The 71470-nt window shown below is 35.4% G+C and overlaps 7 protein-coding genes across 13 annotated transcripts in view; 2 read left to right on the forward strand and 5 right to left on the reverse strand.

The window, feature by feature from the left end:
- LOC148575433 (uncharacterized) overlaps positions 1–743 on the reverse strand; it is a 1833-nt gene extending 1090 nt beyond the window's left edge. The window contains exon 1 of the mRNA XM_088504417.1: positions 1–743. This exon is cut by the window's left edge and continues 20 nt beyond it. Coding sequence (XP_088360543.1) covers positions 1–743 — 743 coding nt within the window.
- Positions 744–9020: 8277 nt separating this feature from the next.
- On the forward strand, positions 9021–11778 carry LOC107626166 (E3 ubiquitin-protein ligase). The gene is made up of 3 exons (XM_088504124.1): positions 9021–9162; positions 9779–11190; positions 11715–11778. The coding sequence occupies exon 2, from the start codon at positions 9867–9869 to the stop codon at positions 11169–11171; it is 1305 nt and encodes a 434-aa protein (XP_088360250.1). The 5' UTR covers positions 9021–9162; positions 9779–9866; the 3' UTR covers positions 11172–11190; positions 11715–11778.
- Positions 11779–16001: 4223 nt separating this feature from the next.
- Positions 16002–19360, reverse strand: PHR2 (photolyase/blue-light receptor 2). Its single transcript, XM_016328973.3, has 4 exons — positions 18047–19360; positions 16998–17227; positions 16801–16902; positions 16002–16276 (listed from the first exon to the last, which is right to left on the reverse strand). Exons 1-4 carry the CDS (start codon positions 19079–19081, stop codon positions 16195–16197), a joined length of 1449 nt encoding a protein of 482 aa, XP_016184459.1. The 5' UTR covers positions 19082–19360; the 3' UTR covers positions 16002–16194.
- Positions 19361–20225: 865 nt separating this feature from the next.
- LOC107626169 (S-adenosyl-L-methionine-dependent methyltransferases superfamily protein) lies at positions 20226–23078 on the forward strand. Of its 3 annotated transcripts, none has more exons than XM_021116502.2 (7): positions 20226–20661; positions 20881–21032; positions 21124–21271; positions 21626–21750; positions 21874–22002; positions 22127–22279; positions 22820–23078. In XM_021116502.2, exons 1-7 carry the CDS (start codon positions 20364–20366, stop codon positions 22889–22891), a joined length of 1077 nt encoding a protein of 358 aa, XP_020972161.1. In that variant the 5' UTR covers positions 20226–20363; the 3' UTR covers positions 22892–23078. The 3 variants fall into 3 exon arrangements, with proteins under 3 accessions (XP_020972161.1, XP_016184462.1, XP_088360249.1); XM_016328976.3 differs by having other exon boundaries at positions 21124–21244; XM_088504123.1 differs by having other exon boundaries at positions 20226–20568.
- Positions 23079–23125: 47 nt separating this feature from the next.
- Positions 23126–29508, reverse strand: GCP4 (GAMMA-TUBULIN COMPLEX PROTEIN 4). Its single transcript, XM_016328974.3, has 16 exons — positions 29048–29508; positions 28612–28909; positions 28387–28523; positions 27943–28041; positions 27643–27763; positions 27150–27416; positions 26851–26931; positions 26677–26760; positions 26386–26472; positions 26212–26267; positions 25950–26132; positions 25252–25477; positions 24723–24811; positions 24260–24413; positions 23862–23984; positions 23126–23634 (listed from the first exon to the last, which is right to left on the reverse strand). Exons 1-16 carry the CDS (start codon positions 29203–29205, stop codon positions 23566–23568), a joined length of 2232 nt encoding a protein of 743 aa, XP_016184460.1. The 5' UTR covers positions 29206–29508; the 3' UTR covers positions 23126–23565.
- A 1981-nt stretch (positions 29509–31489) lies between these two features.
- LOC107626171 (putative disease resistance RPP13-like protein 1) lies at positions 31490–37483 on the reverse strand. Of its 3 annotated transcripts, none has more exons than XM_088504127.1 (5): positions 33663–37483; positions 33299–33363; positions 32952–33063; positions 32260–32353; positions 31490–32135 (listed from the first exon to the last, which is right to left on the reverse strand). In XM_088504127.1, the coding sequence occupies exon 1, from the start codon at positions 37289–37291 to the stop codon at positions 33668–33670; it is 3624 nt and encodes a 1207-aa protein (XP_088360253.1). In that variant the 5' UTR covers positions 37292–37483; the 3' UTR covers positions 31490–32135; positions 32260–32353; positions 32952–33063; positions 33299–33363; positions 33663–33667. The 3 variants fall into 3 exon arrangements, with proteins under 3 accessions (XP_088360253.1, XP_088360251.1, XP_088360252.1); XM_088504125.1 differs by having other exon boundaries at positions 31490–32139; XM_088504126.1 differs by having other exon boundaries at positions 31490–32139; positions 32562–33063.
- Positions 37484–64525: 27042 nt separating this feature from the next.
- The window catches only part of LOC148575434 (putative disease resistance RPP13-like protein 1), a 14661-nt gene continuing 7716 nt past the window's right edge, over positions 64526–71470 (reverse strand). The window contains exons 2-3 of one of the 3 annotated variants that reach the window (XR_015904982.1): positions 66006–66132; positions 64526–65182 (exon numbers count right to left, since the gene is read on the reverse strand). The gene's annotated coding sequence lies outside the window, so the exon portion shown is untranslated. Of the gene's footprint in view, positions 65689–65917; positions 66133–71470 lie in introns of all 3 variants that reach the window. The other 2 variants (XR_015904981.1, XM_088504128.1) reach the window with 2 other exon arrangements.

Genomic DNA, 71470 nt, shown 5'->3' on the forward strand with positions numbered 1-71470 from the left:
GTCGGCGGCCCCTGGAGAAATTTTTTAGTATCCAAGTATGGGGCCCTCCCCCACACTTCTCGGAGGAACCCTACGATGGCCGCCTCCACTTCGTCCAGGTCGTCCAGACCATATTTTTCACAGGGGGAGGCCTCTAACCAGTATAGAGGAAAGCGAGGAGAAGAACTCTCATCTAAGAAAAAGGGGTGGTGACCCTCTACTGCTTGAACTTTGAAAAAATAGCTTTTAAAATCGTGAAAGGATTCGTCAAAAAGGGTAAAAAGCCTCCGGCCTTGTATGGCTCGGAAGGACACCCACTGTTGCTTATTATTTAGCCCACTGAAGGGCTTGGTCATATGGAAGAGATAGAAGAAAATCCTCAGAGAAGTCGGGAACTCTAAGGCCTGGCTGATAAATTGGTAAATTTTCAAAAAGCCCCAAGAATTGGGGTGAAGCTGGGTGGGAGCAACCCGGCAATGACGTAACACAGACATTTCAAACTCTGAAAATGGAAGAAAAACGCCCAAACGGGTGACCATACTCTCATACATAAAAAAGAAATGAGGGGCCGCCTCGTCGGCCCTCCCGAAGCAAACCCGGTCTTCTGGACCCGGGACTACCAACTCATACTTCGGCTCATCCTCTTCAGAAGTACAAATTCTGTGGTGAGTACGAAGGTGGGTGATAAACTCGGTATCGACTGAAGGCTCCTCCCCTAGGACCGTGACATCAACCCACTGAGAGAGAACATCTACGAAAGCCATTTTCTTTTCTTAAAAGGGGTGACAAGAAACCTACAAAAAGAAAAGGAAAATCAACACACGATCTCTAAAGGGAGGGGGTACGGAACTAAAGCCTACAAACCAATCTACCCACAAAATAAAGGCACGCAAATAGAAAGCATGTTACAGAATGGGAAAAAGCTAACCTTTAAGTCTGAAATCAAGACTGGAGGAAGTAAAAGCCTTCGAAACGCAAGAATGCAGCACGAACGAATGCAAGGGAAATTTGAAAGATCGCAGAAACGAAACAACGAAAGAGAGGGAAAGTATTTATAAGAACGTTAGGGGCATAATGGTAAAATTGGGGCAATCATTAATGAAGATGCACCGTTACCAAGGCCATTAAATCCCTACGCACACCCCTAACGGACACGACGCTTGATTTGACGTAACTGTCAGAACCGAAAGGTCAAGAAAAATCACGTCGGTTCTTAAACCATCACGTCGGTCCTCTTGCAAATCGGCTACGACCCCGAGTTGAATACTCGAACCCCAATCCTAAAAAGAAATTGGGCTCGAGTAGGGGCACTGTTCATACCCTGACCCAATAATAAAGGTCCAGGATCCAAGCAAATAGGCCCAACCCAAAGGGTTGGCCCTCACCCAGTACCAGCCTTCATCCCAAGAAGTCGGTACTGAACACGACCTGCTCCAAAGAAGTCGGATACGAGGGTTAGCTGGCGGATAACACTCATTCGAATGAGTAACTACCCCTAGAAACTCTCTAACCACTTCATGGAGCCATATCTTAACCTCCCTAAGATATGGGAATGGTTATCCACCTAAAAAGGTGGCACTACTTCAGCGGTGGTTATTGGTTCACCACTATAAATACGCTGACACCATTCAGGTATCCCTAAGTTCCAATACTCTCTAACCTGCTCACACTCTTGCTAACTTAGGCATCGGAGTGTCTTTGCAGGTACCACCCCCCATTCTTTCACACATACAAGTCGGACGGAGGAACGCCGAATAACATATCCACTCGAAAGCCACCTCCTTCATACGTTTGGCCAACCAACGCCATCCAGCCCATTAATCTCCGGTTACCCATCGTAACAATACCAAAGAAATACTTTTCGTCTTTCTTACAAGGTCATTAAATTCATCTTTAATCTTGTTTATGACATTCAAAAGTGTTTCTGAGCCGAGATCATTCAATGCATCCGCAAAATCTATTTGTGAATATATTGAATACCTCACTTAAGTTCTTTATTGTAGCAGAAAATCAATAAATTCTTGCAGTAGAAGAAATTCACAAAGATGAGAAAATAGAATGAGAGAAATGAAAGATTAAAATGTTTGGACTGAATTAAGAACAATCACATTACACCTCTTTTATGGAATTTTTACTATTAAAAAATAAAATAAAAAACTTTTTTTTTAAAAGATATTAATCTAACTTTATATTTCGAAATTCATTTTTTTTTGAAGCAAGTTAACTCTATAAAATTCATAAAGTTCGTTGGATTAAAAAAATTAATTATATTTTTTATTTAATTTATTTAATATTAATATATAATTGATAAAATAAATAATAAATAAGATATATAAAAAAAGTAAATAAAATAATAAAATCGTAAGAAGGCCAATATAACTTATTTAGAAAAAAAAAATTTCATGTAATTTCTCTAATTAGTGTTATGATCATCATTAATTTACGAGATGAGAAATATTATCCTATTTTCTATCAATGCATTTATATATACATAGGTAAAGCAACGTAAAACATTTTTTTCTAATAGAAATTGATTAATAATAAAATAAGAAATATTTGACACGTAAGAGGAGATAAAATTCTAAAAATGAGTCTAGGTTGATCTTACTTGTTTGTGGTTCTTACTGAATATAAGTATATATTGAATTAATATTTTGAATCAATATCATAATAAATACTATACGATTAAATATTATAATATTTTAATATATATATATATATATATATATATATATATATATATATATATATTTATTGAATATATTTATAGGAGATTTTTAATTTAAATTAAAAAAATAATTATTTTTTCTATCTTTTTTAATTTTAAATATTATTTATTAATATAATAAAAAAAATAAAAATAACAATAATCACTCACATCGTTAAAATAGATCATCCTAATATATATATATATATATCAAGAATTATTATATATGATAAATAATTTTTTATTTTTTGTAATAACGTTAATTTATGTGTAAATTAACTAATTTTTATAACATATGATTTATTGAATAATTTTTTCTCTTAACATGAGTAAATGATTTAAGATATAAGATGTTATATATACTATTTAACATACTAAGTAACTTAAATCATCATCTAAGATAATAAGCATAATAGTATAAATATCTACCTACTTATTAGTGTTAAAAAAATATAAATAGTATAAACTGATATTTTTTAGTAGAATAATAATAATAATAAAGATTATTAATTAAGTTAATTATATAATAAAATTTATGAATAATTTTTAAATAATAATAAAAAATAAGATCACTATTTTTATATACTACAAAGTTATAAAAAAATTACTCTCAATAGATTAATATTAATTCTGTCAAAAAAATAAATAAATTATACATAAGATATTATTTATATACTAATATAATATATATATTATTGATTATTAAGTTATAATTAATTTTTAATTTAATTTTTAATAATTAAAATTTAAATTATTAAAAACATTAAATGCTCAATATTTTATATTGAACCAATTTTATTTTGTTATTAAAATTAAAAAAGATGAGTTGTTAATTTGAATTTAATTTTTTTTTAAAATAAATATTATTTTATTAAAATAAAATAAAAGTGTTTCCATAAGGAAGTACAAAAGAATTGGGTATTCTCATTTATCACCAACTGTGACTGAAAGACTAAGAGCTTAAAGAAGAGTAAAGTAAGAGTAAAGAAAATTAGTAGCATCTATCAGGTATGGTTCACGAGTTCACACACTAATTTGCTGACTTCTTTCACTATCTCTGGTGCCGGGCTTATTACCTTTTCTCAAAAACACACCGATTCCTCGCTTTCCAAGTGCTCCAATACAGCGCCGCTATGAGGAGGGTCTTTTGTCTACCATCGAATTGAGCCGCTGCCCAGTATAAGACTCGTTGCCACCAATAATTGAAAAAAGTTTCTTCTTCTCTCATCCATAGGTCAGGGGTTATTAAGTTTAGACTCCATATTATTGAAGACAGGGGGCATTGGAACAAAGCATGAGAAATTGATTCAGCCTTCAACATGCATCTTGGACAAGTGACAGGAGTGGATGCGAACCGGCTGTGAACTTGTTGCAACACCAGAAGCTTTTCATGAAGACTTTTCCATAGAAAAATCTTAATTTTATGTGGTAATTTCAACTCCCAAATGCTATTTCAGACTCTGTTGTGTATGTTCTGGGGCCTCAATGAAGTAGGAGAATGAAAGAATCCATAAGCAATTTTGTATCCTGACCCAACTTCATATATACCAGATTTTGTCCAGCACCAATTAACTTCATCCTCCTCCTCTGTTGGTTTGATTGAAAAAATTTTATTGCATATATCAACCGAAAAAATCGACTCAATCAGATTTCTATTCCAGCTTCTATCAGGATTTAGTAACGCACTAACGTAATACACTTGCAGATTTGGCGGGATTGTGAGTGCATTTTGAGGGACATTAAAGGGCACTGGTAGTGGGAGCCAGGGGTCATAGAAGATGCGAACATTAGTGTCAGAGCCTATTTTCCATAACAAGCCTTTCTCGATCACCTTGCGCCCTTCAAGAACACTTCTCCAACCCCACGATGATACGCTTTCTATCTCTGCATGTAGGAAATCTGTATATCTGAAATATTTAGTTTTGAGCATTCTTGATATAGTAGAATTAGGGTATTTCATTAGACGCCAACATTACTTGCCCAATAAAGCCAAATTTTGCGCCCTTGGATCCTTGATCCCCAGCCCTCCATCTTTTTTCGGTCTCGTCATTATGTCCCATTTAATCCAAACCATTCTTCGTTTTGCGCCTTTTTGACCCCACCAAAATTGCGAGAGCATGCTATGAATCTCAGTCAACAGCGTGTCCGGAAGCTTGAAACAAGAGAGTGTATAAATAGGAATCGCCTCCCCCACCGCTCTCAATAGCGTGTGCCTGCCACCTGATGACAATAGACTTCTTTTCCAACCCATAATCCTCTTCTGAACTTTATCCTTGATAGCTCCAAAGGTTGCTTTCTTTGATTTTTGAACTATAGAGGGCAGTCCCAGGTATTTGTCTTGTGCTTCGATATGTTCAATATTTAGTGTTTGAGCAACTGCTAGTCTTGTGTTCTGAGGTGTGTTGTGACTGAAAAAGATAGCCGACTTATTCAAATTGACTTTTTGTCCACTGAAACCCTCATAGGACTCTAGCAATTCTAGAATGCTTTGGCTTGTATTAGGTGCGCTCTTGCAAAAAATGATTGAATCATCACCAAACAAAAAGTGATTAACTGTTTGGCATCTCCGATTAACTTGAACTCCTTGAATTAATCTGTTTTGCTCTGCCTTGTGTAGCAAGAAGGAAAGTCCTTCTGCACAAAAAAGAAAGAGATATGAAAATAGGAGAGTTAAAAGAAATATTATTTTAAATTTTATCTCACTAATTAATTTTAAAATAAAAAATTATTTTATACATTATATTATTAGATAATAATATGGTCATTTTTTTAAACGATAATTATTGGCGGGTCGTTTTTTTTAATGACAATTATTATTGCCGGATAAAATAGTATATAAAACTTAAAAAAAATATTTACCAGTTTATAAGGGATGATTTTCTAATAGAATAAATTATATTTTAAATAATAAAAGTTGTTATAATTTTTTTTTTCACAAATTAATACCCAATGATAGTATTTTAATGTTACTAAGAAATATCAATCTCTCTAATAGATTTTATAATGATATAAATCTAAAAATTTAAAAATTATATCATAAAATGTAAAATTTTAACAAAGATAAAATACACGATTAAACCAGACTCAACTTAATATTATACAATTCACTTAAATAAAAAAATCTTACATAAATTTTTCCAATCACGTTTATATGTAAATTAAACGAGCTAGACTAAATTTAACTCTTTATATAAATCGAAAGATACTAATTCAATTTGTGTATACATACTATGGTAAAATTTAATCAATCTGTTTCAATTTATACATAAATACATAAAAACTAATAAATCTAATCAACTTCTTTCGATTTATACAAACATGTGAGCCCATAGTAAATCTACACATACCGTTTTGATTTAGTATTAAGACACAATGTTGATGTTCGACCTGAATTATCAATCCCCTTCGATTTTATTTGGGATTCTAATTTCTCTTCAGCTTAGATAGAGCCCATTAATTAGCAAAATAACAGTTGTCCCTAGCCCTACATTACTTATTTAATTTAATGATAATAAATGATTGAAAATTTGACAAAAAGCATGAAGGTGGAGGGTTATGCAAAAATAATAACAACTGTATTTAATATAATAAATTCTAAAATTTAAAAAATCATGATAAACGTAAATATAAAATAAATTGATAAATTTATTAATATATAAAATTATATTATAATTTTTTAATTTTGATAAATACAAATTAATATAAAGCTCTTTAAATATTTTAGAAAAACATTTTTTATTTTTAAAAAATACAAACACAAGCATATGATCATTCTAATATAATAAACACAAAATAAAATATTTACAAATTTATGTATTTTATTTTAATATTTATAACAATATTTAAAAAATACACACAAAAATTTATTATTTTAATATTTGTGGTAATATTTGAATAAACATTATTTTAATATAAGGCTAGAAGCCGTGGCTACACAAACGAACGACGAAAAAGAAAAATCAGTTCACTCAATTGAAAAATGGTTAGCCTTGCTAGAAAATACTTATGGACAATATGTCAATATCAACGTTCGCAATAACATCAAATAAAAGCTTCATTCAAGCCGTGTAAAATTGCTCAATATTTTGGATATAGCTCAAGAAATGTATAATTCCATGAGATGTTATGATGAGAGGATTGTATGAATATGGGGTGGAGAAAAATCGCTAGTAGCAATAATTTTGAAACGTAGAAATAGCTTTTAGGAAATATATATCAAAAATGGCAAAGTAATGAATAATTGGGCATGTTACACATGCATGTAATTATGTTGGTTCAATACCAGAAAAACTCAATACTATTAAATAAAACGTGAAATATATGCGTCCAACACATAAAAAAATTACTCTTGCTCAACGCTTCTTCTCCTCCACGCTTCTTCTTCTTCTCCCGTACTTCTTCTTCTTCTTCTTCTCACGCTCGTTTACGTACGGAACGTCTTCTTCTTCTTCGCCTTCTTCTTCGCGTTCCTCCTTCTCCTCCTTTTTCACGTTCCTTATTCTTCACGTATTTTCTCCTTATCGTCATTCTTTTGTTGTTGTATGTTGCTGCTGTGTTTTTTTGACTTTTCCTCCTTCTCTCTATGGTGAAGAAGCAGTAGAATGTGAGGAAGAAGAGTTTTAAATAGTGCAGAATGAACCGAACACAGTATTCATGGTGAACCGAACACAATACAATTGTATAGTACTGAGTGAACGAAACATAATCCATTATATAAAATCAAATTCAAACAGCTTTCGCATTCCTTTTTCTTCACATGTTTTATCCTTATCGTCATTCTTTTGTTGTTGTTGCTGCTGTATTTTTTTGTCTTTTCTTCATTCTCTCTCTGGTGAAGAAGTAATAGAAGGTGAGGAAGAAGAGTTTTGAATAGTGCAGAATGAACCGAACACAGTACTCATGGTGAACCGAACATAGTACTCATGATGAACCGAACACAATACAATTGTATAGTACTGAGTGAACGAAATATAATCTATTATATAAAATCAAATTCAAATAACTCTGCCTACAATTTAGATATTATCAATTCAATTCGGTACACCTCCGTCCATTTAATTCAATTCAAATTAGCAATTGCATGTCATTCAATTCGATTCAAAATTGAATAATCCAAACTTTGTCAATTTGATTCGTTTCAGAAGAGTAATCCAAATCGCTCTCCTGATTTGAAGTTGAGTCATTTATTTTTTCGATTTAGAAGTGCAGATCGAAAAAGAAAACGAAGAAGAATAGGAAGAAAATAAAATGCAACGTAACCAGATCGAAATAAGAAAACGAGAAGATGAACACGATCAGAGGAGAACGACGAAGGCAATGCAGATCAATAAGGAAGAATGCGAGCAGAGAAGAAGAAGGAGGAGGAAGAAGAGGTTTATGTTGCAGCAGAAGGTTTACGTTGAGTAAAATTTTAGGTTACAGCACGTTATATGTAGCGCGTGTATGACAAACGAGTAAAGGGTGAGAAATGCGCGTGTAGAAAAAATTAGTAAAAAATATATGATGCAGAACTTTTCCGTAAATAATAATAATAACTTTAAGAGCTGAAATTGCTAGACTCATTTTAGAGTTCAGAGTGTTTTCTTTTTTCAAACCATATATATATATATATATAAAATAATTAGAAAAAATATGAGAAGTCAATGAAATATTTGTACAATGTATACAATGGAGGATTAGGAAGTATTAAAGATATAATCATTAGTGTTAGCTGAAATTTTTGGGATGAGTAGTATCATGACATGGTATTAGAGCTCTGGATCCGAAAGATCAAGAGTTTGATCTTTGGTGAATCCTAAAATCAGTTTAAACTTTTGGAATTTGGATCCTCTAAATTTTAAATTTGTACTTTAGAAAGTAAAGTGTAATCTTCTACCTTTGAATGGTTTCTCTTTCATATTTATTTTTTGTCCTACCTATAAAATAAATGGTGAGAGATCACACTTTATTCTCTAAAATGAAATTCAAACTTTAAAGAATTCAAATCCAAACTTTTGGAAAGATGTTTATTATCCCTAGTATTCAAATAGTTATTCTAGATAATATAAGAGATGTTTATTTTATAACTCAATAGCCCATTGTACAACGAGAATATTGCCAGTAGTTATTATCAAACAGATGGATTGCATAGTATAGATGGTAGGAAAATTAATTGAAATTTTATATAAAATAAAAAATAAAATAAAATACATAAAATATAAATCATAATATAATGTAAATAATCAAATCATAAGGTTTAACATAAAGCTTTAGAATTTATTTATTTATTTATTTTGTAGACTACTCACATTTATTTACTTAAGACAAAATATAATTAGAAAAAGGAAAAAAAAGGAATAAAGGATAATGTTGTTGCATGAGAGAAATCGTGGTGTGACTGCGTATTCGTCATCTTCTTGGGAATGAGAGTCGTTTATAACTTGTTCTCTTCCTTCTTCTTCTTTCTCTAATTCTCTTCTAAGGTTATAAGTGTAACAGTCATCACTAAGATTAACAATAGATAGGATAAAATAAGATTTAGACTCGATTTTAATTTTATTTATGGTTAAATTTTTTTTTAAAATTCTATCATATTTTATTTATAAGTTAAAAATTTCTTAATTTTAACTCTATCTGCATTCTAAAATTTTAAATTCTACCATATCTAATTTTATTCATAAAAATAAAAATTTTTTAAATAAATATAAAATTCAATAATTTTAAATTTTATATCTATTAATAAAATAAAAAATAAAAAATTAAATTCAAATTAAAATTAAAAACAATAAAATTTTAAAAAATTTAATATAAAATTACAAATAATATCAACTAATTCAATAATTATTTTAAATTTTTATAAAAAAAAGAATATGAGTACAAAATTCACTTTTTTCGTTACATTACATAACTTTATATATGTTATATAATATATTAGGGTGCGAATAAGATAGAATAAGATATACCTAAATTCGTATTCTATTCTATTTGTATACAAATTTACATCTTATCTTATCCTATTTTATCTGCTCATTGGAGATAAAGTAAACAACCCTAAACAGAACGAATTAGTCCGAATTAAATACCCTCGCATAGGATATATACTACGAGCCCTAGTCATCACCCACTACTCATTACTTCACTCGTGTTTCTTCTTAAACACACACTCTTCACTCTTCTCTCTTCTCTTTCTTCATCACCATCCATGGCTCCCCCATCACTCTCTCAATCTGAAAAAACTGAACAACAACTGCCACCTCATCACCACCACCTCCAAGACCTCCTCAATGTCGCCCGCCCTTTCCTTCGCCGGGAGCTACACTCTGTTGACAACAACCTCCCGTCGTTGTTTGACCTACTCTGCTCTGTCGGCGCCGGCGAGTGCTGGCACAAGCATGGCAGCTTCCTCGACCACCTCACCGACGTCTACCGCATCCTCAAGCTCTGGAAGGCACCGGACTCCGTCTGCCTCTGCGGCCTCTTCCACTCAGCATACTCCAACTCCTACGTCAACCTCGCCATCTTCGACCCTTCCACCGGCCGCGACGTCGTTCGCGGCCACGTCGGCGACGAAGCCGAGCGCCTCATCCATCTCTTCTGCATCGTTCCAAGGCAGCCGCTCATCCACGACGACCTCCTCTTTCGTTACTCCGACGAAGAACTCGTCGACCACCTCCGCGAATCAGAGATCTCACTCAACAACGCCAAGGAGAAAGGAATATTCAACGGAGAAGAACACTGGAGGAAGAAGGTGCAGGGAATCGTTCCGGCGGAGGGAGTTATCGTGAAGCATATCCGTACGGGGGAGGACGTTAGGGTTTCGAGGAGAGCGGTAGCGATTTTCCTGATGTTAACAATGGCGGACTTCTGCGACCAGTGGTTCGGTTTCCAGGACACGCTTTTCGAGAACGACGACGGCCGCCTCGAGTTTTCCGGGAACAATTGCGAGGCTCTATGGCCCGGAGACGGAAAGCCCGGGCTTTGGTTCAGCTCGATTTCGAGAATGGGCGCGGTTTATAACCTAATTTGGAGGGAGGAAGAAATTTTTGTGTTGGAAAATAAAAAAAGTAAAACTGATTATGATTTTCATTTTGATAGGGACGAGCACATTGAGCTGGTTGTGCCGCCGGTTTTCGATAACTGCACGAAGGTTGTGGCGGCGGAGGATGGGATAGCGGCGAGGGAGTTGTACTGGGATGCCGTGTGCGGCAAGAAAGAGGGTTTGGAGAGGAAGAAGGAGTTGTTGTTGGGGTCTATAGAGAAGAATCCGTTTGCAGGTGAGCCGTACGTGGTGCTGAGTCAGGTGTACCTGACCGAGGGGAGGTTCGAGGAGGCGGAGAAGGCGGCGGAGACAGGGCTGAAATTGTTGCTGGAGTGGGGGTGCCCTTGGGATAAGAGGACTTCATGGGAAGGTTGGGTTGCTTGGGTTAGGGTCTTGCTTTTGAAGGCTATGGAGAAATCTTGGCCTAACACGGGCTTCGGTATTCTCAACTTGGGCCTTGTAAAGTAAAATGTATCCATGGCCATTCGTATAAGGGATTTTTTATTTATATAAATTAAATAATTTTATTAATTACCGATTTACATTATTTCTAACGTTTTTACTAAAATATATTATATCTCATAGATTCATATTTCGTTTACAGTATAAACGAAAAAATTTTAAATGTATTTTATTTACACTATAAATGAAATAATTTTAAATATATTTTGTTTACACCGATTTAAAAAATTTTGATCAAAATTATATTTTTAATATTGTTTTATTATTTTAAAAATGATATTTTTATACCTATAAAAATTAAAATTTTTTAATTACTATTACCCGTATTTCATTTAGAAACAAAATACATAGAGTACATCAATTTTCAATTTTCACCTATTACGTGTGCAGCTGTATTACGTGTTTAAAATTTTCTATATTTCATTCACGGTGTAAACGAAATAGTTTACACTATAAATAAATTATGAGATGCAATGCATTTTAAAAAAAATGCTAAAAATGATGTAAATTGATAATTAATAAAATTATTTAATTTATATAAATAAAAAGTCCCTCGTATAAGGGTAGTTAACATAGTTTTGTGGTTAATAAAAATAGAATAAATAGTCATTTTTTAGTATCTAAATTTGATAAAATAAGATTTTAATATTTTGTTTTTAATAAAATAAACTTTTAAATATTAGTTTCATTTGATAAAATGAACTAATTATTAACGAACCACTCTGAACATTTAAATTATTTTGTCAAATAAAACTGATATTTGGTAGTTTATTTAGTTAAAAACAAAAATTAGAGTTTGTTTTATTAAGTTTAAAATTTTATTTAAGATCAAAATAATTATTTGTTCCTAAAACTATGAGCTGAAATATGGTTAAATAATTTAATAAGTTTGATACAACGTTAATTAGAGTATATGTTTATATTTCAATGATAGCTTTTCATACCTGTAATACTTATTATTATTCTCTACTCAATGGTAACAAGTTCTTTTATATAACTATGTATATAATAAGGTTTATCAAAGTACATATTAATATTTTAGGCTGGTTTGAGCTATTTGTTTGCTTCCATCTTAAGCTATTCTAATCTTATCGAACTCGTTTGTTGGATGGGTACCAAAGAAATGTGTAATGGATTAAAGCGAGGCTTCATTCAATGCATAGCAATAATTCATGGAAAATGACTCCACGTGAACAGATCTGAAACTGAAAGCTTTTGCCTCCATCAGCAGTGCTGCAATGAAGAATATGACAATGCATGGCAGGAATAACAATTCCTCATAATAAGATAATTTCGTGTAGTCAGAGAATTTGTCTCGACTCATTTCTTATCGACGAGTTATTTCATATTTACCATTTTCGCCTTGTGCATCCATTAAATGCTAAACAAGTGTTGATAGTTTGGATGATTGGTTTCTTTTTAATTTGTTTTAGATGTTACTTTCTTGTTAGTATGATATGAACTCTTTAATAACTATTTGACTCTACTTCTTGATTGGATACTTGCATACAGTATTATCTCTCTTGGTTATGGTTTAAAAAGAAATATTATCAGTACACTAAAAATAAGTGATAACAAATAATAAAAATTAATTTTTAAATAGTTAATATTAATATTAATATTTTTTTTATTGTAATTTTTTTTGAGAATTTAACGTTTAAAATTTAAGATATATAATTTAGAATTAAAAAAAAATTATTGATGTCAACTAAAAAAAATTGGCTCTGTTTAAATTTGTTGTCAAATTAGTTTTTATATATTTATATATATTTTATTTTTTATATTTTTAAAATGTATTTTATATTTTATACTAATTGAAATACATAGAAATACATAGAAATCTATGGAAGTGTCTAGATGCCTTTAAAATGTGAAAATGACATGTGACTATAGCCTATATGTACATGCAAATAATGACTAAATAATTGTATTTTGTGGGGACTACGGCTTTTATGACTTCTACGATATTTGATTTAAAGAGCTCAAGAGCTAATTGTATTATGTTTGTATAATTTGAACCACTCCAAATTTTTTTATATAATTGATCATAACAACCACAAAACTTTAATGTTTCACCTCATGGTTCATCTTATGACATCTTTTTTGCATTCAATCTGCACCTTTCTTTGATCAAGTTGGTTTATTTTCCTCCTAATAATTGTGGACCTGATTTCAAAATGTATGCTTTTTAAATCAGTATCAACAATATACAATTGATGAGACATTTAACCACACACTTATTAGGAGCTCATCTTATTCCAATGACCATGATGACATGTTGTCATGTTCTTCACATTATGCTGATAATGGAGACCATTACAGTCAAGCCCATCATAATTGAAAATTTGTGAACATTATGGACTATGATTCACAGAGATGGGAGTTTCTTGAGTTAGAGGACTCATTCCTATATGCTTTCAAAATAAATAAAAAATTAAAAAGACTTACTCTTTCTAATCAATTTATGTCATATATGCTAAACTGACTTTGTTGTAAATATCTATTAACTAATAGATGAGTACAAGAGTTAAAATTTGCACCGAAAGCACCTAAGGGTGTAGTGATTGTTGGACTAAAATTTTGTAAAGGGAGGTGGAAATGACCGTGAAGTGTGAACTTTGATTAGGAGAGAAAATGGAAGTATATATAAAAATCAGGAGTTATTTAGAAATTTGGATTCTGGATATTTGGATAATTTTAGGGGTGTACGCGGATCGGATCGGATATGGTCAAAAATTCTATCCAATTCGCACAATTTTCATCGGATCGGATATGATATCTGCGTTTTTTTAGCGTCAGATCCGATCCAATCTGATCTGATTCGCAGATCGGATCGGATCGAATATCGGGTATATCCGCATACTTGAACCTTCTTTTTTTAGTCATATTTCTGTGTTAAAGAAATTCAATAAAAATGTTTCTTTCACACTTTTAAACTTATTTATTTCTAAATAACAAAAATAAAATAAAACAATATATGAATAATAACTACTAACTAAAACATACAAGTAAATATAATACCAAATATATATATTTACATTTTTTAATTATTATTGTGCGGATCTGCAGATCTGCGTATCGGATACGCGGATGCAGAGCAGATATCCGCGATCCAATCCGTAAAGAGTGTAGATCGGATCCTATCCAATCCGATCAGACTGCGAATCGGATCGTATTCGCAATTTTCGGATCGGATGCGAATATTAACCGCGGATTTGCAGATACGATCCGGTCAATGAACACCCCTAGATAATTTGATGGTTGAGAATTGCACATATATGAATTTTGTGGAGAGTTGGAATTTGGCATGTAATAGACAGAATTAAAATTAAAATGATTTGGATGTATTGTCTCACAAAGTAGAAGAGAGAAATTTGCATCATATCTGATATCACTCTATTAATGAGTGAGAGAAGCAAAACTTCGATGTTCAAAGTGGGACTCGTCCCTTTACTATTCATGGAGGGAGAGAAGGAATGCTTTCCATCTGGACAAGGACAGTCCCATATGAGAGGAAAAGTTATTGGCAGTGCAAATCAGCCAGGATCTTCAGATGTTGAATTGGAACAAAACCATATCCTTGATCTTTAATGTTGTTGGACTTGATCACTTGGTGGCAATGACATCTGATTTTCTCTTAGGACTAAATGCTTTATAAGATTCCATAAGTCTTAACCAGTGAAAAATTAAATGGAAGGCTAAGATTTAAGCTTTTTCTTTTTATATACAATGTAATATTTTAACAATTCCTTATTTTCTTTAAACTTGGTGAATTGTACTGTGGCTGGATTGAGTCAAGGAGAATGTTGGGAACCAGGCAATTATATTTAAAAGTGTAATTTTATAAACTTTTTTTTTGGTCGTCGGTAGGGGTGGCAAACGGGCCTAAACCCGCCGGGCCGCCCCGCGTAACCCGCCAAAAAAGGCGGGCTGGGCTGAAAAATTGGGACCGCCAAATAGCAAAAACCCGCCTAACTCGCACCGCTTAAACCGCGGGTTTTGGCGGGCTTTGGCGGGGCGGGGCGGGCTTCTCCGCCGGGCTTGGTATTTTTTTAGTGAGGGGGTATTTTTACAATTTTTTGGCCAAAACCTAACTTCCCCCAACCTAACTTACAAGAGTATGAAGATAAAAATTGAGTGGTTTGAATTATGTTTATGTTACTTTGGAGACAATATTTATAATTATGTTTTAAATTATGTTTATTTTGCTTTGGAGAGAATATTTATACTTATGTTTTGGATGAAAACTTGGTTTATAATTATGTTTATTAGATATTTATAATTACAAAGATTTTATTGTTTATACATATAAAAAATAAAATTTTTTATGCCTTTAGAAATTATAATAGTTAAAAGTAAAAAATAGAAGAGATTTTTTTATATTTTTATATATATTATTTAATAGTTAAAAGTAAAAAAAAAAAGAGGATATTTGGCGGGCTTAGCCCGCCGGCCCGCCAGCCCGCCGTTAGGCGGGGCGGGCTGGGATTTTGGGACCGCCTCACTAGGCGGGGCGGGGCGGGCTTCTGGCGTGGCAGGGCGGGGCGGGGCGGGCTTCCCCGCTTGCCACCCCTAGTCGTGGGTAACTTTAAAATTTTAAGATTCCAAATACTATCAAGGTCTAGAATTCCTATTGGCCCACAGAAGTCATAACAATGATTATATTGCCTTTAACAGTGATTTTCAATGAATAAGACTCTACACATTAATACATGGATTTATCTAAGAAGTGTCATGGAAAACACTATGAAGACTCAAATTTGAAACAAAACATCTTTATTGGATAGGAGAGACTTGAATTTAGGTGGAATACCCTACTCAGAAAACATGCACATATAGACCAAATGCTAATTTATAAGAAGGCTTCCACAATGAAAAGGAGTATTATTTGCCAATTACAACAGAAGATAATAAGAAAGAGGGGGGAACCAAATCTTGTTTTCATTCCCACTACAAAAATGAAACATCAGCTTAGGGAAGCAATCCACATCATGAAACAAAGTTTATTATGTCCATTTGAACTTGTAGCTTAAGCAAGTGCACCAGTACAAGCAGTGACTGGAGTAGCTTCCTGCTGTTTCTTTGGAGTACTATATTTCTTGGTAATAAACCTGGAAAAAATTAACCAAAGTTGGGAGTTCGCAAACCATTCTGAGTTAACAGCCATGTTAATTGTCAAAAACAAGTATTCTTTGATACTTTTCTTTGTTGCTTGCTAACAAATATCACACCAACTTGTGTGTAGCAGATAAAGAGTTTATTCTGTGAGTCATCTTTTTGGGGTAATGGAAGAGAGAGAGAGAGAGAGAGAGAGAGAGACTACAACTTCCAAAGAAATAATTAGCTTTAAAACAGAAATGGTTAGTTTCATAGTTTATTGTGATAGATGGCAAAAATTAGCACTTATGCCACAATTTTGTTCCTTTCTGTTTAGTTGAACACTTCATGATAGATAGTTAAAAAAAATTATAACCCTTTGTGTGTGTGTGGAAAAAATAGCACTAATGCCACAAATTTATAACTTTCTACTTAGAAGATACCAAATTATGAAATTTTAAATTGTCACACCAAAAGTTCAGGGTTCATGTTTAAGATATCAGCAAAGGAAAAAATAGAGAGGAGCAAACAAGGTTACCTAAAGAAGTCCCTCCACAGCAACTCAAACATCAACCAATTTGTTCCATTGCTGGATGAGCCATTTCCACCATCATTAAGCTTTGATGAAGCAGCAACAGTTCTATTAGTGGCAAAATGCATCAGTAAATGTATATCCCAAGCATATGTGACAAAATGATATCATTAAATAAAATGAAAGAATACTTAAAATAGAACCTGCTGGCAGTTTTCTTTAGCTCCTCAAACATTGTACGAGGAGAGAGACATCCCATTGCCAACCATGGAGAAATTTTGCAGGAGAAGTTGGCACCATAAATACTATCTTGTGCACCATCTTTAATCCCTTTGTTTGGTTGAGCTTCACACTCAGCTGCAAATTTTTTGAGCCTTTGTAGGGCTTCAGTTTCCCCTCCAACCATAGAATTATTAGCAGCTGCTTTCCCCTCCTACATGATGAGCAATGGCAATCAATATCATCACAATTCACCAAAAATCTATTTGCCTTCTCCAGGGAACATAAGAATGCCAAGGTAGATACACTTTGGCAATAGAAAAGAAGAGATATTTTTGTCAAGTAAAAACTTATAGAATTCAAGTTAGGTCTCAATAAACAGGAAACATATTATGCTGGTAGTTGTTTTCATCCATTTCATGACAGTTTCCTAGACGTGATTAGTGCCTAGTATAAAACCATAAGCCATTTTGAATTCAAAGTTTTTTACAGCAACTAAAGGCTAAAGCACTTTGAGAAGATCTAGAACTACTTTATGCTGATGCCTGAATTAAACTGAACGCAGTACTACAGATTCATTTATGGTCCAACATCTATTGGTAGGAGGGAAAGATGCAGGACCCGGCGAAGATACCCGCAACATTAATCCATCCTACTTTGCCACTGGACATCCAGTCCAAACACCTGAATCAGGACACTAAAATCTGAACATTCCTAAATGGTTTCACCTATAACTTTTATTTGTTTTTCTCTACCTCTAGCTATTGTATTGGACTACCCTCCATCTGATCATTTTTATAAGTTCGCGTCTTCTCATATAACTAACCGATTAGGCAACATCTACCTTTTTCCTCCCACAATAAGTATTACCTAAGCATTTTCCTCTAATGCATTAATTCCATATCTTATCAGAACCAAAAAATTCAACCGAAAAACTAACTACATTACTCAATACAATGCTAGACAAATATGAATATAAGTATGCATCATAGCTCAAAATCATCATAAACCAGACCAAACCAAAGACACAAACCTGAGCCATTGTAGCAGCCGGATTAAGGCCAAGGTCAGTCAAAGTAGGAATATCGCCGGGCTCAACATCGCCGCGCTTCGGCAGACCTTTGAGCTGATCCAAAGCCTCAATAGTCTTCCTAATATCCAAGCCTTTCACCTTATCCCTAAACCCTCCATAATTGGAAGGCATATCTTCCAACCCAAACGGCAAATCATCAACATGGTACAATGTGCTTCCCCAAAAGCACTTCACTTCAACATTCTCCTCTTTCATAACCTTCTCCACCTTCTCCTCAGTTTTAACTTCATCATGTGAAACCTCTTTATGCATATACACAGCATCAGCACCAACGGCTTTAACAAGCTCAACTAAAACCGTTTCTGGTTTCCCAACCCTGACAACGAGATCCGACCCACGTTCTTGAAGATTCTTCCTGAGATTCGAAACCGATTGGATCAAGAAATTGGCGCGAAAAGGACCGGTCTTGTCGAACCCTGAAGAGGATTTGCCGTAATCCGAAGGGTCGAAGCAGTAAACAGGTAAGATTGAGAGTGATTCGTTGTGCGCGGTGTTTAGGGTTTCGTTGTCGTGGACGCGTAGGTCGTTGCGGAACCACACGACGGCGGCGCGGCGGAGTGCGGCGGCGCCTGAGGGGTCAGAGGGGCGGTGGGGGAGAAGAGGGAAAGGGGATTGGAGTGGATTGTGGGAGATTGTTGACTTGAACGAAAGCTTGTTGTTAATGGAGTTTGAGGAGAGAGAAAGTGGGGTTGATGTAGAGAGAGAAAGGTGGGTGAGGGAAGAAGCTTGGGTTGGGACTTTGAGCTTATTGGGTTGTTGGGGAGAGAACAAAGTTTGGGTCTTTGGTTGGAGGAAGAAATGGGTTGGGAGGATGGTGGAGAGAGAGAGGGATAGTGAAGCCACTGCAAATGGTGGTGGTGGAGGAGGTTGTTGTTGAGTGGTGTGTTCTTCGGAAAGAACTATGCTTTGGTTTTGGTTTTCATTAGTTTGGTCAGTGTTGTGTGGTGGTTGTGGCATTTGGTGGTTGGAATCCATTGGTGGTGTTTGGAGATTGAAGATAAGCTATCTCTATTTTGGGGTGCTATTTGGTTTATGTATGTTTGTACCTACCTATCTCTGCTTCTGGGTTGGGTTGGGTTTCGAGGATGATGGTGTGATTAGGAGTAGGTGAATGTGAGTGTATGTGTCAAACTGTTACTCTCTCTTTTTGAGTTGTTTTGTTTTTGGCCTTACTTAGGCTTAGAGTTCTGTTTGCAAATATCAAATGTGAAGAATTTTGTAAATGTAATAATCATTTGTGGGGATTTTTATATTGTGTGTTCCTTGATGACTTTCTTTTTGTAAAAGTAGGACTTGGAGATCACAAAGTTACGGTTGCCACCTAACCTTTCTTTTTTTTTTTTTTATTTCTATTTTTTTCCTACTAACTTTTCAATAGCGTTTGGTCTAATGCAATACATTGAACATGCTTAAGTTCATGTTTATTCTACATTTTTGAAATAGCATTAAACTCATGTTTTAAATGACATCCATGTAGAGGGATGGCCTTCCATGCTCACAAACCATAAATCATCATAATTTATTGTTATTGCTACTATTATGCAAGAGTACAATATCACCTAGTTGAATTATCTTGTGAGATTGATAGAAAATAATATATTAAAATTTTGTATATTAATACTAAGATTTCTAGTTTTAGCATGATGCTAAAAGAAAAGAGATAGATAGAGTTTTAATCCCTTACTAGTAATACTAATTTCTAAAAGTTTTATTAGGTTTTTGCTAAGATATATTTAACCAAAATAAAGGTTACAATTTATAAATCATTTCATAAAGGATACCAAACATTTTGGTGAATTTAAATAATTTTTATAAGAAAAACACTATATTAAACCAAATTTGGTGCTTCTTCTTCAATTTATTAAAAATTTTGTTATGATAATTGTTATAAAATAAAACAAAATTTGTATTTATTTGGTTTATTCATAATTTACTTTTACCATTGGAAAACATCATAAATTTGGTATTTTTTCCTATGTGGTCAAATATTTCTATAAAATTAACAGCCAGATTAACACATTCTCTGGTAAAAAACAGGAAAATCTAGTAAGTGGGCCAGAACTAGAAACATAATCTTTGGTTTGCATCAAATAGTGTACTGTTACACACAAAGACAAGGTTTTCTCCTTAGTCTTTTCCTTCATCCATTACAACAAACAAGAAACTACCACATACAAATACATATTTAACACAAGGTCAAGGTCATGGTCAGTGGTAACTAGTTAAGGTGAAAAAGTCAACAAATTTTCATAGCTTAATGGCTTTTTTACATGTACCTGCCATTGTTGATTGTGTTAACATGAACATGAACTTTCACCTTATGCCACTGAGATGCAACTCCAAGAGAACATTCTGTGTTTCTGCAGTGAATCTCAACAATGACAGCATTAGCAATAATGACCCTTTACTCCTTTCAGCAACTACCTCTGCTTTTCTTCGTTCTCAGGAAACTCTAAGGCCAGGCAAACACTACATCATAGTTCTTTTTTCTCTCTGTGACACATTTTATCAAGCATTTGGAGTTCACTACCTTGTATATTCATTGTGTGCTCAAGGTTCCTTAGTTTCAAGTTATTATCTTAAGATATGAATTGCGTAAATAATACTCTCTTTATTTCATTGTTACTTCTTGGTACAAATTGTATCCAAAAATATTGATACAAGACAGTAACAAATTGTATAAAAAAATATTGTGCTAATTAATATTATGTACTTTTGTGTGCCTTGTTGTAAATAAGAGCAACACTCATAGTAACTCTTCTTCACAAGTGCAGACCCTTTATTTGTGGACCAGTATGCTTCATATCTTGTCCCTCAAAATTTTCACAAGGAAAAGGTGCAGGATTTGAACCCCTATTGCCTTGCAACTAAGTTCATTGATGATAAATTGCTTCATACAGTGAATCTTATTGATGGAGTTAAGCAGGTACTAGTTGATTGCATTTACATATGACATAAATTTGTGCTTCTTTTCATGTATTCTGATAGTTTGATAAGGTTACTTCCTCTAATTGCAGGTTGTTTTGTTAACTGATGGCATGGATACGCGGCCGTACAGACTTCGGTGGCCTGCTTCAACCATAATATTCGACATATCACCGGAAAGGATATTTCAAATAGCAGCTGAGAAGCTTGAAGGTGACAATGGTTCATCAAGTTATTGTGGTATTTTAAGCATGTATTATTTGTCAAAATTTAATATCTTTTAATCATAGTGACTATGATCCGAGTGGGAAAACCTGTGTGATTATGTAATCACTGGCATCTAGGCCAGTCAATTCTTAGGGATCAAATTCAAGACCTCTCTGGTTAAGGAATCAAGAGATGTACCACCTTAGAGTGAAGTGAGTTACATTTTTATGTTTATACCAGAAAACAAGTGTATGTTACATGGTTTTTTCAACCAAATCAAAGACTTATATGATACCAACCACCAACCGAAAAACTCTGAACATGTTTCAGGGGAAGAAAAATTATGAAGTTATAGACACCTAATTGTGTTTCTTTCTTTTGATTCAGGTGCTGGGGCTAAGGTTCCCAAAGGTAGCTTACTCTATCATATTCCTTTGGAATCATCTGACATAAAGCAAAATTTGCAACTTAGAGGATATAATGGTAGTAGGCCAAGTATATGGGCAATGCAGGTGATTAAGTTTATAATTCTTTCACATTGATAAACAATTGAACTCAAACAAAGTTGGCAAATCATGAAAGAAAGAAAAAAGAGGAATTCAAATAATGTTACTCATAAGAGTTTATTCCTGCAGGGGTTTCCTATGATGACATTGGCAAATTTTGAAGAAGTTTTGTCAATGTTAAGCAGTTTGGCCATGGAGGGAAGCTTTTTTCTGGGAGAGTTGCCTACATTTTTATCTGATGCAGAAACAGAAATTAAGGTTAGTTTGCTATTAATTTTCAAGTAAATTGAGTTATGTTAAGATGCATTGAGTTATGAATGTACCAAATTTTCTAAGTAAACAAGCTTTTTTCTGCTGATGCCTTGGACTGTCCAACACAAAGCAATGGCTGGATAAACTCTTCATGAGCAACGGCTTTCGTGTCGAAATGATTAATCATAAAGGAGTTTCTGAAAGTTCAAAAGAAGAATTTGCTTCAGCACATTACAGTAACAAGCTGTTTGTTGCTGAACAACTACGACTTTCAGATGATCAGGTGAGACATCTTCTTTTCACTACAAATTTGTCTTTCCTTGGCCTAACTCCTTCTTGGTAAAAATACACTAACTTCTCTTAAGATTTCTGTTAAATAACATCTATTTATCTATTTATTTTTATTATATAAAAGTTGATACCAACATCTTTTACATTGAGTTTAAGCCATGTTTTCTCCTCTAATGATGTCATGTCAGCAACTTTGATTACTTGGCAAAACTTAAAAATCAAGTAAAAGATTTTTAAGAAATTAAAAAAAAAATCTTATCTATTATTATTATTATTACCCAATTTTTGTATGTTTTTGATATTTTGCCAAGAGATGTGTCGTGTATAATATCATGTAACTCCGAAGAGTGAAATCTAATTTACCCTATTTTCACATCTATATGGTTTTTGGTTATGTGAAGACATCAATGATGGATGGTGTCTACAGAGATCAAGCTTTTTTATGTGATACCAATTTTCATTTCATATTGTATTGAAGTTACAATTGGCATTGTAAAACTCAAGTGACTATCAGGCATTGATATTTTGGCAGATGGAAGCATGGAGAAGACAATTCCAAAGGGTAGAGGATGAAGGAGATGAAGAAGGCTTTGAAGAGTTATAGAAGTAATTAGATATATTTCTCTAGTGTTGGAAGTTTGCATGCATAATTGTAAGTTTATAATTTGATTGAGCATATTCAAATTATCAACTATCAAGTGCCAGTTTGCTCAGTGAATAACCTTCATTATGCAAACTTGTAAAAAGAGTCAATTTGATTTAATGTGATCCTTTGCTAGGCAAATGAAAAATGGCAATTTCCATGAAAAATTACTAGATGGTACAGAACATTAAGAGTGAGAATAAACTTGTTAATAAAGTCTCTCTTGTGAAAAAGAACAGAAACTTCAATAAACCTTAAAATAAGTTAAAAAAAGAAAAGTGACACTATATACACCAATCACTGCTCATAGCTCTCACACTACTAAGACAACAAAATATCCACCTACCAGCTACCATCTAAGAAGCACACGCATGAAACCACCAAACTGAATTGTATTTACAATAAAATAAATCAATGAGCTAGTAATGAAGTGGAATTTCAAAAGGGCAGTTGCAAGATGGTCAAATGGAAATGGCCAGCAGATAGCAACTTGATTGTCAACACTCAACAGTCCAAAACTCATCCTCGAAACAAGGTGCGGCGGATGAATAATGTGAATGTACTCAACTGAAGGTCACATGTCAATACCCCCTATAAAAACAACAGAAGAACTTTGAAGTTGCAGTGGAAGGATACTACTGTTGATTCAAAACAGGAAGTGACGGCCGTGGTCTGACAACATTCAGAACTCCCCTTGCAGTTGCCTGTTAAGGGACAAAACAAGAGCTCGATTAAGAAAACTGATCTAAACAATTCAGTCAGAAAGACAGGATTTTCTTGCTTTTGTTATTTCTTTCACATAATCTTAGAAACAAAAAAACAGATTAAAACAAGGAAGCACTTCTGTATTAAAGACTGAAAACAAGAAATAAAAAACAGAGAATAGAAAAGGAAACTAGATATACACCATGTATCTATCTGACTGATTTACCTCGAAGAAGGAATTCAGATTTAACCGCAAGAGAAAACGTCTTAAGAATGGAGCCCGCTGACTCCCAGCAAGCCTACTGCTGCGCAGTATAGTGTACAAGGAATTTGATTTCTTGTTGAATTCCTATAGAAATTAAAGCAAACATAAGAATATAAATTGAAGACAATGGTTTAATAATAAAAGGTCGAGTTAAATGAGACTGGTTTAGGACACAAAGTGTATGATCCATATAACCAATCTTAACTAGAGCGGTAAACGGCTTAGTTGTTATTATGTATTAATTTCTTCCTTACCTAAAAATTTTCAGGCATACCTCTAATCAATATATAACCTGTATGAGAGAATAATGGCTATACTCATTGTGGAGTTATTTGACAAGATCAGTGATGCACAATTACCTCGGCTATGTGTTCCAGTTCCACAGTATTTGAACAATGATCTTGGTTCTCAAGATTCCAGCAGAATTGTAGGCAGAGCTTCATGATACTATCCAGTATCCTTGACACAGAACCAATGTCCAAGAACGTTTGCGAAATTAAGGCTAATAGATACCTGTTGGAGACATAACATAATGTATTAAGGATGCTGTAATAAGCAATATTTAGAAGAGAAAAAAAAAGAAGGGGGGGGGGGGGGGGGATATCCCATAAGGAATAAAAATATCAACCTTAACAAGATAACAAAGCTATAAATTTGGTAAATACATAGTTATTTGATGGTCAACAACAAGCCAAATTTAATTTGAATGAATACATTTATGACCATAATAATTTTGCACGTTAAATAGTTTGGTAATAATACATATTTACGTCAACCTATAAGATGTGAAAAATTTAAAGCATGCAATTGAGAAATTATTACTCTTGATGAAACCCGACAAGTTCAGTAAAGTCATGAGAGTCTTGGATATGTGTTTGTAAGATATTCCATTGAGACTCTATTACATCCACCTGCAAAGGAAAGCAGAGGTTATAAAATATGAAATAGATTTTTTTTTTTTCCAGCGCTCCGCCTTCTTTATCAATACAACAGAAGTATCTGCCTACAACTAGTAATTTACATTTACATTTAAAAATCACTCATGCTAACCCAAGCAGTAGAAAAACCATACAAATTTGAAATGACATCAAAATTTGTAAATGTATTGATCAAATATTCGCAAAAATGAAATATGCAGAAATGAAAAGAACATAAATTGTACAAGATCTGTTGATCACCATTTGTTCCATTTCTGCTCATATGAAGCATTTTAAGTAAGTTATTAAGTGCATGAGTATGTAATTAGCACAACAGCACTGAACTAGTGTAATAGATCATACAACAACTTCTAACAATGATTATTGCAGTCATCTAAAATTTTTAGCATAAATATCAAGTCATGTAGAACAACCTGAATATAAAATTGGAGATTTCTGATCAAGAATGCCATATGTTCTCTAACACGCCACATTGGTCGAGATCGCTGAGATTTCTGCTGTGCCGTTGGGCTCTTAGCTCGATCCTTTTTGCGTTTGGCAAAATCACGGTGATATTGATGCATTACAGATGCCCACAGTTTCTCTAACTCCATTTGTGTTCGTTTGAGCCGCAGTAAGTATTGGAAAACTCTAAGATATCTGTTAATTGTGCCAAAATTTAGTGGCCTATTGAAAAATATCATGTTTTATTAAGCCATGTAATGTCACATTATTGTCCTAATACGTGAGCAGGATTATTGAGTCTCACATAGATGGTCAAAATTAACAGACAAAGTCATTTGACTTTTTTAATTTTATTCTAAGAACTCATTAATCTTGACCATTTAAACTAAAAATAAGACCATAGTCAAGATTTATTCATAATTAATAACCAATGATCTCTCACAAGATATATCCTCTACAAAAGATGTCTCTCCTAAACCAAATGGTCCCTTTAAGGTATTCAACATCTCCTATATGCCTTGATGACACGGTTTGCATCTATGAGGCCATAACAATTTCTAAATTTATCATTTCAGAAGGGAATTCAATCACATCGAGTATATCTAAGCAGGACAGGAAGAGGAAAGAATCCACCATTAACATCAATATTATAGGAGTAAAACCTTACTTAGAGAGGACTTCTTGAGTAAAGAACAAATGCAAAGGCCAATCAACAGAATACTCAAGGGCAAGACCATCCCAACCATCAAGTGACATTTCTGAAGAAGCACCAGAGCTTCCATCTGCTGAAGTGTTTGCCCTTGATACATCTAATGGGGAAGGTCTAACTGTGATTCCATAAGATGGCATCCTAGAAGAGGGAAAGTACATTTCATAACAGCTCCAAGCTAACTAAAACAGAAGAACTAAAAATGAAGGCAGAACCTTACCGCAAGGATACTTTAGAGAAATATTTATCTTCTTCACCAATAGTTTTTAACGCAGCCTGCATTTCAAGGAATTGGAATCAGCTTTCATTGATGTAGTTAAAACATGAACAAGCTTAAATAGTTAAACGATGAACCGCGATAAGAAGTAAAGATCATATGCAAAATTTAACTGACCAGCTGAAATGGCACCATAAGATCAGCTTCAGCAGTTGATTGCCGAGGTGGCAAACGCATTAGCTGGCGACTTTCCTCGAGGAAACACTAGCACAGAAAATGATGCATGTATAAAAGATTTCAGTATTTTTTTCATAAAAGACAAAATATTAGTAATTAGAAAAGGTTACTACAAAAGGCAAGGAGGACAAAAGATCCTCATACAAAAAATAAAAAAGATCAATAAAAAATAAGAATCAACACAAGTCAGCAGAAAAATGTTAGTAGTATAGATAACTTTTCATACTTTACCTGGAAGAAATCTCCTTTTGCCAAAAGAAAATAGTCTTTCAGGGCCTTCAAGTGACCATTCAAGTCAGCTCGTACAACCACAAGCTGTGGACAGAGAGAATCAACATGAATGGTGTAGAATGCAAATGCACCAAATACTAATGAACATATGAACTGAAATATGATGTTAAGCACCTGCCAGAGACGACTGGCTGCAATAGCCTGAATAGAGTCCACAGCACATTCAAATGATCTTTTATGAAATTCAGATGATTCCTGTGGAAAACTAACTATGAGTTTGCAACTTAAGCCTAGTTGGAAAACGGGAAAGAGAATCCATATCAGAAGGCATAATCCATCAATCAGTTAGCATTGTCAAAGTAAACCGAACTATACAAGTTCACCAACAACCCAACGTACGTGTAATAGAAGGCAATAAAATAACAAAATTAGTATAAAGAATACAGTTAAGTGATAGGTTAGGAGACGAAAACCTTTAGGTCGAGGAGCATTGCTTCAATCTTATCCGACTCATTTTGTGGAAGTAAATCTTCTCCCATTCCTGAATTAATTAGGGGCTCCCTCTGAAAATGAAAACGTCCTGCTAATCCATGTATTTTCTGAAAGCTTTTTGGTATTTGAGGATTCACAGTATCCCCAGACTGGAAGGAAGGACTAGGATTCCGCAGAACCCTAACAGCTTTACCAGCAAAAAGAATTGATTCTGCAACATGCATAGGTATATACTCTGGCAGCATATCCTGCAAAACAAAAAGTATAAATAAATTGGCAAAGTTCATTAACTCATGAGTTTCAAAAATAAAGTCCATGTATTGGAAAATTTATGAAATTTATTTGTATGAACCTTCGTATCCTGCCACTTTAAAGTAAAAGCAAAATTAACTCCACAATATATTAACTAGAACAATTTTCATCTGAAACAAACACACTGCATCATATGTCAGGAATTAGAATTAGAATAATTACCCAATAAGGATGAAAGCCCAAGTGCCAATCAGATAGAGATGCATCATTAGTTGACATGCGTGCCAACTTGTCAGAGATGTCTGAATTAGATGAGCTATTCTCTACCTCTCTATCTTCTTGCCTAAAGTGTAGAATGAATAAGGTCAAGTATATAATTTGCAAAGTAATTGAAAATATCAGATCTCAGAGACTAAGAAATCAGAAATCTTCAACGTTATCCAAACAACTGCAAAGTTTTAAAAGAATTGAAGAGACATATACATGGATATCAACAGTATACTAGCTAAAATATTGCTTTACCTCCTAATGAAAAACTCTCCATGCTGGTCTTGAAGAATTCCATAAACCATCCATGAAGCAAGTTGATTATACATCACCTGATGTGCGTGCCAAAGAAGCCTAAGCTTTGAAAAACAATAACCGCAAAAAGGTCAACTAATTAGCAGGGAGCGAGATCAAAGTCAATACAAAGAGCTTAGCATTTCAAAAACCACAATAAAATAAAACATCACTAAAATGCAACCCAACCCAACACAATAGCCTTCAATAATTTTTCCCTTCACTCCAATGATTTGTCTACATTATATACTATACCAATTACTAAACCTAACATATTTACAAGTTAAATATGTAAATATTTTATTGACTTGTACAAACCCAAATTTTATACAGAACATATAGCTGGAAATGACATAGCATGCATCTTACCAATAACCAGAATATTGTGAGAAAAGAACCATATACCTTTGCATGCATGTCTGCAGTTCAGGAACTCCACAGTGGCATCTTTTATATAGAAGATTAAGAAGCTGACCCCCTCGAATATCATCACGCTCAATCTTTAGGATGAGCTCATACAGAGGTGGCAAGATGGTAAAAAACTGAAAAGCACACCCAAAAAACAAAGTCAACATAAAAAAGAAAACCCTGCATCAACAAGAGAAAAAAAGAAAAACAAACGAAATCCACCTTGTTAAGGCCTTGAGTGACTGTAGCCAAGATTGGCTTGGTTTCAGATAACAACAACTGTTCAATATGCAGAACAGCTGACCTATAAATCGAGAGAACCTCAACAATTCCATTGGCTAGTGCCCTACGATAAACACTAGGCTTTTCTACTTTCGACACATCAGAAACATTCCCCAAAGGTTTTGCATTCAAATATGCAGTTGAAGACCTAATCCAGCTTAAATTTCTAGACTTGCATGTGAATCGATCAAGCTCCCTATAATAAAATCCCAATGCAATGATCTTCTCAATAAGCTGCCTGCAACAACACACAATCAATTCCAATCCCTAAGTGCAGTGTCACAGCTCAACAAGTCTCAATTGTTAGAAGGTTTAATGGGGTTTGGGAAAAGATTTGAACTTTGGGGGTAGAGAGAGAAGAGAGAGAAAGCAGAACCTGTCGCTAGGGTCGATGAAGGAGATATCGGGAGCGAGAGTGAAGGTGCATTCGTCGGAAATTGGGGTTTGGTCGGAGAGGAGGTGGTTCTCCTCACGGCGGTCGACGATCAAGTCGCCGGTGTAGCCCAGCAACGCCATCAGAAGCTCGTGCAGCATTTTTTTTTTCTTTTTTGAAAATGCGAGGTTTTGGCGCAAAATGTAGCTATGGATTGTGGTAACTGTTCATGTGAATTTTGTGAGGGATTATAAATCGTTAATGGTGTTAGTGATTAACAATGAGAATTGAGAGTGATTAGAATTTGTGGTTGGTGCAGCTGAGAAGAAAGTTGGAAGAGAGAGTCCAAACTCCAAAGTGAAAGTTGCAGGCTTTGCTTCCTTTGCTACGCTCATTTTTCTTCCCAACCGCTCGGAGAAAATAAAATTAAAAATAAAGAAACAAAGAATAAAAGTGATTATTTTGGTTTAAAAAATTAACTTTTTACTGAAAAGATTGCCTTTTATATTTTGCTGTAAATTTTTTAAAATAAAAATCTGTATTAAAAAATTATTTTTTAACATTTTTTATAAGTGGATAATAAGATTTGTTTAGATATTATTAAATGGTTAGAATGAAACTTTTTTTCTATTTTTTATTGTATTTGACAAATTTTTAATGATAAAATAAAAGTATTAGAAAAAACAAAAGATATTTTTTTTTAGAAACTACAAGCTTATAATTTATATTTAAAAAAATATATTTAAAAAATATTTTTATATTACTATCTTTAAACATAATTAATAAATAAAAAAATTAATATAAAATATTTAAACATAAAATTACTTTAAAAAATCGTTAAAAAAATCGAAAACTCATCCAAATAAATCATAAAACTAACTTCAACAAAGATTGTTTTTAATTATATAAGAAATTAAAACATACATTCGCTATAAGAAATAATTATAAACAAATATTTGCTATAAATTTTTATGATATATACTATTTTAAGGTATAAATTTATGATAACACCATGTTTACCATTAACTTTTTTTTTTTACTTTTTGGCCAATAATCCAACATAACTGAGTGTTATTATAATTAAATTTTTTTTGTAAGATTACTGTCTTCCGGTTTTCATTGCTGCAATAAGTTCTGAATCATCTCTAACAATTATTTAGAAAATTAAAGGAAATTTAATTTTGATGTATTATAGTGTAAATAGTTTTACACGTGTATCTAATTATATAATGTTATATCATTAAAAATAAATATTATTTTTATTTGACTGCATAAATAATCATCTAAAAAGTCGAATATAATTGTAAGACTGTGTAAAATTTTACACTTTAAATATATCAAAATTAAACTCAATTAAAGTATGGGCAATATTTCTCCACTCCAAAAAACTAGTACTTAATAGTTAATACAAGTTGCTTTAACTCATTTAGTAATTTTACAACTTTTATATTAGTTCAAACATCTGCAAACAATATATATATATATATATATATATATCACTACTGAGTACAATGAAGAGATTAAAAAAGTTTTAACATTGATGATAATATTACTTTGGGTTGAGATGTCTCCAAACACTTTAAATATTTGTAAAATTATTTATATATTATCCATTAAAATGGTTCTCAAAATAGTAATGAGATTGAGAACTAAATTTATAAAAAAATATATGTTTATTATCAATTGCTTTAATTCGATTTTTTTACTATAAGTGTATTACAGTGAATGGTTGGTTCAAGTACATGTATATATGACATTGATTGAAAAAGTGTAAAATAGTTACATAGTTAATAAGTTAAACTAGCAACAAGTCTGTGTGAAAATTTATTGTTCCATCTAATATAAATTTCATAGTTGCTTACCCTAATTTAATTTGTCATAATGTTTCCCTATATACTATATAGTATATACTATAGTCTAGAACCTCCCATGGGAGAAAATAAGGTGAAAACATTTAATGTACATTTCATTTTTTTCAATTACATTATTACAATCTAATATCTATACATACTTACATAGGCCTTGTTCATTTGCAGCATTAACTTGTATTACACTCCAAAAAAATATTACTAAATCAATATATAACTATCAATGGCTGATTTACATGCACTAAGCTGACATTTGGTCTATAGATTTCAAACCACGAATACCATACATTAACAACCATGCTTAGAATGTATGAAATTAAATTATATATTATTCGTGGGGTAGTCATCAATAAGCTGATATAATGATATACAAATTTATTTCATCTCTTAGCGTGTTAGGATTTTAATTTTCTCTCCTTAAAACCATGGTTTGAAGTGGATAAAAGCTCAAGTTTAACTCATTTGAATGATTTGAATGATTAAAAGGTGATTTTATAAAATGATGGCATAATTTGTAGAAAACATATACAAATGACAGTTATAAAAATATTGTGAATGAAAATTGTAATAGAGAAGATAAACAATACGATGTATCCTGGTTTAATCCCAAAGTGGGATCTACATCTAGTTTCTACCACAACAAATAGTAGAATTTTTCACTATAAACAAATTCATGTTACAAATACCAATTCAAGGCAATACAAAAAAACAGAAATTGAAACATCCTAGCTCTCTTGCCTTTTTCATAACAGAAATTGATTCTCACTTTCTAAGCTCTCTCTTTCGTATAAATAGAATAACTCATATCAGCTCTCCTAAAATAGAATGAAACGATGAAGGCATGAAAACTCTTAAGGAAAAAAAGATAATTGTTCAGTGTAAATAAAAATATAAAACTAAGTTTGTCCTTCCTTTTTTTCTTTGAAAATTTTGTAAGCTTTCTGCTTATTTTTGACAGGTTGCTCCAACTGTATCCATATCATTGAAGGTAATCATGTTGTATTTTGATTGGTCTGTTTGTCCTTGCAAAATTATGTTTTTCATCATCCATTTCTTCTCTTGATTTTGTACGAGGATGATGTCTTCCATGAATTCTGCTTTTGAATTGATGCAGAGACTGCACCTCATCTGATTTGTTTGGGATTCATTGTTCCTCCATCATTCTTGCCCAGATTCCTTTGGTCTCCTAATTAGGCTTAATCCAAGTTTGCTCCGATTCGTCTCTTGCTACGCCAAAACAAACACATTAGAACAACTCATACAATTTTTGCTTAGTGCATAGTCATCACAAGGTTAATTAATTTCTTAATTCAACAGAAGTTAATAAAAAGATAGTAAACAGCATACCAAACCAACGAGGGCCACGAGCAAGCAAGAGCAACACCAAGAAATGTAATAAAGGCCTTAGATTTGGGTGAGTCAGGGGGTGGTGCAAAAGTAGCTGACAGAAAACAATAAAAAGAAGAAAAACCATTAATGACGAAGGCAAAAGTTGAAAGTAGAAGATTTCATCATTCTCAAGGGTTTATCCTTGAATTAACAAAATTATAACCTCCTAATAAACATTCTATGTTGTATGTAGTTTATATATAGCATTATGGCCAAAATCCCCTAACAGTAATAGCCACATAATACTATTCAAAACTTACTCAAAAGACATGCCTCAGAATTCATTTGTTCCTTTAGAGGAATACTGTTTTGAGATCACCATACCAGCCACTCAACCTTGCTTTCAACATTATTTGCTCCAAATAACCAAGTTTTAACATGCTCTCAAGTAGGGTAAAAAAAAGGTAAAAAAGCAACAATCTAAGAATTTTGTGGAAAATTGGAAAAAAGACACGAGATAAATTTAATGCTTGTGCTTTTTTTATTATGATCACAGTAAAATAGGCTGTACCATGGGCATGATGATTGTCTTGTACATACTTCAATGTAGCAAAAGCAAAACCCTTATTCACAATGGTTATAAAAAGGTGCATGAGAAAGTATATTGTACAAGAAAATAGTCACAAGAGTAATGCAGTGCAGGATTATACCACTCTAGCTTGAAGTTGCTGCCTGAGACAACAAAGTTCAAGTATATACATAGCTCCTTGTCCATGTACTCAACCAGCAAAGAATTAGTACATAGAAAACTTTTAAGATCATCTGCATTAAGAAAATTCAAACGAATAACTCAATTATTCTACAAGATCTTTATTTAAGCATGCCCAAAGATTTCCTATGTTTGTTTAATGCAGATTTCAAACATGAGACTTTGAAGAGTATCGAATGATAAGAGCATTTTTAATGTTAAGATTGTACTTTAATGGCAATTAATTCTCCAGGAATCCTTTAAGAGAATAAAGCAAATGTTAATTTAAATCCAAATAGATATCCTTACAAGATTGGAGGCGCAGCACCCAAATGCAATAAATTGACAAGTCCCAGAAGAATCAATAGATGTCCCTATACATGAAGAAAGAAAGAAGAAATAATAAAATAAAGGGAGAGGAGGGAATTCCAAAATTGACATTGTATCCTAAAAAAAGTTAACAGTTTTGTGATACTATATGTTGGGGGAAGTAGGCATTGACTGGAGGGGTGATTAAGAGTGTTAAAAGAGAGGAATGGGTTTTGTATTTGCCTCAAAAAAGAGTAGGATAAATTTTTGAAATAAAAGGAAGATATGTAGGAGAGAATGAATATGATGTTGGGAAAATGAAGTGAAGTGGGTTTGGGATATAGAGAGATAGCAAAAGAGTTACCTGTTTTAAGATGTTGAGTCATTGAGGATCTTTGTGCCGTCAACATAAATTTGAGGGATGTGGGAAATGGATGGCCAAATGTGGGGGTCCTTCCTCTCTATGCCTTCACCCAACAACCCACATTCTCTGATTCTGAGTTCCCTTAAAGAGCCAGGCACCCTTATTATCTTCTCCAGCTTAGGGCACTCTGAAATTATTAATTCTCGGAGGGACTGTGACTGTGACAGCTCCAGAGATGTCAAATTTTCACTTCTTGCGATTGTGAGAAACTTCAGATTTGGAAACGCTGGCAATGCGAAGGATGTAAGCGAATCACAGCTGTTGTCTATTGTAAGACTCGTTAGTGAGTAATGTTGTTGGTGTTGCATTGGGAATTCTACATTCTTGCAATCGTATAGGCGCAACTCTTTCAACGAAGGGGGCAAAGAATCCCCTGGAAATGATATAGCTGATGAGCACTCTGAGATCCTTAGGTCTATGAGAGAGGTTGGTTGGGTGTGGGTCATGGCCTCAAACACATACTCCACCTGCTGCTCTCCATTAACCCATAGTCTCTCCAACATGGAAAGTGGTAGCTCCCGCATTCTTGCTTCCTGTTTGCCATCTATTATTAATTGGCGTATGATGGGAGCTCTTGGCAGATAACAACCAAGCTCCTCGCATCCTCTAATGTGGAGTTCTTCCAAAGATGGAAGGAAAGTGGGCAAATCTCCTCTTAACTTAGGGCAGTCCTCTATTATAAGCTCCTCAAGTTTCGGAAATGGTGCATCATCATCATCATCATTACATTCATATGACTCCCATTCCTCCCAGCAAGGCATATCACGGAATGCCAGATATTTAAGGGATCGGAAGGGTGTCTCCTGATGCTGATGAGTTCCATCACCCTTATAGAATGACCCACCAATCTTCTTCACCTTCTCGAGCTCTTTAATGACTAGCCTCTCCAGAGAGGGTAACTGTCCAAGTGATGGAACCACCCAACAATTCCTGCATCCCCTCAGCACCAACACAGTTATGTTGTGGTACGAAGACTGCCCTACCCAATCCGGAAACATGGTACCTCTGTAATCCCAGATGAATAGCTTCTTCAAGTCTTTGTGAGGACGTAATTTGTCAAGTACATCTTTTTCGATTTCGGAATCAACAATATCACCATCTTCAGCTGATGTCCACTCCAACCATAGATTATTGATGTGTTTCTTATCAACCATTCTTGCTTTCCAAGCTTCACTGCTATTAACGGCATTCTCTAGTTGCTTAATATGAAATGACCCTTGAAGATTTACAAGTTCTCCCAATTCCCCTATCCCATTCTCTTCATGCTCGCCAACAATATAGTAATGCAGAATCTGCAAATCTTTTAATTTGCTCATCCCTTTTGGCATCTCTTCTAAATTAGTATCTTCAATATCCAGATAGCGCATATTTACAAGATCTTGCATCTTGCTTGGGAGCTTTTTGAGTCCTCCACATCTGCGCAACTTCAATATTTGTAAATTATACAATTTGCTCAATGACTCGGGAAATTCCACAATAGGCGTACGAGAGAGATCCAAATGACGTAAATTTACAAGATCCTGCATGTTGGTTCGAAGCTTTTCTAGTCTTTCACACCCTGTCAACTTCAGTGTTTGTAAATTATGCAATTTGCTCAATGACTCGGGCAATACCCCAATTGCCGAATAAGAGAGATCCAAATGAAGCAAATTTACAAGATCCTGCATGTTGATTGGAAGCTTTTCTAGTCTTGCACAATGACTCAACTTCAGTGTTTGTAAATTATAAAATTTGCACATTGACTCTGGCAATGTCTCAATAGGTGAATGAGAGAGATCCAAATAACGCAAATGGATCAAATCACCTATTGAATCGAGCAATGAAAGAGGAAAGAATTTAAATGACAAAACCCTTAAGCGCTTCAACTGTGCAAATAAGCCACAAAGATCAACTTCCTCTGTGGAATCCTCCCATGTTTCAAAACTGATATTCAGCAATGTCCTTGCATTTTTTAAATAATCACATACTTCCGAGATCTCTGAGAATAACGAATCATCGATGACAAGACCATATGAAAGATGACGAGGACAAGCATCATGCTTGTCTGCAGTTTTGAGTTCAAAGTTTCTAGAAAAGAACTTTCCACCGTAGAATATTGCTAAATCATGCATGAGATCGTGCATCACAAATAAATTTTCATTGGTTTTAGAATGTTGGAAAAACGATCTTGAAACCAAATCATTAAAATATTTAGAACCAACTTCTTCTAAAGTGCTGCCACTCTTCGGTTGCTGCAAAAGACCTTCTGCCATCCACAATAACACCAGTTCATCTCTTTTGAATTCATAGTCTTTTGGGAATAAAGAACAATAAACAAAGCAACGTTTTAAGTGGGAAGGGAGGTAGTGATAACTAATTCTTAATGCTGGAAGAATCCCACTATCTTTTTTGGGAAGTTCCCAAATTTCATTCCTCAATATAAACTCCCAATCTGCTATTTCTTTTCTTGCTCTTAATAAACCTCCAAGTGTTTGAGCAGCCAAAGCTAACCCATTACACTTTTTGACAATTTTTCGACCAACTACTTCTAAAGCAGAACGGATATGAGGTTCAGCAGAATTAAGACATGCATGATCTGCAAACACTGACCAGCAGTGATCATCACCCAACAAACTCAAACGGAAAGTTGGAATAGTTTTCACCATATCAGCAATCGAATCAAGACGAGTTGTTACAAGAATCTTAACACCCCCGTTACTAGATTTGAAAGGCTTTAAAAAACTTATCCAGGCATCATAATTGTTACTCCACATGTCGTCCAAAACAACCAACAACTTCTTCCCTGCTAGGACTTCCTTTGAACTCTCCTGAATTGTGTTTAGCTCAGTTGAGTTGCAAGAACTAGAAGTTACTTTCTCCATCACCGTCTTTGTCGCCTTAAGAACATCAAATTCTTCTTGCCCATCACAAACCCATGCCTTAACATCAAATTTTTGTTTCACTCGGTCATCATTGTAAACCATCTGAGCCAAAGTAGTCTTTCCTATTCCACCCATGCCGACCATAGGAATCACGGATATTCCACCGTCATTGGTAACATCTAACAACAGTTTTACTATGGCCTCCCTGTCTTGGTCCCTGCCATATATTTGATGCACACCAACCAGAGATGTTGAGGGGATCCTCCATGACATGTCCTCCACCGGTATCTCCTTCAAGCCAAGACCATCTTTCTCATTTACAATTGACTCTAATGCAGTAATGATCTCTTCTATCTTGGTTACTATCTCACCATCACCATGCAAATTGACATAGCGAGACAGAGAGTTACCTTGAACCTTTTGAATGGCAGCTTTGGTGGTGACTTCATCAAGTATGTCTTCAGCATCGTACACAGCATACTTCAGCCTGTCCAGCCAGTGCTTCACAGCTTCCTCTTCGATCTGCCTCCGCTCGGCGTCATTGATCACAGCATGAGCAGCCTTCAGAACTGTCTCCAGCTTCTCAACCAGCTTCCGGTTAAGCTTCTTTCTCTGGATGAAGTTGACAAGTAAGGGTGAAATCAGCATGTCGTAGATAGTGCCAAGTGCAGAGTTGAGAAAAGCTTCTCCCACAAATCTTGCAGCCATGTTGATCTCAAGATAAGAAGAAAGAAAACAAAGGGAAGTAGTGGATGATTGTTTGCAATGAAGGTAAAGGAAGAAGTAGCAGCAGGTTCAGAAAGTGATGGTTAATTGCTTATGTATTTTGTTTTCCTTGTAGCAAAAAGACATTGACTTCACACATGCTTATTGGTCTTTGGGACAAAATATGTGGCTAGAAATGATGTGTACTGCTGAAAATAATTATGCTATGTTTGTCTTCAGACTTTATGTCATTGCAAATCGGGTTAAAGAGATTTAGAAAAATTAGGATGAGACTCACGTAATGCGCAGGACCTAAATTAATCATGGTATACAATAAATATTAAAAATTATTATGTTTTGTAAAATTAAATTAAATATGTATTAATTAAAATTAAATTTAAAGGTATTTTATTTAAAATAATTTGTAATACAAAAGATTTAGATGTTGGAGTTATAAAGTAACATTTTTATTTAATGGTTTGATTTTTGCATTTATTTTAGTTGATGTACTTAATTTTCTTATGTGGTGCTTATCCTCTTTTTTCTTTATTGGTTATTATTAGAGTTGTTGCTTTCTTCTGTTTTTTTTTATGTCGTAAGTTCTTGTGAAGGCATGTTCTTTATGAATTGTTGAGTTATATTTGTATGCACTTTCTTTTTTTTGAACAAATGAGCTCAACACCTACAAACAACAAAAAATTAACGCCTACAAACAATCCCTTGTGTTATCTCCGGCATTGTCATCAATAACAAAAGGGATCCAAGTTACACCAATCTCTGTAACTGGTCAAAGATCTGTGGAACACCGCTTCTACTCTAGACTCCTTGTTATTAAAGATCCGCCCGTTCCTCTCTAGCCACACATTCCAAATAACTGCAAAGAAACATATGAACCACTTGTTCCACTCTTGTTTCTTGTTAACCACTCCTATCCAACTCTCAAAATGTTCTTTCAATGAACTCGGAATAGTCCACAACCTCCCAAGGTCAGATAACCAAGCACCCCATACTTGTCAGGTAAACTCACAACCAAGAAACAAGTGATAGATATGTTCAACATCTTTCTTACACAATACACACATGTTATCACCATGACTAATAATTCCTAGCCTAAGCAGCCTTTCTTTGATATTCACTCTGCCTATCAACACAAACCAGACAAATAACTCCACTCGTGGCGGAACCAAGCCTTTCCATACTGTTTTGGTGAAACTGTAACTAGAGATGTTCTCCAAAAGTGTATCTGACTGCATCACCTGCACAAAAGAGTTAGTTGAAAAAATACCTTTCTTGTCAAACTTCCAAAAAACTCTATCCTGGGTATCACATGCTAACTTTATAGGCCGTAAGGTCTCATGCAAATGATCCACTAGTTCTAACTCCCAATGGAATAATTCTCACTTTCACTGGAAGTTCCAAATCCACTCTAATCCGTCCCAAAACCCACAGTTCCCTATGACAGATCCTCTTTGGTTTGAAACAGAGAAGAGTCTCGGAAAACTCGACTTTAACGTCCCACTTTGTAGCCAAGTGTCTTCCCAGAACCAGGTCCGTATTCCATCACCCACCTCCATAGACAGCCCAACAATCATCTTATCTCTCACATTACGATCTTTGAACTACAACTGGCAGATATCTTTCCAGGGACCCCCTCGACTAGGTAGTGTCTGAGATGGTAACATCATATTGAGGTTTAAGTTGTGGCAGGAGCACACAACCTTCTTCCATAAAGGACACTCCTCTTTTGAGAACTGCCACCACCACTTGATAAGAAGGGCTGTGTTCCTAACCACGGCATCACCCACTCCTAGTCCACCCAATTTTTTAGGAACCTGGACTACTTCCCACTAAACCAACGCCATACCATTCCTACCTTCCTCCTTGCTCCATAGGAATTTTCTCTGTAGCGAAATCAGCTTCTCTGCCACTGCCTTTGGCATCTTATATAGGCTCAAATAATAGATCGGCAGGCTATTCAGAAGAGCTTTAATAAGAACTAGCTTACCTGCTTTATTGAGCACTTTCGCCTTCCACAAGCCAAGCTTCTCCACCACTTTATCAATTATCGGTTTCCACGTACTTACCCGCCTTGGGTTTGCCCCTAATATAATACCAAGATATCTGACTGGAAGGTTAGCCTCCTTACATCCCAATAAATTACACATGTCGTAGGTCCATGGCGGTTCGCAATTGATTGGAATTAAACTTGACTTATCAAAATTGATGCTTAACCCCGACATCAGCTCAAAATACTTTAGTAGCCTGACATAGTTTCTGATGGTCTCCTTCTCTGGTGGGCAGAACAGTATAGTGTCATCAGCAAACTGGAGATGTGATAACTCTATATTATCCTTACCAACCAGCAAGGGCGAAATACGTCTGTTCCTGACTGCTTTCCCTACCATCCTATGTAGGACATCAACCACAAGAATAAAAAGAAATGGAGACAGTGGATCACCTTGTCTCAAACCTCTTTCCATCTTAAACGGTTTTGTCAGTGAGCCATTTATCAAGATCGACATTGAAGCTATACCAATACACTCCTTCACCCATTCCCTCCACCTCCAACCAAACCCCATCTTCTGGAGTACAATATCCACGAAGCTCCACTTTACCCGGTCATAGACCTTCTGGAAGTCCAACTTGATGATCGCTGCTTTATTTTTCCTCATCTTTAACCATTGTACTATTTCGCACACAATAAGTGCCCCATCGTGTATTTTCCGATCCTTAACAAAAGCACTCTGCGTCTTACCTACTAGACCTGGCATCACTGCTTTCATCCTTCGGACCATCACTTTAGATATTACTTTATATATGTAACCAACCATGCTAATCAGCCCGAGGTCCTTAATCTCCTTGGCTCTAGTGAACTTTGTTGCTAGGGCCACCCAGGTGATATTCGAATAAGAAGGCAGCCTTGATGAGTGAAAAAAATCTAGTACAACTGTCGTGAACTCTACACCAATCCGTCCCAGCACTTTTTAATGAAGTTCATGTTGTAACCATCGCTTCCTGGAGCTTTAAATGATTCACAGTCCCAAACCACCTCTCTAACCTCCTCCATTGTCGGCACCCTCTCCAATGCTACTGCCTCTTCTTCATCAATCTGATTTACCAAGCCATCCCTAAAGCCCAAAACCGGCGATCTCTCCTGACGATACAAATCCTTGTAAAACTCTTTGATAGCAATCTTGATCCGAGCTTGATTTCTTATCAGCCTTCCATTTATTACCAAAGCATCAATTCTATTATTGCTCCTTCTTGCCGACGCCAAGTTATGAAAGTACCTTGTATTTTTATCCATGTCCTTCGCATGCCTGGACCGCGACATTTACTTCCAGTGTATTTCTTTTCTCACATACCACCGCTTGCAACAGCTTACCAGAGCCTTTCTTCTAACCTCGACTGTACCATCATAAACTCCATTGCCAGCCATCTCATCTAGCTTCTTTATCTCCTCCTCAAAGCGTTGAATCTTCTTATCCATGTCACCAAAGTTGTCCTTATGGCATCTCCCCAAAGGCAAAGTTAGAGCCTTCAACTTTTCTGTAAACTCGAGTTCTCCAATATTCCTCCACTACTCCCTAACTGTTCTTAAGAAACCCTCATGTGTAAACCAAGAATCTAAACTCCGAAAAGGACGTGGACCACCTCTGAATTTGGAATCCTCCACTATAATCGGGCAGTGATCAAACAAGCCTCTCGGCCTACCTTTTAATCGAATTTTCGAAAATTTCTCAAGCCATTCTACACTTAAAAGAACCCTATCAATGCGGCTGCAGGAGCGGCCTCTGAACCAAGTAAATTTTCAATCATTCAATGGTAAGTCAACTAGTTGCATATCTTGGACCCAGTCCTTGAATTGTGCTGCCGACGCTGATAGTCTATCCTGACCTTTCCTCTCTTCAACCTGTATGATCTCATTAAGGTCTCCCATATAACATATCGGATCTTGACATAGCCCAACTATAAAGCTCAGTTCCTCCCACACAACCAGTTTCTCCATTCTAGTATGAGCACCATATGCCAAACAGAATGCATAGTTGAACTCATTTTTTAAAAGGACTCCTTCAACACATATTCATTTTTCCCCTTTGTAACAAGTATTCATTTTAAACTGCATGTCTGATGAATCCATATTTGATGGTAATTTTTGGTTGGATTTGAGTGGATTTTATCATACAAACCCACATTTATTTACCTAAATATCATGGTTTTGTTTTTTCTCTCTAAATTATGTCCAATTGTGAAAACATGCTATTTTGTGCTTAATTTAATCAATTTTATTCCACTTTCATTCCATTCGATGCCTTGATGGTTTTGATGAGTGATTTCAGGTGTAATAGGTTATAATGGCTTGATAAGAGTGGAAGAAAAGCATGGAATTGGGAGAAAACATGAAGAAATCAAAGGAGAGAAGCATTTCAGAGTGTGCCTACGCACACTTTCTGTGCCTACGCACAAGGGTCAAAATCAGCAAGTGTGCCTACGCACAACTCCTGTGCGTATGCAAAGAATGGAAATCAGCAAGTGTGCCTATGCATAACTTCTGTGCGTACGCACAGGAGGAAAAATCAGCAAGTGTGCGTACGCACAAGTACCAGCGCGTGACTTCATTAAAAAGTCATGTGGCTTGCGATTTGAGGGACTTTTTGGCCCATTTCTGAAAGCTTTGATGCATCTATGAAGGGGCAAGCAACAACATATACTACCATACTTCATACAATACATTTAGGAGAAGTTTTAGGGTAGTTTTAGGTTAGATTTTCTCTCAATTTTCTTAGGGTTTTTAATGTTTTGTAGAATTTTATAGTTCAAGTTTTGATTTTGGATTCTAGCAATTTTCATTGTAAGTATTTCTTTAATTGTCTCTTTTATTATACTACTTGTTCTACACCTTCTTATATTTTACTTTTCTTTGTCAATATATATATAGTTTTGCAATTTTGAGTTTAATTGATGAATTTGATGTTTGATGGTTTTTTCATGATTATTGAGTTGCCTTTGTTGATTTTGATCATTTGTGGTTCATAATTTTTAATTATTTTCCCAATTTTGCTATGTTTTGTGAATATACCTACCATGTGTTTGATGAAATACCAATTGTGATTATGGGGTAGATTTTCACCCCTTGACTTGGGAAAATAAGTATATGGATTACTAGAGTCATAGTGTTCGACATTTAGTGATGATTCTTGGGTTGTTAGTTGTTATTGTCTCCACTAACGCTAGCTTCTTATTAAGGTAATTAGTAAGATAGTTAGGATTTGTGGATTAAGCACAATTATACTCACTTAACTTACTCTTCGATGTTAAGGGTTGACTAAGTGAGATTAATCCATCATAATTATCATAGTTGTAGTTATGCCAAGGAAGGGATTCCGTAACTCATCCCAAGTCAAGGTTCCATTTATGTTTTGAACCACATTTTCATCAATTTTGAGTCTTACTTATTTATATTACATACATAGTTCCTTTATTCCTTTATTAGTTTATTAATTGCAATTTTGATCGTTCTTTTATCTCTTTATTGTTTGCTTGTTTATTGAAAACACCCTTTACTTTTCACAACCAATTTTATGCACTTATTGACACTAGTTCCTAGGAAAGACGACCCGAGATTTAATTACTCTTGGTTATTTGAATTAGAAATTTAAACTTTGATTGAAAGGGTTACTTGTTGGTTTAGACTATGCTATCAACGAAGAAATTGTTTTGCTAAATTTCCAAACCATCGTGATTTTCTTACATCAAGTTTTTGGCGTTGATAAACCACTATTTTATGGTTTATCTTGTGCTAAATTGAGTGGTTTTCAACTTTTCATCAGTCCTCTGCACACTTATTCAGGCAATTCGCATGTTCTACGTTTACCTTCCCAATTTTATGTCATGATTGAAAACTTGCTTCCTAAGCCTTTAAACTGTCAATTTTTAATTCCCCTCTATACCATTCGATGTCGTGATCAGTGTGTTAAGTATTTACAGGCTTTATAGGGTAGGAATGGCTCAGAGGACGGAAAGGAAGCTTACAAAAATGGAAGGAATACAAAGAAACAATGGAGCTGACCAGCGAGGACGACGCGCACGCGCATCTGGCGCGCACGCATGCATTGGTGCAGAAGACCCTCGACGCGCACGCGCACCTGGTGCATACGCGTGACGTGCGCGACGTACTGAAATTACAGAAAACACTGGGGGCGATTTTGGACTGAGTTTAGACCCAGTTTTTGGCCCAGAAATACAGAGTAGAGCCAAGAGACAGTAGAGACTCAACACACAATTCATCATTCATTAGTTTTAGTTTAGTTTTTGAATCTTGGAGAGAGAATACTGCTTCCTCCAGGATTCTTCATAGTCATACGTTTTCTAGTGCTATATTTCGGATTGGATATTGAAAAGAGTCACTACCTCCATTGAAGTCTTGTTAGTATAGTTTGTTTTTCCTATTCCCTTACTCTTCCATATCCTTTAATCTTTGTTCAGAGTTACAATTGGATTGATTTTAGAATTTATTAATGCAAGAGTATTTTTCTATCTAATTCTATTATTTGTTTAATTGCTTCCAAATTAATTTTAATTACCATGTCTCCTTTCTATTCCTTTTATATGTTTATAAGAATGGCATTCATGTTAACCGAGTAAATCCTAACTTGACTTGGGAGTTGATTAATAGGAGACCCTTGAGTTGGGAGACTCAAGAGCTAATTGGTAATTGGAAGTTGTTGGCTGGCTCTCTAGTCACTAACGCTAATCCTTCCCAAGGGAGAGGATTAGGACTTGTGAATAGAAATTGGTTCATTTACTTGACTTTCCCTTATTCAGTAAGGGTTAACTAAGTAATAACAGCAATCTTTTACTATTACTCTTGAGAAATTTCAATAAGGATAGAACTTCCGATTAATCTTCTCCCAGTCAAGGCTTTTTATTCAAATTACATAAACCTTTTGCCAATTTTCATCGCTTTAATTTATAATTAATTATTTCTCTATTCCCCAATTCTAAAACTTCTCATAACACTCCTGACCAATAAACTGCACTCTTTTGTCAATTCGTTGGGAGATGACCCGAGAATTCTACTCCCAGTATTTTTATTCTTAATTAGTGACAACCCCTTTCTAAATTGATACGCAGAATTTTGTCGGTAGAGATCTATACTCACAACGCAACTATTTCTGAAAAATCTTTACCATCAGCTTTCCACGCTCATCAGGCGCCGTTGACGGGGAGCTAGTGCAATGAGTGCTATATTTTGGTTATTGTGAATATGTGAATAGTGTGAATAGATACTTTTTTGGTTGTTTGATTGTTTTGCTATTAATTAGGATTTTGTTTCTTTTGTTAATTGATGTCTTTAGTTTTTATTTTCAATTTTCTCTATGAGTTATCACCCTCTTGGTTTGGAGTATAGTTGTGATCATTTTATAGGACCTGATAACTTCAATTTTGGATTGTATCATGGGATTGGAGCATCAATTTTGGAAGGAGCAACCTCCTCTATACTACAATGAGCAAAACCTTCCCCAATATGCATACCCAAACCAAGAATATGGTGGACTTCACTTTGATTATGCACCTCCACCACCATATACCTATGACCCATACCCCCAACATAATTCTCAATCACCATATTTTCAAACACCACACCAATACCATCATCCACCTACTTACATACCACCTCAAGATACTCATCAACATGAATCATCTCCCACATATACAACTTTTTCTCCAAATAATAAAACTCCTTTTTCACCACAATGTGAAGTTTTCCCACCATTGGCCCAAGACCATCAAGACATCCAAGTCTTTCTCCAAGAACAAGAAGGATTCTGAAAGGCTCAAGGGCAATTCATGGCTACCATAGCCGAAGCGGTGAACCGCTTGGTTATACTACGCTCATCGGATCAAGGCACTCCTCTTGAAGAATGTGAAGGATCGACTAAAAAGTGTAGTGAGGAGGAGAACGTGGAGCCTCAAGGGAAAAAAGAAGGGTTAGAGCATAAATTACAACAAGAGTGATGGTTTCAGTGGCTTAAGAGAAGGGGGGGTTGAATCTTAAGCCCCCTTTTTGCTTGATAACACTTGCTGACTTGTCAAATTAATTCTGGAAACTTTTACTCTTTTTATCTCTTCACTGCATACGAGACTTTTTGTTTTGTCTCGTCCCTAGCCACAAGATTTTTCTTTTTGTCTCGTCACTTGGCACGAGATAAATTTGGTTTATGCTCCTGTGAGTAGAAAACAGAAATGGAGTAGAAAGAGAGAAGATCACACCTAGATATATCCTGGTTCGGCTGCTAAGTGCAGTGCAGCCTACATCCAGTCTCCATCACTAACATGATGGAATTTCACTATAATCAATCTGATTACAACTTGTAAAGTGCTAACCCAACTTACAAGGGGATTCCCACAGAATCATGAAACACAACATAGATGAACAAAGGACCTCTAAGACATCTATGGCTTTTTCTTTTAATTTTGCACTCTCTGCCTTTTTCCGCTCTATGGCTTTTTCTTACAAACCTCACTGTTTGCCTTTTACCATGAGACTCAAGACATGACAAAATTAAACAGAAAAATTACAAAACAGAATACATTGAAGGAGAAGAGAAAACTGTTAGCTCAAGTAGCTCTGAGAACTCTGTGCCTTGCACTCTCAAATTTTCTCCTTGCTTCAAACAGTGGTTGTCCACCCTTATTATAGAAGAGGGAAGCCTTCACTTATTGAAGCCAAAAACCGAACCAACTTCTTCCTCCTTCAACAAACCAGTTCGGCCACATAGAGAGAGAAGAGATAACCATGTAGAAACCAACATGCAATTACCTCCAGTTCTTTCTTGACCATCACTCTTCATCAATCCGAGCTCTCCATCCTTGACTTGCTCTCCAAGATGGATTTCTGGCCCTTGATGCTTCATGATGATAATGACTTCATCTGCTTCAATCTCTGCCTCAACCATCACTTCGCCACTCTAGCTACTCCCTGTGGTAGTTGAGCAGAATCAAAGACAAGCCATTCTTCAAGAATCTCCCTTGCTGGCCGAATCTTCAACCTCCATTTTTGAGCATGAAAGGCTCAAGATGATCTCACCAAATCTAACCACATTTGGTGAATATCTCAGCCACAGCTCATTTTTATTTTAGTATGTTTTCTTGCCATCATTTGCTTGATGGTCTTGATGCATGCAACTTCTTCTTTTTCTTTGTTGATGAGCATTGCTTCCATAGTTCTCTGGACAAGGACCGAAGAAAGAAGAAAAAGGAGAAAGAGATGAGAGAGAATGTGAAGTTAAAGTAAAAGCAATTAAATGAAAACAAGACACATTGATAGATTTCTTTTACTTCCCTTGCTTTGAGTAGCGTATAGCATTAATCATAATGATTCCCATCAAATCAAAGTCAAGTTCTCTCTCATGTTTCCAATGCTAGCTTATTTAAATTTGAAATCCATTTTTTTGCAAGCAATGGAATCCGTTGGAGAGTATGAAGCCTTTTTCTTTGCTTCATGGATTCGGTCAAGGCATGATGAACTCTCCTTTCAAATGGAATTGGGCTTGGTTGCAAAGATAATTAAGTCAGGCCCAAGAGTAACATTTGCTTTCCTGATAAATTTTGGAGCGCACATAAAGCATGCAGGAAGGCATTCTTTGGGCTTTGAAGTAATAAGATTTATTCCAGCCCAACATCTATTGTGACCATTCAGCCAAAATGCAAGAAACATTAAACAAGGCTGAATTCAGTTTTGATTTTGGGCTTGCTGCATTTTGTTTATTCTCGGCCCAATAAGAAACTTGTACATCAAAATTAAAATAATCAAAATTATATTAATAATTTTGCTGTTAATAATGTTTGATAATCATTAATTTAGTTTAGAGTTTTCCAAACTCATCAATCTCCCCCTTGATGACAAACATTATTAAAAATTGAAATGGAAAGAAATTTAAAGTTTGAGTAAAGAATACTCCCTTTGAATTTTTGAATTTCTCCCCCTTTCAAATTGTCACATGGCTCCCCCTTAATATATGCCATTTTTACCAAGGGAGGCACTAACCTGTAACAATTTTAATCAAGCTTCAAGTAACAATGTTATTCAACATATTTATTTTGAGATGTTGAATGCTTGATTTATGAGCAGAATTGGATGATAATCAAAACTCATTTATTATCAATAAATTGATTTTCTGCTCAAACTATTTCATACACAAAAATATCAAAATATTTTTCAAATCCTTTCCTGTTAAGAATATCAGAGCAACACAACATGATGGAAAAATATTTGATCAAACAAACAAGGCAGTTTTAATATATTACATAGTTTAAAGGAACTGCCAAAAATAAGTTTTTCCAATAAGTTTATCAATGATGATTCAGTAAACAGGCATTAAAATAATTCAACCATCATTATAAACCAAATGCCAAATGAGTATTAACTAATCATGATAAACTAAGCAGCAACCATAGTGAATGCATTATGATAAACTAAGCAGCAACCACAGTGAATGCAATAACAACATGCATTCTTTGAACAAGGGTGATCATGAATTTTCAATTTTGAAAACTTCATCCCCTGTTCCCCTGTTTTCCTCCAGCCCCTGTTTCGTTCCAATTTCAATTTTGGAACCTAAATTTCCTCCCCCTTTTGTCATCACAGGGGCACCTGCACAAAACATTGTTATAGAAAAAAACAGAATATGCAATATAACAGTCCAAAACATAATCAAACAGTGTCAACAAAGTATCCTCTAGGTAGCTATTGTCAATTGCAGCCCTAACAAAAAAACAAAATAACTAATTGAGCCAATAAGTGCCAATATCAAATAGTAACCAGAAAGTTAATCATCAGAAAGATTAAACTCAGATTCCTCCTTGGCGCCATCACTGCCAGCTTCTTCTTCAAGGCTCTCCAACATTAGACTGACCCTCTCTTGGCATTTCTTCCATGCCGACTCATTCTCATAAGCAAGTTTGCGAGCAGACTTGTGAAATTGAACCATGAGATCAGACATATTGGTGAATTCTGTGAGAATTTCTCTGAGGGAACCAGTCGTTTTTGAGGATTCGGGGCGGCTTTCAAAATTATCATCAGAAGCAATTGATTTCTTTCCCTTTTTCGTAGTCCCGCCTCCCCTGATCTTGGAGACCTTGTTCTCAACATCCTCATTGGTTAAATCTACCTTAAAGTACTAAAAAATGCATGTAAGAAACATTCCATAGGGTAGATTGGCCTTTTTTGTACTTTTCACAGACTCCCACATATGACGAATCATGATATAACTAAAAGAAATGGAAGTTGAAGTAACAAGAGCAAATATTATAAGACAATCAGATACGGTTACCCTGTTGTGAGAACCACTTTGAGGAGTGAGAATGTGAGTGATGATGCGGTGCAGCAGAGAGTTAGTTGGGCCTAAAGCTTTATGAGTCGGAACAGTTCCATCTAGGCCAGACAAATTTTCACAGATTTGATGAATCACCTGCTTGTATGTAACTCCGACATGTGAGTCCCATTTATCACTCATGTAAACCTTTGGCCCTTCATCAATGTATCCAAGGGCAGCAGAGATGGTTTCAGAATTCAGGGTGATCTGAACCCGTTTCACATAAGAGTGAAAGCTACCATCAATAAACCTTAGATTTGCATAAAACTGCCTGACCAGCCCTGGGTACACCAGTTTATGAATATGGAGCAGAGGTGACCATTTAAGACCTTCAAACATGGGTTGTAAGTCAATTCCTTTGGATGCCAGAGATTTAAGATTCACTAGGTAAGAGAGACACAAATGCCGTTTCTCCAGGACTTCATTGTGGAATTCAAAAGCAGCACACGTAGAGAACCTGGCAGGATCGAAATGTGAGTGTGGTTTATGAAACTTGTTCTTGAACTCCATTGACCCAAGGTTCGTGGGTTCTCTGGTCTCATGGAACTCAAAACCCTTCGTCTTCTTGGAGCTCTTTCCTGATGCATGTGGGGTGGTTCTTTTCGGCGATGATGGAGGAGGTGAGGTATGAGACTCCTCTACTTCTTCTTCAACGCTGGGCTCCTTCGCCTTCTCGATCTTTCTTCTTCCAGAAGATTTTTGAGCGATAACCTTGCGCCTCATAGTCTCGGTTCGCTTGGAGGGGGGTGAAAGAGACGAAGAAGAGGTGGAATGGATGTGAATGTGGGTATGTGTTTGAGGTGTAGAGGGTTTTTGAGACTGGCGAATTCTCTCACTCTTCCTTGGGGCTGTTTTCTTTTTCATAATGAAGAAGATCAATGGAGATGGAAGATGGAGAGGAAAAGGTAGCCGAATAGTGAGGGAGTGATGGGAGGTTAGAGAAGCATTAAATGCTTAATTGGAAAGAGAATGAGGGAAGTTATTACCCATTAATGGAGCGGTTATTATCCAAGGGAGTTTCAAAAACTGAAAAGAAGTTTCCCTAAATCAAGGGATTACTTGGAGGGAAAGATTTGATTTGACAACATACTTCTTCCAACAAGATTTGATGTGACAAACAAGAGATTTTTGTTGATTTTAAAAGAAAGGAAACTAACAAAACTGTCATGGTGAGGTCAAAGAAGTTTGGTGGGGCCCATAAAATTTGAATTCTGCGTTGCCTCCCCCTTGACCACAGCTTCTTCCATCATGTTATGATTTTATCTCATCCAAACCTACGAGCAAAAACTTAAACAGAGTCACATATTCACAGATTTTCAATAAAACTTAGATCAAACATTCCCAAACTTTTTCTCAAGGTACAGAATCTGTCTTCACAGAGGGGTTTTGTAAAAATATCAGCAATTTGGTCTTCAGATTTTACAAATTGAATATCAATAGTACCCTTTTGCACATGTTCCCTAATAAAGTGATATTTTATCTCAATGTGCTTTGTTCTTGAGTGCAGAACAGGGTTCTTTGAAATGTTTATGGCACTCATGTTATCACAGAATAAAGGAATACTATTGATTTTTAATTTGTAATCTTCCAATTGTGTTTTTAACCAAATTAATTGAGAACAGCATGCAGATGCAGAAATGTATTCAGCTTCAGCTGTGGATAAAGCCACTGTGGCTTGCTTTTTGCTTGACCACATGTTAAGTGAGCTTCCAAGGAAGCAACACATGCCAGATGTGCTCCGCCTATCCACTCTATCTCCCGTATAATCTGCATCACAACACCCTACTGCAGAAAATTCATCAGATTTAGGATACCATAAACCATAATTACAAGTTCCCTTAATGTATCTAATGATGCGCTTAACAGCCGTAAGGTGGGATTCTTTTGGATGAGATTGAAACCTTGAACATACACCCACACTTTGGACTATATCCGGTCTAGAGGAGGTAAGGTACATAAGTGAACCTATCATTCCTCTATACCTTGTTTCATCCACATCTTGGCCATCATCATCCTTTTCAAGTTTAGTGTTGGGATGCATAGGAGTACCCATTGATTTGGAGTTTTCTAGGCCAAACTTTTTGATAAGTTCTTTTGCATATTTTCCTTGGTAAATAAAAGTGCCACTAGGAGTTTGTTTAATTTGGAGGCCAAGAAAGAAAGTAAGCTCTCCCATTAAACTCATTTCAAACTCACTAGTCATGAGTTTTCCAAACTCTTCACACAAGGAAATATTGGCCGAACCAAATACTATGTCATCAACATAAACTTGAACAAGGAGCATGTCATCATTAGCTGCTTTAATAAATAAAGTAGTGCCGGTGGTACCCCTTTGAAATTGATTTTCCAACAAGAAGGCACTAAGCCTCTCATACCAAGCTCTTGGAGCTTGTCTAAGACCATAAAGAGCCTTAGTTAGTTTGAAAACATGATTTGGAAACTCTTTGTGTTCAAAACCGGGGGGTTGAGCCACATACACTTCTCTATCAATAAAGCCATTAAGGAAAGCACACTTAACATCCATTTGAAACATTTTGAAACCTTTATGAGCGGCATAGGCAAGAAGCAACCGAATTGCTTCCATCCTAGCTACCGGAGCAAAAGACTCATCAAAATCTATACCCTCTTCTTGATCGTAACCTTGGGCCACTAATCTAGCCTTGTTACGAACAACTTGTCCATCCTCACCAAGTTTATTTTTAAATACCCACTTAGTACCGGTAACTTTCTTACCATCCGGATGAGGTACTAGTGTCCAAACCTTATTCTTGTCAAATTGAGCGAGCTCCTCTTGCATTGCTTTAACCCATGATGGGTCTTCAAGAGCTTGTTTGACATTGTTGGGCTCTATTTGTGATAAGAGAGCAAGATTGCTAGGTTCGGTTTGCCTTTTGGTGGAGGATCTTGTAGTTACTCCTTGAGAGGGATCACCAATAATGAAATCATGAGGATAACCCCTCATGGATTTCCACTCTCTAGGCCTTCGGACAGGTGTAGAGCTTTGATGAGCTTCTGGTAGTCTTTCTGTTTCAAATGCTCGTGCCTGCTCAGGAGACAAAATGGAAGTTTCTCCTTCGATCTGACGAGCCAAAACTGGACTGGCAGATTCTTCATTTTGGACAGATTTGGGATTTTCTTTGCTTGTTCCAGCTCCTTCTCCATCTGAATCATTCTCTATCACAGTACTGGGAATTAAGTCAGAATCACAAAAAGTAGCATGTATGGATTCCTCTATAGTCCTATGCTCCTTGAGATAAATTCTATAAGCTTTGCTTGTGGTGGAATATCCAACAAATATTCCTTCATAGGATTTTGGATCAAACTTTCCAAGGTTTTCTTTATTATTAAGTACAAAACATTTGCATCCAAAAACATGAAAGTACTTAAGATTTGGAGAGATTCCTTTCCATAGCTCATAAGGGGTTTTCTTTAACCCTTTTCTAATGATAGTTCTATTCAAAATATAACATGCTGTATTCACAGCTTCAGCCCACAAAAATTTAGGAATCTCATTCTCACATAGCATAGCCCTAGTCATCTCTTGAAGGCTTCTATTCCTTCTCTCAACCACCCCATTTTGTTGGGGAGTTCTAGGACATGAAAAGTTATGAGAAATTCCTAAATCATCACAAAATTTTTCAAAATCTTGATTTTCAAATTCCTTTCCATGATCACTTCTCAAATGGACAATTTTTAAATCCTTTTCATTTTGAATTTTCCTGCAAAGAGTTGAAAAGGCATGAAAGGCATCATTCTTATGAGCAAGGAAAAGTACCCAACCAAATCTAGAGTAATCATCTACCACTACAAGGCCATAGTGTTTACCTCCTAAACTTTGAGTTCTAGTAGGACCAAAAAGATCAATATGCAACATTTCTAATGGCCTTTTGGTTGAGATTCCATCTTTTGATTTAAAAGAGGATTTTACTTGCTTGCCTAATTGACATGCATCACAAGTAAGATCCTTATCAAACTTGATGTTTGGAATTCCTCTAACCAAATTCTTTTTAACTAGCTTAGAAATTTGGTACATGCTAGCATGTCCCAACTTTCTATGCCAAAGCCATTTTTCAGTTTCAAAGGATGTAAAACATGTTACATTTTGTTCCTTTAAATCCTCAAGAGTTAATCTATACACATTGTTGCATCTCTTGGCTTCAAATAAAACATCCCCAGTTTTCTCACAAACAACCAAACAAACAAACTTCTTAAAAATAACATCAAAACCTAAATCACACAATTGACTAACACTAAGTAAGTTATGTTTCAAACCATTTACAAGAAGCACATCATTTATACAAGATGAAAAATTTTTACCAACTTTCCCAACAGCCACTATTTTTCCTTTTGCATCATCTCCAAAAGTGACAAGCCCTCCATCATATTCATCAAGCTTAATGAAGAAGGTTGTCTTTCCGGTCATATGCCTAGAGCATCCGCTGTCCATATACCACATGTTCTCCTTCCTTTTGGATGCAAGGCACACCTACAACACAATGCTTAAGAAACCTTAGGTATCCAAATCCTTTTGGATCCTTTTACGTTAAACCATCTTTTATGTCCTAAGCCATTGTAATCAAAAACAACTTTACAAACCTTATCACCAATCATTCTTTCACCAAAGAAACATTGAATAGGGAAGTGTCCATTTCGGTTACATTGCCTACAAAATCTTGGTGTTGCTGTTTTGTTAAAGTGAGTTGGGTCTTGATACTTTGTATCATTTGAAGATGAAGCAATGTTTTCAAAATGAGTTTTTTCAGATTTATAAAACCCCAACCCAGCCTTATCATAAAGAGGTTTTTGACTAGCTAAGATTTGATTCAAATTTTCAGAACTTTGTGTAAATTTGGCTAAGTCTTCCTTAAGTCTTTTAACCTCCTTAAGTAGCTCTTCATTTTTTTTAAAACAATCCACATAAGCAAGAACCGAATGGTCACTTTTACAGCTTCTAACTTGGGCTCTTAACTGCTTATTCTCTTCAACAAGATCACAAGCAGTTTCGGCCTCTCTCACTTTTTCTTTTAAAAAACTATTTTCAGCTTGAAGAATGGTGATTTGTTGTTCAAGTTCTTGATTTTCCAGTGAAAAGCATCTTATTTTTTCAGAAAGGTGGTCTATCATAAGATGAAGATCTTCAGTGTCAGGGTTATGAAAGACTACCTGATTTACATGATCCACCATGAGGCACTGTTGTGACTTGGTCTCTGATTCTTCATCATCATCATCTGAGTCATTTTCCAAATCTTCCCATGAAGCCATTAGTCCCATCTTCTTTCCTTTTCTCGGCTTTTCTTCCTTCTTTAGCTTGGGACAATCAGATTTGAAGTGCCCCATTTCCTTGCAATTGTAACAGATTACTTTGCTAAGGTCTTTCTTTATCCTCCTTGAGCTGCTGCCTTTGCCTTTGAGCTTAGCCATTTTCCTGAATTTTTTTGCAAACAACACAAACTCATTTTCAGAAGAGTTATCACTGGATTCATCATCCAGAGGGTTAGTCACAGAAGAAAAAGCAACTCCTTTCTTTTTTGAATCCTTTTTTAAATAGGTGTTTTCAAAAGCAAGAAGATTTCCTCTCAGATCATCAAGTGTCATGGAATCTAAGCTACTACTCTCAGAAATGATTAAAGCTTTTGTTTCCCACTCTTTTGTGAGACATCTTAACACTCTTCTCACTAGCACAAATTCTGAATGAGTAATTCCAAGAGCATCTAAGCCAACAATGATAGCATTGAACCATTCGAACAGTTCATCAATGGACTCTCCTTCCTTCATTGCAAACATTTCATATTCCCTGTTTAACATGTCTGTCCGAGTCTTCTTTACGATGGTGGTTCCTTCATGAGTGATCTGCAACTTGTCCCAGATTTCCTTTGCCGTTGTGCATCGTGATACTCGTCGGTACTCCTCAAAGCTGATAGCACAGTTGAGCAGATTTATTGCCTTGGCATTTAACTCCACTTTCTTCCTATCTTCTTCTGTCCATCTTGTTTCTGGTTTAAGAGTGACAACTCCTTCAGCATTTGTGGTAGATGGGTATTGAGGGCCTTCTAGGATGATCTTCCAAAGTCTGTAATCCACTGCTTGTACAAATATCTTCATCCTCTCCTTCCAATAGGTATAATTTTTTCCATTGAAGAGGGGAGGTCTGTTGCTTGATTGACCTTCAGTTAGATTATAGGACACCACATTTGTGCCACTGTTTTCTGCCATGGGGATCTTTACTCCAAGCTGCAAAGCTTGATCTCTTTGAGACCAAGCTCTGATACCAATTGATGGTTTCAGTGGCTTAAGAGAACGGGGGTTGAATCTTAAGCCCCCTTTTTGCTTGATAACACTTGCTGACTTGTCAAATTAATTCTGGAAACTTTTACTCTTTTTATCTCTTCACTGCACACGAGACTTTTTGTTTTGTCTCGTCCCTAGCCACGAGATTTTTCTTTTTGTTTCGTCACTTGGCACGAGATAAATTTGGTTTATGCTCCTGTGAGTAGAAAACAGAAATGGAGTAGAAAGAGAGAAGATCACACCCAGATATATCCTGGTTCGGCTGCTAAGTGCAGTGCAGCCTACATCCAGTCTCCATCACTAACATGATGGAATTTCACTATAATCAATCTGATTACAACTTGTAAAGTGCTAACCCAACTTACAAGGGAATTCCCACAGAATCATGAAACACAACATAGATGAACAAAGGACCTCTAAGACATCTATGGCTTTTTCTTTTAATTTTGCACTCTCTGCCTTTTTCCGCTCTATGGCTTTTTCTTACAAACCTCACTGTTTGCCTTTTACCATGAGACTCAAGACATGACAAAATTAAACAGAAAAATTACAAAACAGAATACATTGAAGGAGAAGAGAAAACTGTTAGCTCAGGTAGCTCTGAGAACTCTGTGCCTTGCACTCTCAAATTTTCTCCTTGCTTCAAACAGTGGTTGTCCACCCTTATTATAGAAGAGGGAAGCCTCCACTTATTGAAGCCAAAAACCGAACCAACTTCTTCCTCCTTCAACAAACCGGTTCGGCCACATAGAGAGAGAAGAGATAACCATGTAGAAACCAACATGCAATTACCTCCAGTTCTTTCTTGACCATCACTCTTCATCAATCCGAGCTCTCCATCCTTGAATTGCTCTCCAAGATGGATTTCTGGCCCTTGATGCTTCATGATGATAATGACTTCATCTGCTTCAATCTCTGCCTCAACCATCACTTCGCCACTCTAGCTACTCCCTATGGTAGTTGAGCAGAATCAAAGACAAGCCATTCTTCAAGAATCTCCCTTGCTGGCCGAATCTTCAACCTCCATTTTTGAGCATGAAAGGCTCAAGATGATCTCACCAAATCTAACCACATTTGGTGAATATCTCAGCCACAGCTCATTTTTATTTTAGTATGTTTTCTTGCCATCATTTGCTTGATGGTCTTGATGCATGCAACTTCTTCTTTTTCTTTGTTGATGAGCATTGCTTCCATAGTTCTCTGGACAAGGACCGAAGAAAGAAGAAAAAGGAGAAAGAGATGAGAGAGAATGTGAAGTTAAAGTAAAAGCAATTAAATGAAAACAAGACACATTGATAGATTTCTTTTACTTCCCTTGCTTTGAGTAGCGTATAGCATTAATCATAATGATTCCCATCAAATCAAAGTCAAGTTCTCTCTCATGTTTCCAATGCTAGCTTATTTAAATTTGAAATCCATTTTTTTGCAAGCAATGGAATCCGTTGGAGAGTATGAAGCCTTTTTCTTTGCTTCATGGATTCGGTCAAGGCATGAGGAACTCTCCTTTCAAATGGAATTGGGCTTGGTTGCAAAGATAATTAAGTCAGGCCCAAGAGTAACATTTGCTTTCCTGATAAATTTTGGAGCGCACATAAAGCATGCAGGAAGGCATTCTTTGGGCTTTGAAGTAATAAGATTTATTCCAGCCCAACATCTATTGTGACCATTCAGCCAAAATGCAAGAGACATTAAACAAGGCTGAATTCAGTTTTGATTTTGGGCTTGCTGCATTTTGTTTATTCTCGGCCCAATAAGAAACTTGTACAGCAAAATTAAAATAATCAAAATTATATTAATAATTTTGCTGTTAATAATGTTTGATCATCATTAATTTAGTTTAGAGTTTTCCAAACTCATCAAAGAGGAAGAAAGTGAAGTATTTGAACTAGAGGAGAGAGAGGGAGCATTGAGGAAGATTAACCAAAATGTGGATTCCATCATCGATGATTTTTTGTCCACAATGGTCAATCTCCTTAATGATCTTAATGAACCTCTTTTCATTGAACTTGAAAGAGATATGGAGGTAGATTTCTCACAAACTCCTTGTTATGACTTGAGTGATGGGGAAGAGGAAGTTGGTGAGGAAACAATTCCGTTCCAGGAGCATATTGAGTGGGTGGTAATCTCACATATAAACTTCATTGGCCCCCACCAATATGCTATCTTGGAGACGGATTACCAACTCAAAGTCCTTCTTGGGTTGGTACATGGTGGAGAAAGGAGTGGTTGTTGCCAAAGGAGTCCAAGGCCCTTCATGAAAGCCGATTCAAGCTTTGGGATTCAAACATGGTGTGAAGCACAATTGAGTGGTTTCCGGAGAGTGTTGGGGTACTTTAAGGGTAATTTGAGAGCTTGTCCATCCGGCTTGAAGCATGTAGATCAATGACAAACCCCAATTTGAGGGTTTATCTTGTGCTGATTTCAGGGGTTTTATCAATGATTCCACACACTTTCTATATGAAAATACAAGATTTTGCATTCCTTTCCTAGTTTTGCCTCATGAATGAAAACATGCTTATTTCGCACTAAAATAGATACATTTCTAATCTTCTCTTGATGCCATTCGATGCCGTGACTTGTGCGTTAAGTGGTTTCAGGATATAGGGTAGGAACGGACCGAAAGAGAGAAGGAAGACGGGTACAAAGGAAGGAAGCATGAGGATTAAGCTTTGAAAATTTCCGCATGGGCGCGTGCGCGCACTTGGCGCGCCCGCGCGGATAGGGCAATGTGAAGCCAAAGCCAAGAGCCGGCTTGAGAAGCGGCTAAGCCAGGATCTTCATGGATGCGCACGCGTACATCACGCCTCCGCGCACATTACAAGACGTCTCAACGGCGCGTGCGCGTACCTTGCGCGTGCGCGCCGATTTGCGAATATGATTTTTTAAGAAGTCACGTGACTTAGGCGTGGAGGCAGTTAAGGATCCCACTTTTGGAGAAACACCTTGGCGGGAAAAGCTTAAGAAGACCAAAGGAGCAAGGGTTAAGGGACTTCTAGTTCATTTTCTAGATCTAGATATTTTTCTTTTTTTTTTTTGGGAAGAAGAGAGTTAGTTACACCTTGGGGAGAAGAAGAGGGAGATTCCAAGCTTTTCACTAGGGTTCATCCTCATCTAATTTCTGAATTTTCAATGACTTTTTGGTGAGATCCATTACAATTCTCACTCCACTTTGTTCATGTCATAGATTTTCTTCTCCAATTTCAAGTAGTAGATACAATTGATCAATTCTCATAGCTCTAGAATTCAACTTTGTAATTTTGGATTTCGTCCCTATTTTGAGAATTCGATTTTCATTGCTACTCTTTGAGGATTTGTTGTTAGATCTTTGTGTTGCAATACTTTCAATTTGACTTTTCTTCTCATTTTACTATGACTTTCCTTCTTGCTCATCACATGTTTGATAAAATGACAACACTAGCTATGGAGTAGAATTCTCACACTTGGCATAGGGTTTGGTCCTTGGAAGAAGTTGAATAGTTGTATCAATAGTTGATTTGGAATTAAGGATTGCAAGTTGGCTTGGAGTGCACTAAATCTAGATTCCCATAAGGTGAAGCTAGGACTTGTGACTCAAGTTGATTGCTTTCATTTGACCTCCCTCTATACCTAGGGGATAACTAAATGAAGCAAGGCCTAATTGTTATCAACATTGAATGGACTATAAGGATAGAAATTCTAATGCCAACCCTAAGCCAAGTCTTTTGATAATTGATTGTTTGTTTCTCATTATTTTGCTAAAACCTTCAAAGAATCCCAACAAGGCTTACTAAATCAATAAGATGCACACTTTGGCAATTCCAAGGGAGAACGACTCGGGAGACTAGTACTCTCGGATATAGATTGTAGATTTGTTTGATGAAGGATTTTGCGCCGGTTTAGACTATACTACGATTGATCATTTGATAATTTCTATACCGGCAAAAATTCATTTGTCAATCAACAAGAAGGAGAACGAGAAACTAGAATATGAGATCCCGGAGGACCTATGAAGTGCAAGATTGGATGGAGATTCAAGGAGGAGTGGAAACATAAGCCACCCTAAGAAGAGTCTCCTCAACAAGTCCAACTTAAGGACTATAAACCAAAGTATTAGGTGGGAGACACCCCACCATGGTAACATTGTTCCAACCCTTCTCTTTGTTTATAATTTGCCTTAATTGCATTTTTGTTTGTCTTGGTTAGCTTAGGATTAGCTTAATTTTGAGCTTAGATAGGTTAATTTTTGTATAGATCATGAATTTATGAATGTTTGTATGTTTGGGGTTGAAATTTTGGCTGAGCTAAGGTGCAATGCCTTAGATTTTGAAAGAAAAATTTTTGGAAAACAGGGCATGTGCGTGCGCACACCCTTGTGCGCACGCACACAACAACAAAATTTTGCGCACGCCACTGCCTACTGCCCGGTCACATATATCTCTTTAAATTACAAATCCTAATTACTCTCATCTTCCTCACCAAATCAAGCATCATCAGTTCCTTTGACACCAATTATATCATACTCCCACTCACTAACCCTTACTCCGTAACCCAAAACCAAATTAATAGACCTTAAACAGAGTTTCTAGTTTTTCCTACAAGTTCCAAAATTTAATTTTTACACATAACTTCCGACGTCCATAACTTCCTCTACGAAATTCCATTTTTTACAAAGTTTATTCCATCTTACAGATTTTAATTAATTTGAATCAAAATTCACTCAAATTCAATATCCGAGGCTCAGGTTATGGATCGTCGAAGTTCATTAAAAATCTACTTTTACCAAAAGAGTTCAAAACCTTTATTTTTCAAATTCTCATTTTCAAACCAAGTTTCACAACCCAAAACAACATTAAATACACTCAAAACATTTCCATAACCATTTCCTTCATTCCACAAAACTTTAACACTCAATTTCATCAACTCTAACCCACACAATCATAACCAAAGCAACAATACTCATAAATCATCAATATAACATCATCATCATTTACAATCAAACTCGAACCTCATTATTACTCAATAATTCAGCAACACATTCACATAATCAACTCCACAGTTATACCAATTCACTAAACTTTAACAAGTCATCCTGGTTCAACCTAACCCACGGTCAACTAACCTAAGTTTTCACAACACATTATATTTTAGTTACGAGAAACCGATACCGTTCCTCAACCTCCAAAGGTCCCACTCCTCACCAATTGAATTTTCAGCTTTTCAGGATTCAATTCCAAACTTCTAGTATCCACCAATTTAACTCTAATTCAACAAGATACACGATCTAATTCATATAATATCACAATAATCAACATTGAGCTCACTAAATTACCAATTCACAAGGGTTAGGGTTTCCTTACCGTTATCCATGAGTCAAATGGATAAAATCCGATGATTATCCACTGCTAGAGTACCTCTAAACCATCAAAATCATAAAATCTCTCAATTACTAAAACACAAAATCACGAACTGAAAAGAGAAGAATTGGGTGAGAAAACATGATTCTCTTACCAAATTGCTCGGTAGGTTTTGTAGAAAATTCCGAGACAAACGCGTGACCGCTGACGGCTCGTCAATCGGAGCTCTAAATTGAAAGTTATAGAAGTTTGAATATTTGGAGAAAATGTTTCGTTAGGTTTTCTTTTTCTTCCATTTCCTATGCGTGAAACTGATTTTGAGGAAGAAAGAAGCCTGAATGTCCATTAAATGAGGGTGAAGGTGAACGGGTTAGATTTTGGGTTCGGTTTAGATTTGGTTCAATTTGTTTAATCTGTTCGGTTTAATTTTAGGTCAAAACTTTTAAAATTAGTGTTAAAATTCATATTTTAATTATTCCTACTTCGTAAAACTATAAAATTTTATTTTCTATTTTTTTAATAATAATTAATTTTTTAGTAAATTATTTACTAATTATTCAAGATTTACATCAACTAACCTATTTTATGTTACCTAGAGATAATACATTCTACTCGTGTAAAAACACTAAATCTATAAAAGTACCATAATTATAATCACATATGCTTATTAATTTAAAAGATAAAAACACACTAACTTCGAAGTCGATTGCTTCTGCAATGTGCCAACTATCATTCAGGCGGTCGATATCGGGGTCCTGTGTGTCGGTGCACACCATAACGTCCTAACAACTCAAAAATATAAAAAAAAAAACATCCGAGAAAGAGAGAAATGAAGGTTAAGGGGGGATGGAAAATGGATCAAGAGGCACTGCGAACGAGTTGTATTTATAGCCACACCTCAGTCTTATCTCATTTATAGAGTGAATGAGATACCTATCTCGTTCACTCTATAAATGAGATAAAGTACGTGTCATAACACGCGATACGTAAATATGAGTTTGTGTTTTTTTTCGTTTACACTGTAAACGAGATAAGCATGTTACAAAAATCGATAAAAACTCTTCAAATTACCTATTTCTGTAAATAAAATATTTATTTTATTTATTTAAAAAAACCATAAAAATAAAAACACTTGAACTGTAAATGAAATGGACAAAATCCAAAACATAGGAATATTGAAACTTATCAGTTATCACATAACTATCAAAAAATAAATAAAATCCTAAATTTTATCTGGACCTAAATAACATGGCCTAGATTAACACCTTCACTTTTAATAAATAAAACATAGCCAATCCAAAAAACATCAAAAAAATAAATAAGCTTTTCCAGTGATTAAAAAAATGAAGAAAAAGATTGGCACACAGCACACTGCAGCAGAGATAATCATATTGTTAGAAAGCAATAATATTTTAATTAATATATATATTGATCTGATTTGATAATATCTTAGTATAACTTGGATTAGTTCATATTGATTTTTTTTATTGGATTTTATCAATACGTTTAGATTTTATTTTTCAACAAACTATGCAAATTTTTAAATATCTCAATATATAGTATAAAATTATTCTATTATATTATGCAAATTTAGTATTATTTCTATGATTTTCCACTTATTTTCAGCAAGAATTTTAACATATACTTTTATTCATCAATCACCATGCTTGTTTCGGACAATAGTTTTTCTCAGTTGTGGTGTGTATTATTTTAGAATTATAAGTTTTATTTTGCTTTAAGAAATTTCTCATCCCCAAATATTGCAATTTTCATTATGTTGAGGAACTCTTAGGCAGCAAAACATTGAGAAAACTGAGTTAAATAAATAAAAGCAAAAGTTCTATATCTATATGTGCATGGGTTCGTTCCTCACTCAAGCGACAAATGCAATGCACAAACATGTCTTTTCTTTTTTCTCTCAAATTAATTAATGCTTGAAATTAAAAAAAAAAAAAGCTTATTTCAACTGGTTCCAAAATACACCATGCATAGTGCAGCAACCATATCATCAATTTGTTCAGGAAATTAGTTCTTTCAGGTAATTTCAGAGTTTATCGTTTATCATGTGTATGTGGAATTAGGACATAATATAATAATAATGTCTCTAGCTAGAGGGAGGCGGGTCAAGTTTTCAAACTTATTAAAACTAGCCCAAATTTTCCATCTATTTTATCCATACTAGCTTAGTGACAATAATGATGTAGTATAATAACAAATATTATTTTGGTTAATCATGATCATGATGACCATTGCATTAAAGTGTGACACCAATCCACCAATATCGATTTGGTCTACACGGTGGAAGGCTCTATTAATCCCTTTTATATTATGTGAATTTTGAAGGGGAGTTTATATAGAAACATATATTAAAAAGAAAAAACAACTATGAAGGCTAATTATATTAATTGATTTCTGATAATAGAAACAATATACTGAATATGAAAGTAACAGCCATATATTACTACTCAACTTTAACCTTCTAATAAACATTCTATGCCGTATGTAGTTTATATATTTATGGCCAAAATTCCTAAAAGTAACAGCCATATACTACTACTCAAAAGATATGCCTCAGAAGTTCCTGCCTGAGACAAGAAAGTTCAATTAGTAGATACACAACTTGAAAGATCTTCTGCATTAAGAAAATTGAAACATATAACCCAATTATTCTACAAGATCTTCCTTTAAGCATGCCCAAAGATTTCCTATATTTGTTTATTGCAGATTTCAAAAATGATAATTTGAAGAGTATGGAATGATAAGAGCATTTTTAATGTTAAACTTGTACAGCAATGCCAATTAATTCTGCAGGAACCCTTTTAAGTCTCAATTGTGCTAGTAAGTGACATGGATCAATTCCCTCACACCACTTAAACTATCACATGCTTCCAAGTTCTTCACGACTGAGTCATCGTCTTCATGAATACATATTTTATTGACTTCATATACGTTTGCCTTTGGTCTTTAGCAACCTGAAGAATGTGGCCACTTATATTAACACTATACAATTCTAATGTGTTCTCTTCTACATAATCTTTTTTAGCAGTTACTAATGGTGTATCTTCGCATCCATCCTTGCATTGGCGGCTTTACAACTACTAATAACATTCTCTAATGAAATTTGTCCATGCCAAATGACCCATGAAGATTACTTGCTAACTCTCCCAATTAATCTGCACTGACCCCATTTGCTTAAGGCTTTTGCTAGATGCTCTCACTCACATCCTAACACTCCCACTAAACACATTTTGATTTCTAACGTATTCTACAGACTAAATGTCTCTAAGAAAAAGTTCTCCTGCCCCAAAATTTCTTTCTGCTGAATTATATTGACATGTTCCCAAGATGCTGCTTATGTTTGCTTCGATGATTGAGTAGATTTTTCCAAACTTATTTCACACAATTTATTTTCATTAATTTTTATCTAATGTATTTTTGTAATGAGACTTATATTTTATTTTTAAATTGAATCCAGAATTTATTCAAATATATATGCCTCAACTTCATAGTGAGAAATCCATTTTTCAAAAGCTTCTTAAGCCAAACAATATAGCTAAAGGCTAAAGCTTCAACTATTTAGAGCATGTTTGGGTTGTTTGTCCACTATAAATATAGGTTAGGATACTCAACTTCATTAGTCATTGTCATTTTTGTTTGACAATAAGGTTTGATTATCTCTAAGTTTTTGGTGGAACCACCAAGGTGTCCTTCTACTTCTTACGAAGGAAATCTTGTTCCAGTATTAGATATTGAAATCCAATCAACTTTATTGCAGCTAGGGAATGAAATGAAATCTGCACCCAAAGCATATGATTTGATTTTCAATTTAATTTTTGCACTACAACAATGCTACACAACCAAAACTTGTGTCTGAATGAGGTGCCAAAATTATAGTAAAAGATTGAGAGTAAGAAAAAAAAATTAGAAAATGGAGAAAGAAAGCAGAGTTGAAGGAATTGAAAGCACAAAAAAGAGAAAACCGAATTGAATTGTCCATTTACTGAATGAGAATGAATTATAATTATAATTTTACGTCAATAAATTAATAACACTAATTCTTAAACACCAACCTGCAGCACTATATTGTAAGACATAGAAAATGGAAGAGTGATGCAGATTTGAATGATTAAAAGGTGATTTTATAAAATGATCGCATGATTTGCAGAAAATATATGTAGATGACAGTTATAACAATATTGTGAATGAAAATTATAATAGAGAAGATGAACAACACGATCAATCCCAAAGTGAGATCTACATCTAGTCTTCACAACAAATGGTAGAATTTTTTACTATAAACAAATTCAAGTTACAAATACCAATTCAAGCCAATACAAAAAAAACAAATTTCTCAAACGGCACTATAGCTTTTTCTAGATATTCTGACATCCTAGCTCTCTTGCCTTTTTCATAACAGAAATTGATTCTCACTTTTTAAGCTCTCTCTTTCGTATAAACAGAATAACCCATATCAGCTCTCCTAAAATAGAACGAAACGATGAAGGCATGAAAACTCTTAAGAAAAAAAAAAAGATAATTGTTCAGTGTAAATAAAAATATAAAACTAAGTTTGTCCTTCCTTTTTTTCTTTGAAAATTTTGTAAGCTTTCTGCCTATTTTTGACAGGTTGCTCCAACTGTATCCATATCATTGAAGGTAATCATGTTGCATTTTGATTGGTCTATTTGTCCTTGCAAAATTATGTTTTTCATCATCCATTTCTTCTTTTGATTTTGTACGAGGATGATGTCTTCCATGAATTCTGCTTTTGAATTGATGCAGAGACTGCACCTCATCTGATTTGTTTGGGATTCATTGTTCCTCCATCATTCTTGCCCAGATTCCTTTGGTCTCCTAGTTAAGCTTAATCCAAGTTTGCTCCTATTCGTTTCTTGCTACGCCAAAACAAACACATTAGAACAACTCATACAATTTTTGCTTAGTGCATAGTCATTACAAGGTTAATTAATTTCTTAATTCAACAGAAGTTAATGCTAAGATAGTAAACAGCATATCAAAGCAACGAGGGCCACGAGCGAGCAAGCAAGCAAGAGCAACACCAAGAAATGTAATAAAGGCCTTAGATTTGGGTGAGTCAAGGGGTGGTGCAAAAGTAGCTGACAGAAAACAATAAAAAGAAGAAAAACCATTAATGACAAAGGCAAAAGTTGAAAGTAGAAGATTTCATCATTCTCAAGGGTTTATCCTTGAATTAACAAAATTATAACCTCCTAATAAACATTCTATGTTGTATGTAGTTTATATATAGCATTATGGCCAAAATCCCCTAACAGTAATAGCCACATAATACTATTCAAAACTTACTCAAAAGACATGCCTCAGAATTCATTTCTTCCTTTAGAGGAATACTGTTTTGAGATCACCATACCAGCCACTCAACCTTGCTTTCAACATTATTTGCTCCAAATAACCAAGTTTTACCATGCTCTCAAGTAGGGTAAAAAAAAAAGGGTAAAAAAGCAACAATCTAAGAATTTTGTGGAAAATTGGAAAAAAGACACGAGATAAATTTAATGCTTGTGCTTTTTTTATTATGATCACAGTAAAATAGGCCGTACCATGGGCATGATGATTATCTTGTACATACTTCAATGTAGGAAAAGCAAAACCCTTATTCACAATGGTTATAAAAAGGTGCATGAGAAAGTATATTGTACAAGAAAACAGTCACAAGAGTAATGCAGTGCAGGATTATACCACTCTAAGAGCGGTCCACTCCAGCTTGAAGTTCCTGCCTGAGACAACAAAGTTCAAGTATATACATAGCTCCTTGTCCATGTACTCAACCAGCAAAGAATTTGTCATGACCCGAACCAAGCCATGACTGGCGCTCAAGGGACAAGTCCCTCAGTAAGCCAAACGACCAAATTTTCAGAAAAAAACGAACAGAATCTCCTCTGTTTCTAGGACCTTACCAACATAAATATTAACTCCCTGTATTAATAATAAACCTCCATTTCCAAGACAACAACAACAACATACTCCAAATTATATCCACAACCAAATATATCCAAAATACGCATCATCTATATATATCAAGTTGATAATTAGAGTATATAGTTAAAACTATAAGTCTTACATAACCAAATCAAAATCACTACCTAAACAGTTCAAGATTCAAAATAACATAACCCACACGAGGATCCTGCCTGTGACATATGGAGCATTGACATAATCTAAATTTTGAGCAAATGTTCCATTACATAATTACTTAGCCCTGGGAAAGAAGAAGGGCTCACCAAAATGACTAAGATCTACTGAGGGGCTGGTGGAATGGAACCTGAAATGACTCCTGTATCTGAAAAATATGGGAATATAATAGGGTGAGTTTTGCAACTCAGTGAGCAAACATTACATCTATAACCCACACGAGACAATCCAGAGTTTACCTTGAAAATTATATTTCTTTTCAGAGATGAGAAATTCATATTAATTAATTATACAAACATTAGATAAATAGTTAAGCGGATGAACTGAAATGGGAGTTCTCATTCCAGAAGTCAAATCAAATCAAATATTACACATCTAGGGCGGCTCCACCTCTAAGGGTAGCCCTTTCCTCTAGTGTGCCCGTACGGTATAACAGATCCAACGTGTGGCCTACACGTTAGGCTAGCAACGCCCCTGCTAGCTGAGGTCTGAGCCAGATGCATCTAGGTTAACGTCATAACCGCCGTTAACTACGGTTTTCTAGTCAGAGTCTCCCAAACCAATCCAAACCAAATCACTTATAAAAATATCTAGTGCTTATAACATACTACTAAATTCCATAGCAAATCAATATATATAGGATTGCATACTAAAATTTAATTAAAATTTACATAAGGTCAAATAAGAAAACATTTATACTTTACAAAATATATAAATATCATCTCGTGTGTATTTTTATATAATTGTAAGTTTCACAAATCAATATTTATTTTCAAAAAATTCAGAAATCACAATAATAAAATATTTTCAAACTCCAAAATTAATGATTCAACATAGATATTGATAATAATATATTTAAAAACAATTATAGATATAATATCCACTCACAACTTGATTCCAAAGAACCAGAAACAACTCTGAGCGCGCCAACGAGCTACCAAATGATGTCCAATAATTCTACAACTCTAGAAATATGACAATAATGATATTTGTGAGCTACTAACATTGTCAATTAACATAATCTTACTCATCTTGACCAAAAGCCCCAAATTTTCTAATCCTAATAACCCTAATTCGGATTTATACATACCCATAAATATAGAGATGACAAAAATTGTGGATATGGCTAATTATTGAGTCAAAGAGTTACCTTGAAGCCTCAATAATAATTGGAACTCAAAGTTGAATGCTTCTTTCACTCATTAAGTTGACATTCCATGGTTTGGGGTTTTGAGAAAATGAAATTTTGAATAAATAGAAATAGAGTAGAAAAAGAAAGGAAGGTAAGATGATGAAGATGAGTTTGATAATAGTGTGTAATTGCAAGAAGAAATGAGAAGATAGAAGAGTTGAATGAGAAGGGAAGATAAAAGAGATGAGGAAGAAAAGAGATGAGATTGAGAAAGGGAGGGGAAGGGCCTCGAGAGCCTTCCTGACGGAAATAAGGGGAGTTAAAGTGGGTCACGTGCTTTTCACGTGCCACTCCCCTCTCTCTCTTTTTTTTTTTTTTTTTTTTTTTTTTGGGTTACTACATTCTCTCCTCCTTAATAAATTCGGTCCCCGAATTTCGAATTCATATATGGTGATAAGTGTGACAGCTACCTTTAGACTCAAACAAATACGGATATTTGTCGTGCATAGCGTCCTTCACTTCCCAAGTTGCTTCTTCTACCGGATGATTCTTCCAAACAACTTTCACAGATGCTATCTCTTTAGAACGTAGTTTCTTTACTTGGCGATCTATTATAGCCACCGGTTTCTCTTCAAATGATAAATCTTCGTTTAACTCTATGGCTTGTGGTGCAAGCACATGAGATGGGTCGGGAAGGTATTTGCGCAACATTGATACATGAAAGACTGGATGAATCATAGACAACTCAGGCGGCAATGCCAAGCGGTAAGTAACTGCACCTATTCTGTCCAATATCTCAAATGGACCAATGTATCGAGGACTAAGCTTGCCTCTTTTCCCAAACATCATCACTCCCTTCATAGGCGACACTCTCAGAAATACCTGATCACCCACTGAAAACTCTAAGTTATGCCTTCTGTCTACTCTGAGCTGCTAATAAACGTTCTATTATTATGCGAACCTTCTCAACTGCATCTTGTACCAAATTTGGCCCCAAAAGCTTAACCTCACCAACCTCAAACCACCCAATAGGTGACCTGCATCTTCTCCCATAAAGAGCCTCAAATGGTGCCATTTGAATGCTGGCTTGATAACTATTATTATAAGAGAACTCGATCAAAGGTAGATAGCTGTCCCAATTCCCACCAAAATCTAGAACACAACACCTTAACATGTCTTCCAATATCTGGATTGTCCTCTCTGATTGCCCATCGGTTTGAGGGTGAAAAGCTGTGCTAAGATCTAGACGAGTTCCTAACGCTTTTTGAAAAAATTTCCAAAAATGAGAGGTGAACTGGGGCCCGCGATCTGAAATAATGGACACTGGAATTCCATGTAGCTTAACTATCTCATCAACATAAAGTTGAGCATACCGAGCTGCACTGAAAGTTGTTTTCACCGGAAGAAAGTGAGCTGACTTCGTCATTCTATCTACAATTACCCAAATTGAATCAAAACCTTTAAAACTACGAGGTAAACCTGTTACAAAATCCATTGTAATCCTTTCCCACTTCCATTCAGGTATCTCAATCTGTTGTAATAACCCAGCAGGTCTTTGATGTTCAGCTTTAACTTGTTGGCAAGTTAAGCAATGAGAAACAAAAACTCCTATGTCTTTCTTCATGCCTTCCCACCAAAACAATTGTTTCAAATCTTGATACATCTTATTGGAGCCTGGATGAACGGTATACTTAGAATTGTGAGCCTCCTCCAAAATAGCTTTCTTCAAGTCGGGGTTATCTGGCACACATAAGCGTTGACCACAACGCAAAACATCTTGATCAAGAGAAAAGTCTGAGTTCCTCCCATTGCGAACATCTTCCATAAGCTTTCTTAGTTTCGGATCATCACTTTGTGCAACCTTGATCTGTTCTATCAGGGAAGATTGGGTTCGAACATGTGCTAAGAAAACTCCTGATTCTCCAAGATCAAATTGAATTCCACTGGCCTCCAATTGATGGACTTCTTCAACAATTGGTCTCCTTCCAAGAGTGATATGGGCCAAGCTACCCATAGATTTCCTACTGAGGGCATCTGCTACAACATTTGCCTTTCCAGGATGATACAAAATGGTACAATCATAATCTTTTAGCAACTCCATCCTTCTCCGTTGCCTTAAATTTAAATCCTTTTGTTGGAATATATACTTCAAACTCTTGTGATCCGTATAGATCTCACAGGTCTCACCATAAAGGTAATGTCTCCAAATCTTTAAAGCAAAGACGACCGCTGCCATCTCCAGGTCATGAGTTGGATAATTCTGCTCATGCTTCTTGAGTTGTCGCGAGGCATAGGCAATAACGCGGCCATGCTGCATTAATACACAACCAAGTCCTATCCGAGATGCATCGCAAAAGACTGAGAATCCCCCAGACCCAGAAGGTAAAACAAGAACTGGTGCTGAGGTTAGACAAGCCTTAAGTGTCTGGAAACTTTCCTCACAAGCTTCTGACCATTGAAACTTTACATTCTTCTGAGTTAACTTGGTTAATGGTGCAGAAATTCTCGAGAAGTCCTTGATGAATCGCCGATAGTAGCCGGCTAACCCTAGAAAGTTACGAATTTCTGTCAGTGTAGTAGGCCTTGGCCACTTCTGAACGGCTTCAACCTTCTTTGGATCCACCATGATTCTATCTTTTGATACCACATGCCCCAAGAATGTCACTTGATCAAGCCAAAACTCACATTTAGAAAACTTAGCATAGAGCTTGTGATCTCTTAAGGTTTGTAACACAATCCTCAAATGATACTCATGCTCCGTAGCACTTTTTGAATACACCAAGATATCATCGATGAAGACGATAACAAAGCGATCTAAGAAATGTTTGAAGACTCGATTCATTAAGTCCATGAAAGCTGCAGGCGCATTCGTCAGACCAAAGGACATTACTAAGAACTCATAGTGCCCATAGCGAGTACGAAAAGCAGTTTTTGGAATGTCTTCCTCTTTTATCTTCAATTGATGGTACCCTGAACGCAGGTCGATTTTTGAGAAACAGGTAGCTCCTTGAAGTTGATCAAACAAATCATCAATCCTTGGCAATGGATACTTGTTGCGAACAGTTATCTTATTGAGCTGACGATAATCCACACATAGTCGCATCGTTCCATCCTTCTTCTTTACGAATAGAACAGGAGCTCCCCACGGAGAAGTGCTAGGACGAATGAATCCTTTCTCTAGCATATCTTCCAATTGAACTTTTAATTCTCGTAACTCAGTTGGAGCCATACGATAGGGAGGAATGGACACAGGTTGGACTCCCGGAGCCAATTCTATAGAAAACTCAACTTCACGGTCAGGCGGCATCCCCGGTAGCTCATCAGGGAACACGTCAGGGAATTCTCTAACAATAGGAACCTGATCAAGACTAGGCACTTCGGCATTAACATCTCTAACAACTGCCAGAAATCCTTGGTTTCCCTTATCCATCAATTTCATAACACTCATAGATGAGATGATGCTAGCTAAAGTGGGACAGTCATCACCCTTAAAAACAAAAGGTGAGATACCCGGTATGTCAAACTTCACAGTTTTGGAGTAACAGCCCACATCAGCATGACAAGCTGCTAACCAATCCATGCCTAAGATGACATCAATATCTTCCATTGGTTCTAAAAGGATCAAATCAGCTAAGGTTTCAACGGTATTAATTCTAACAACACAAGACCGAAATACGACTCGAACCATCGTGGAGACTCCAAGCGGAGTGCCAACATGAAATGGGTGGGATAACAGTTCAGGTTGTTTATCGAAACGAGATGCAAGATGTGGAGATACATATGAATAATGAGAACCCGTATCAAATAACACTCGAGCATCTAAAGAACAAACTTGTAAAGTACCTGCCACCACAGCATGAGAAGCTTGAGCATCTTGACG

The sequence above is a fragment of the Arachis ipaensis genome, chromosome B2 (assembly GCF_059453495.1).
Source record: "Arachis ipaensis isolate K30076 ecotype BB chromosome B2, ASM5945349v1, whole genome shotgun sequence".
Classification (NCBI taxonomy): Eukaryota; Viridiplantae; Streptophyta; class Magnoliopsida; order Fabales; family Fabaceae; genus Arachis; species Arachis ipaensis.

Coding starts and splice junctions, on each gene's coding strand:
- PHR2 (XM_016328973.3), bottom strand. CDS start 19,081: ATGGATTCCAACCACCAAATGCCACAACCACCACACAACACTGACCAA. Junction 16,903..16,997: donor CTAAAGAAAACTGCCAGCAG/GTTCTATTTTAA, acceptor TGCCACTAATAG/AACTGTTGCTGCTTCATCAA. Junction 16,277..16,800: donor CTGTGGAGGGACTTCTTTAG/GTAACCTTGTTT, acceptor AATTTTTTCCAG/GTTTATTACCAAGAAATATA.
- LOC107626166 (XM_088504124.1), top strand. CDS start 9,867: ATGGCTCCCCCATCACTCTCTCAATCTGAAAAAACTGAACAACAACTG.
- LOC107626169 (XM_021116502.2), top strand. CDS start 20,364: ATGGCTTTTTTACATGTACCTGCCATTGTTGATTGTGTTAACATGAAC. Junction 21,272..21,625: donor TGGTTCATCAAGTTATTGTG/GTATTTTAAGCA, acceptor CTTTTGATTCAG/GTGCTGGGGCTAAGGTTCCC. Junction 21,751..21,873: donor CAAGTATATGGGCAATGCAG/GTGATTAAGTTT, acceptor TTATTCCTGCAG/GGGTTTCCTATGATGACATT.
- GCP4 (XM_016328974.3), bottom strand. CDS start 29,205: ATGCTGCACGAGCTTCTGATGGCGTTGCTGGGCTACACCGGCGACTTG. Junction 27,764..27,942: donor GGAGAGTTTTTCATTAGGAG/GTAAAGCAATAT, acceptor TCTACACTTTAG/GCAAGAAGATAGAGAGGTAG. Junction 26,133..26,211: donor TTCTCTAAAGTATCCTTGCG/GTAAGGTTCTGC, acceptor TCCCTCTTCTAG/GATGCCATCTTATGGAATCA.
- LOC107626171 (XM_088504127.1), bottom strand. CDS start 37,291: ATGGCTGCAAGATTTGTGGGAGAAGCTTTTCTCAACTCTGCACTTGGC.